We start from the raw sequence: 58362 nt of genomic DNA on the forward strand, positions 1-58362 counted from the left end.
AAGCACTCAGGTAGCAGACAGAATGTGAAGATAGTTAACACTTCCTAAAAGAGTCAGGGCATGGTCATAGAGGTTGGCATTTTAAGGAAACCTTGAAGAATTAGTAGGAGTTTTTCAGGTAAAGAAGGAGAAAGCAAAAGTAGCTAAATTCAGGTTATTGTATTTTTTTGTGGGGGGAGTATAGAATACTTAGAGTATGGATGGAAGGAAAGCATAGAATGAAGAGACTCTATTTCATTTTGTTTTACTTTTTAATACTAGTCCTGGGGCTTGAACTCAGGGCCTGGGCACTGTTGCTGAGCTTTTGTGCTCAAGAAGAACTGCTTAAATACATGTTCAGATAGAAAGACATACATCAAATCAAGGTGATCTCCTTACCTCTGATACCCACACCTGTTGACATCTATACAGAAACAAGCTGCTGTTGCTGTCAATATGGAATGCTTAGAGAGTTTATGTTAATAGGATTTTATGAAAGGATAGTATTTGAACTAGATTTGAATGGAAGGAATTGTCTGGTATGTATAACATGGACTTGGTGCTGAGTGGTAGTTGAGTGCTGGCTGCTGGAGCTAATGGATTTGTATTCCAAGACTGGCTTTGCTGGGTAACTAACTATGTTTCCTTAGTCAAATTACTTATATTGCATTCCTCCCCCCAAGTCTCACATTCCAAATTTGCAAAATAAAGGTAAGTTTCTGGCTGGGAATGTGGCTTAGTGGTAGAGTCCTTCCCTTGCATGCTTGAAGCCCTGGGTTCAACTCCTTAGTACCACATACACAGAAAAAGCCAGAAGTGGCACTGTGGCTCAAGTGGTAGAGTGCTAGCCTTGAGCAAAAAAGAAGCCAAGGACAGTGCTCTGGCCCTGAGTTCAAGCCCCAGGACTGGCAAAAAAAAAAAAAAAGAAAAAGATAAGTTTCTGCCTTGGGAGTTTCTTATGAGGATTAATGCGTAGCATATTGTGAGGGGTTAACTTCAGTGTTTGCATCTAATAATAAAATTTTGTCAGTTACGACTGAGGATTATCTGGACAAGAGTGTATGATAGTTCAGGCACTGGTGGCTCATGCCTGTAATCCCAAGCTGACATCTGAAGCCGACCTGCAAAAGACACGAAAGTCTTTTTTTTTTTAATTTTCAATGGTTATTATAAAGATTATGTATAGAGGAGGTACAGTTACATAAGTCAAGTAAAGAGAACATTTCTATTTGGACAATGTCACCCCTTCCCTCACTCTTTCCCAGTTTTTCCCTCTTGTCTCCACCCACAAGTTATCTAGTTCATTTTCCACATAGTATCTAGTGAGTACCACTGCTGCATTTGTTCACCCTTTGTCCCTCCATTTCTGTGCCTCCCTTGCCCTACCAAAGACAGATAAATGAACAAAGAAAAGAATACAAAAACAGCAACCAAGACAAAAGACCCTCTTTTTTTCCATTTCCTGGAGTTCATTTCAGTAAATATTATTTTATATGATCAGATGTGCATTGTGAGACTCTTATCACCAATTAACTACCAGAAAGTAGGGAGTGGAGGAGCTGTGGCTCAAGTTGTAGAGTGGCAGGCAACCTTGAGTGAAAAAGCCAGGAAAGAGTACAGGCCCTGAGTCCAAGCCCCAATACCAGTGCACGCTAGTATCTGACTAATGGAAACAAGGTGGGGGGGCAGGTAGTAGTGCCTCATTGTAAAATCTATTCCTATTTTTTTTTAAATTCTTTTTGGCTGTACTAGGGTTTGAACTCAGGGTCTTACACTTGATAGGCAAGCCCTACTTATCCTTATCCTACTTATCCTGAGCCATACTTATCCTTTAGAGTTTTGTGTTTTTGTGCTACTAGGGATTGAACTCAGGACCTGTCTCTTGGACTATGCTCCTGACGCTCCCTTGTGTTTGTTCCTCCCCCTCCCCCCGTGTGTGTGTGTGTGTGTGTGTGTGTGTGTGTGTGTGTATTGGATTCAGTTCCAAGCTTCATATGTGTGAGACAAGGGCATGGCTACTGATCAACACCTGAACCCCACTTCTGCTTCTAGAATTCATACATTCATATATCCTCCCTAAAATATTAGTTAATGGATGATTTTACAGATACTTCTATTTTTAACCTGAAGATGAAAAATTGTCCCTATCTCATGGGACAATGGCAACTCTTATTTTTCTTTTCTACTTTTTCTTTTCTTTCTCTTTCTTTTTGTGCTGGTCCTGGGGCTGGCACTCAGGGCAAGTGCTCTACTATTTGAGCCATGCCTCCAGTTCTGGCTTTTTGCAGGTTAATCTGAGACAAGAGTCACATAAACTTTCTTGCCTAGACTGGCTTTGAATTCACATTCTCAGCTCTCAACACCTGAGTAGCTAGGATTACAGGTGTGAGCCACTGGCACATAGCTCTTTTCTTTCTTTTTCCTTTCCCTTTTCTCTTTTTTTTTGGTTTAAACTCAGGGCCTTCTACTGTTTAGGTGCTCTACCACTTGAGCTACACTTCCAGCCCAAAAGAATTTACCTTAGAGGAATTAGTTTGATGTTGAACGAAGATAGGAGACAAGATGGTGTTCTGATTTGACTTTTAGTATTTAATCAAGCCCCCAGGCAACAAGACTGATCTAGGGTTCTGGATAGAACCACACTTCCTTCTACTCACACAAAGGGTGTTCTGGCAGAACCCAAAGCCACCTGCTGAAAACCTATCTAGATAATTTGAATCCATTACTGCTTTCCTCCTATTTCAGGTATTTTTAAAAGTTTCCTTGTGGTAAAATTTCCCCATTCCTTCAGCTCACCTCCTCCCAGATTGAGAAATCTTGGCTTGCCCTTTTTTTTCCCCCTTTCTTTAACTTTGCTTTCAGGCATGGTGTCCTGGGTTTGTCTGGATCACTGATTGACTAGGCTAATGCCAGCGGCTCCTTCAGATCCCAAGGGGTAGACCAAATGGCATTTTCTCCTATACTTTGAGACTCCTCATAAGTGTATCAATACTGCACGTACTAAGTGGAAAATTCATGTGGAGTGTCACGCTTTGGGTTAATTGGTTTCAACTCATGTCTCAGAGGGGCAGAGTCCTAGTGCCTAAGCAACTCTGGTACAAGTACCTGAACCAGCTTCATGCCAAGAGGCGTGGCATCCAGGAAAGCCTTTCCTCTTACTCCACCCCTTTCATTCACGGGCACCCACGGGGCCTCATAGTTCCTACTCCTGCCAAGTGGCATAGAAATAAAAATCTTAGAATAAAAGTCTTCGATTACTGTTTATTAATATCAAGGAGTGGCATAATGCTTCCCTTTTCATGGCAGGTCAAAGATGAAACTGGATTATGCTTTGGAGGGTGCGGTTTGTCTCTTGGAATTTTTCTCCCAGTATTTACAAATGCCGTTCCTTAGAGCAAGCAGTGTTCCCACTAATCAAAGGAGGCGCCCTTGTCAGCCTATATAGAGACAGTGAGGCTCTGAGAAAAGTCAAACCAGTTCTGCACCATGGGGAGGAAGCAGCTGAAGAAGGAGGCAGCTCCAAACTGCGAGCTAAGTAAGTAGCCAGCAAGCCGAGAGTAGGGAGGGAAGCTGCCATCTGCGCTGACCTGGAAGGGCCAGAACAGCCTCAGAGCTTTCATCTTAGATGCAGCCGAGGTTCCCAAAGGAAACACCTCGTCTAGGCTGACTTTGTCAAACCTTTCTCAAACTCTACACATTCTCTGCAGAGACAATCTTGGAACTAATTCGTGCATTTTCTGTTTTCTCCAGAAGAAATGAGCCCGGGCCAGGGAACAGATCAGATGATTTTTTTTTTTTTTTGTATTTTAGTAGTTGTAAAAAGTAGGGGAGGGGGGTTCAGTTCAACATACCTTTATAAGTACAATGAATACAATACAGATGGGGTTTTTTTTTTCCCCTGTAGAATTTACTTTTACCGTGTACTTTATTTGCATTTTTTTTTCTTTGTGAAGTTCTATCTCCTTTCCTATTATCTTGGATTCCGACTAACGAAATTTTCTTGTAGCAGTTTCTACGTGAAGAAAGAAGCTTGGTTATCTGTCAGGCTGTAACAGTAAGAATGTTTTTTGGTGTATCTAGCGAACATTGTACCAAGTGATGTCAGGCCATTTTCTCTCCAGGCATCTTCAGAGAAACACTGGGGGTGAGGCTGAGGCTGGGGTGGGAGTAGGGATGGCTTTGCTGTAAGCAAGGATAAAGCGTGGGCAGAAGGTCAGCAGAGCTGCATGGGATGGAGGAAAACAATGGAATGGGGAGGCTTCGGAGTAGGACACCTGAGAGCAGTGGAACTTGCTACACCAGCAAATGCTCTGCGGTTCCTCCCAAGCATGGGTGTATGGTCCTGGCAAGGCAGCTCAATACAATGCAGGTGTATGGTCCTGGCAAGGCAGCTCAATACAATGCCACGGCTGGAAGGAAAAGGAAGGGGTTATGGCAGGTAGATCTGTTTTAACTTTAATGATTGTGCCTGTCCTGGGGCTTGAACTTAGGGCCTGGGTGCTGTGCCTAAGAGTTTGTGCCTGAGGCTGGAGTTCTACCATCTGAACCACACCTCCACTTTCTGTTTTTTTGCTGGTTAAATTGGAGATAAAAGTCTCATGGACTTTTCTGTTGGGCTGGCTTCGAACTACCGTTCTTATTTCTCAGCCTCTCGAGCAGCTAGGATTACAGGAGTGAGCCACCAGCAGCCGGCCCTATGTTTGATGATTGGATTACTGGATGTAGTTATTCATCGTGGGGTCAGGCCTCCGGAACAAACAGGCCAGGTTGTCAAAGCCTAAAGGGAGATGGCGGGGAACTGTCAAGGGAATGCTGTCCTCAGGATGTCCTCGTGATGGGAGCTTCAGAACTTGCTCGCTGCGTAGGTCCGCGCTGCGCCGGAAGCGGCTCCGTGAGACGCGCCTCCCGCCGCGGCCCCGCCTCCGGCCTGTCGGAGTGGGCGGAGCCTCCTACCGAAGTGGCAGGCCACGCACGCCGACAGCTGCAGAGATCTAGCCAATAGAAATGCAGGGCTGCCGTCCTGCTGGCCAATCGCGGTGGGTCGGAGGTTGGCCAGCTCGGCGCTGGCCCCAGGGATGTGGAGCCACCGGCGTCCTGACAGCGTGTCAGGTGGCTACGGACCCCGTGAGGTGAGGGGTCGGCGGGGTGAAAGGCCTTCCACAGCGGGTGGGCGGGCGTGGGGACTGGCCGGCTTGGACCGGTTCCGGGGCGGCGGAGGCCGCCGGTGCGCCTTGTGGGGCTGTGAGGAGAGATGCGGGCCGGGAGAGCTGGGGCGTCCCGCCAGTGCTCGAAGGGAAGATGGAGCCCCTTTATTCCCAAGAAGATAGGGGACAGAGGGCTGGGGGCAGGAAGCGACCTCCCGGAGGTCGCGGAGGGCCTCGCGCTGTTCCCGCCGCGGCCTAGGACAAGGCCCAACCCCCGCCCGGCTGTACCCGGAGCCGCGGGAGCGCGTGCCGCCTTGGCAGCGAGACCGACAGGCGCGCGGGCCCCGGGCAAGGTCTCCGCCGCCGCCTTATCGGCGCAGCCCTGGCCGCGTCAGTCTCCGCGGCGTCTCGCCTGAGTCCAGCCGGCATCCGAGCCGAGCGGGCTCGGCTGCTCACCTGCGTGCAGCGCCGGGGGCCCCGTATCTGGGCTTCATTCAGTGCCGGGTGTTTCTGTGAGACACAACACACATCGAATCCAAGCGGGTGATGGCTCCGACCCTTGGGTTTCTTAGGTCCCCAGTTTCTAAGTCTGATCCTTTGGGCAGAACTTGAACCCATGCGTGGAGTTTTCTCTCTGTGTAGATTGGAAATGTACTATTGCTATTGCTTTGTAAAGCAGTGAGCTAAAGAGAGCTACCTCACTGTGTGGAAAGCAAACATATGGGTGAGGAGCTAGCAGGGAAAGATGGACTTCTAGGAATGTTGCTGGCCATAGATTCAGTGACCTGGTGAAACCAAGGGAGGCTTCTTGCATTGATTTCTGTGGCATCTGAAAGGCTAGTCCAGGTCCATCACTTTTTGCCTATGTTAACCTTTATGCAACTTCTTAGGCTCTTTGGTCTTTTTGTCCCGCATACTTAAAATGGGGATCGATGACCTCCTCAATTTAGAGAGTTGTCGGTGAAACATTAGTTGGTACATATAAAGTTCTTGGAACAGTTCCCACACATGGGAGTTTTTGTTATTCTGTCCACACTTTGCCCTCTTTTTCCCTGAAGAGTCTACCTTATTTGTCCTTTGCTCAGAACCCCATGGCTTACTGCTAGTGAACCCTCAGGCCAGTTCTTTCTGAGTAATCAACTTTGGTATGAGGGTTCAGTGTAATTACATATGAAGAGAGGCTTTCTACTGGGTGTTTTATTAAATAAGATTGGAAATTAATGATATTCTTTTTTTTTTTTTTTGACCAGTCCTTGGGCTTGGACTCAGAGCCTGACCATTGTCCCTGGCTTCTTTTTGCTCAAGGCTAGCGCTCTACCACTTGAGCCACAGTGCCACCTCTGGCCTTTTCTATATATATATGTGGTGCTGAGGAATCGAACCCAGGGCTTCATGTATACAGGCAAGCACTCTTGCCACTAGGCCATATTCCCAGCCCTGGAAATTAATGATATTCTAGATAAGTTTTTGCAGTAACTGTGTTGGTAAGTGAAACCTAAGAACTTCATTGGCTGTTTTCTTTTTCACCATCTTGCTTGATTTTGCAAGTTTATATCGGACTAATACCAAAAGGCCATGATTGCACTATACTTGCTTTCTCATGTTTTCCGGTAGACTGTGGGACTCAGAAGGGGAATTTCTGAGCAGCCTGGCAGCACTTCTTGTTTGGCAGCACTTCTTGTTAAGGAATAGGGAAGCTTGATATGAACTGAACCTCAGTCTACTGTTAGGAAGTAGGCAGGGTCCTTTGGTGACTCTCCAGAGATTCTGTTTTTGTTCCTTTTCTTCACTGGTCCTGGGGCTTGAACTCAGAGCCTGGGCATTGCCCCTGAGCTTCATTTTGCTTATGGCTAGCCCTCTGCCACTTGAGCCACAGCTCCACTTTTGGCCTTTTTGGTAGTTTATTGGAGATAAGAGTCTCAGACTTTCTTGCCTGGGCTGGCTTCAAACCTCAGATCTCAGCCTCCTGAATAGCTAGGATTACAAGGCATGAGCCAGGGCTGGGAATATGGCCTAGTGGCAAGAGCGCTTGCCTTGTATACATGAAGCCCTGGGCTCGATTCCCCAGCACCACATATATAGAAAATGGCGAGAAGTGATGCTGTGGCTCAAATGGCAGAGGGCTAGCCTTGAGCAAAAAGAAGCCAGGGACAGTGCTCAAGCTCTGAGTCCAAGACCCAGGACTGGCAAAAAAAAAGAACAAGGCATGAGCCATTGGCACCTGGCTTAGCAGCATAATTTTTAATTGAGATGTAATACACATAAAAGTATCATCTTTGTATTGAGTAACAATTCAATGATGTTCATATACTCATAAAATTCATTGATACTTGGCTCGTTTGAGAGAATGGTATAGACAAGGGTAGTGTCTTTTATGGTTGGCAATGCTGAGAGCTTGAAATTTCGCGTCTTTATTACCTGCCTCATTGCATAGTGTGTATACAAATGTCTGGACAGATATTATCCCTTTATAGAGGCTTAAAAATCTCTTCCAACCTTTCTTGTGCTATCTGGGGGACTACATGGGAGAATGTTTTGTGTTGATTCTTCCCTTCCAAAGAAACTTGTTCATTAATAATTGCATGAGGCACTGTTAGAATTAATCACATTGAGTTTATTTAAAAAAAGAGAAAGACTGGTGCTTGTTACATTACAGGAGGGAGGCACTGCTAATGAGACACTTTCTGAAACCTCAGCTGAGACGGGCTCCACAACCTGAGGTGGGGGCTTTCTTCATGAAGATCTGGGGATGCTGCCATCTTTGGTGGTGTTTCCTTTGCCTCTCTCTTCTCAGATGCCACTGGGGTATAGCTCTTTCCTTGAGACATGGTTGTGGTACCAGAGCCCAGCACTTCAAGGATCACATTAGCTTCTTGAGGCTTGGCTGCTGGGGCTAGTATGGGAAGGAGCAGGGAGATGAGATCAGTCTATGGATACCTTTAGGGACAGTGGTCTGAGTAGCTCCTTCCATCCTGACAGCCTGCAGGGCCTCCTCTGGAGTGTAAATTTGTTACAGCAGCATGCTGACCATTACTGAGTTGTTCAGCACAAAGACAGTTTAATACTTTATGGGTTGAAATTTTGTTTAAAATTTGTAGGTAATGAATGGAAAAGGCACAAGTTAATTGTTAAAATCTTGTCAGGTTACAAGAAGGCATATATGAGGCTGAAGAATCTCGTACTATGTGTTAATCTAAGTCTTTACATATAATTTTTATTTGCTTTACGAGAAGAAACATTGAAGAAATTGCTAGGGTCAGTTTACATTTGGAAGGTGATATCTGTCAGAATAAATTGGTTGAATATTATCTAATGGTTATCATTCTTCATATTTGCCAGGGAAAGGTTATTTATTTACTTATTTATTCATTTGTTTATTCTGGGTGGCACTGAGTTTGAACTCAGGGTTTTGTGCTTGCTGGGCATGCACTCTACCACCTAAGTCCCATCCCCAGCCCTTTTTTGCTTTCCTTATTTTTCCAATACAGTCTTGCTCTTGGCCCGGATTTTTTTATTGGTTGAAATGGAAGAGTAGGAGGAGGGGGGGGAGGGGAAAGGGGAGGGGGAGGGGCAGGGGGAGGGGGAGGAGGAGGAGGAGGAAAGGAGGAAGAAGAGGAAAAAGAAGAGGCGGAGGAGGAAGAGGAGGAGAAGGGGGAGGGGGAAGAAGGAGAAAAAATGTAGTCTTACAAACTTTTTACCCAGGTTGGCTTTGAAGTATAATCCTGGTTTCTGCCTCCTAAGTAGCTAGGGTTACAGTTGTGAGCTATCATGCTTGGCCTTAACAAAGGTACTTATGCAAGTATGAAAGCAAAATGTTTTCCCCCAAGCAAGAAGTAGATGTAGACAAGGGACTTTCATCCAGTAGAAAAGGCCTTTGAAATTGTTCGCAGAACTTGGGATTGTGATCCAGGACAGTATGGTCTTCTGATAGTGTCAGAGGGCAGGCTGACCCGGGAGAGAGAAACATTGCTGTAGAGTTCTGGTAAGGAGTAAGTTCGCAGGAAGTGTACCCTGTGAGGACCTGTAGGAACAAAGACCAAAGTAGGGGCAGTGGAAATGAGACTTCCGTGGTAATAACACTGAGCAGTCAAGGTGGTTTAGAAGAGCAGAGAAAATGAACAGTTCTCTTTAGTGAGGACCAGGCTTCTCAATTCTGAAGTCTGGTTGATGAGTGATACTTTTATCTAAAAGATCAGTACCTCTTCATAGCCTGGGCATATTTCCCTACTCTTATCATCTTTGACACCCAGGCATAGCTGGCTTCATTATCAGTACTCTTCCTCTCCATATTTTACTCTCTCTTCTCTTTTTTTCAGTTTTTTTTTTTTTTTTTTGAGATAGGGTTTGGTGCCCAGGCTTGCTTCCATGTTGGGATCCTGCAGCGTCAGCCTGCTAAGTGTTCAAATTATAAGTATGTGCCTGATTTTGTCTTGTTCACCCTTGTTGACATTCCTTTATCTTTATTTTAGATGGTCTTATTGTTAGGCTCAACTGAAAAGTCAAACTCAAGTGAGAAATAGCAAAGTTGGTGTAGAGTTGAAATTGTGGTTTTCTAGTAGGAGAAATAAGATTTCTCCATGTTGAGCTTATTACTGCAGCATGTAAAGTTAATCAAAAGAACATTGTAATCTAGTCTCTCAGAGGTTGTTGTAACAGAGTCATGACCCTGATTCACTTTAATCACACGGTATAATAGCAGCATTGTTTGTTCTTTATGAACAGGGCATATTGTGTGGTTTTTAGTTGAAGACATTCTATATTACCCACTTAGGTAGAGTGGATTAAAGTTTCAAGGACTTTTTCTGAAACTAATACATATCAGAGATGCCTTTCTCTTGGTTTCTTTCTTTGTTCTTTCTTTTTCTTTCCTTTTATTTGGAAGTTTTGGAGTTTGAACTCATGGTGTCAGATATGGTAGGCAGATAGTCCACTGCTGAGCCATGCTTCCAGCTCTTTTTTATGCTGGTTATTTTTTTAGGTAGTCTTGTTTCCTGTCTGGGAGCATCCCTGGACTGTGATCTGCCTATGTTAGGCTTCCTGTTATAGCTGGGATGGTAGATACACACCACTACATCCTGTTATTTTTTGTTGAGATGGAGTCTTGAGGACATTTCTGCCCAGGGTTTGCCTCAAATCTCCATTTTCCCAATCTTAACCTCCCTAATAGCTAGGATTATAGATGTGAACCATTGATGCTCAGCTTCTTTTGTAATAAAATAGATAATTGCTTTTTCCAACAGGGAGGGGGACAGGAGAGGAGAGAGGAAGAAAGCAGAGAGACTAATAACTTCTCACTAATATTTGTAGGGTTCTAGCCAGGTACCAGTGGCTGATGCCTGTAGTCCCAGCTACCCCGGAGGCTGAGATCTGAGGATTCTGGTTCAAAGCAAGCTTGGGCAGAAAAATTTCTGTGAGACTCTTATCTCCAGTGAACCACTCAAAAACCAGAAGTGGCACTGTGGCTCAAGTGGTAGATCGCAAGCCTTGAGCACAAAGAGGCTTAGGGACAGTGCCCCAGACCCCGAGTTCAAACCCCACAACTGACAAAAAATAAATAAAACACACACACTTGTAGTGTTTGGGAAAACAATTGGCTTTGTTTAAACCACTTGGGCATTTCATAAAAAGCTGTTGATTCTCTGTCATCCAAACAGCAGGAGCTCACTTATGTGCAATATAGTTTATTGGTTAATAGTGATGGTTTAGTAGGACTGTGAAGTATTTTAGCCTGAAAGTAGACCTTCAGTGGAAAGAGGATTTGGGAAGGACTTAAATCTCTATGTTTTCTTCAGAACAAATGGAATTGGAAAAAGAAGTCACAATTCTTTGTTCTCTAGATGATACTTGAGCATCGCTTTTTGTTTTTGTTTGTTGTTGTTGTTGTTTTTTGCCAGGTCTGAGGCTTGAACCCAGAGCCTGGGCACTGTCCCTGAACTTCTTTTGCTCAAGGCTAGCACTCTACCACTTCAGCCACAGAACCACTTCTGGCCTTTTTTATGAGTATCGCTTTTTAAAGCCTTGATCCGTTTACCTGGCAGTTTGTTCTTTGTCACCAGCTTGTCTCTGGCACAGAACAATGGCTGAGGAAAGCATCAAGTTTGACAAGAAATGTATTCACTACCTTACATATGTAATCGTAACCCCTCTGTTCATCACCTTGACAATAAAATTAAATTTTAAAAAATGTTTCTAAAACTACAAAAAAGAAAAAAGAGGAGGTGGTTTTGCCACTCAAGTTTAAACATTATTGTTCACATTTATATAATCAATTACTTTTTGTAAATGCTCCTCTGCTTGCCTCTGTATGTAATACTGTCATTGGTTTTATTGAAGTAAGAGATATGAAAAAAATTTTAGAGGACCTTCAAAAACATTCTTTTCTAAAGTTTAGACTTACAGAGGGACTGTTTGAACTTCAAAGTCAGTGAAATGGCTGTAAGAGCCTTTGTTCTCCAGGAAAATTTTTGGTAAGTAAGCAATCTTTCAAACTCAAACTTTTTTTAGCCATAGGAGGAAAAAGTTTTAAGTTCTTTGTGTCTTAATGTTCAGTATTTCAAACTTTATTGGCAGTTTTAAATACAGTCTTTCCAAATGGTTCTTCCTGAGCTCTTGTTAATGTTGCTAACACAGAATTGTTAGTTAGGTGATAGAACTTAAAGCCAGTATATGTTTGTAAAGTAACTTAATTTTCCAAGCATTTCAAACTTACAGGAAAATTGCAAGAATAGTAACAGGGAATAGATGTTTTCAAGACCATATGGTAAGAGTAAGATAGCGCTAAAGCAGTAGAGCATTGGGGAAACTTGAAGGAGGACCACTTAAGTTGGGGAGCCAGGAAATGCTCTCTAAGAAGTGGGCTTCTATTCTTTGCCTTCATGTGAAACTCCCAAATCATAGTTTCACTCTTTGAGTAGCTATATGGACACTTAAACTAGTAGTAAATTAAGCTAAAACAAGTACTGTTGCCAGCTGGACAGCTGTAGATCTCTGATTGTGTTTGCAGAAGTCTTATTAGAGAGTTCAGATGAACATCCTCAGTGTCCCCTTCTGACATTCCAAGTGAATCTGTATAGCTTAAGCTTTTTGAGGAGGAAACAGGCTGGAAATGTAGCTCATCCATATACCTGGGTTCCATCCTTGGCACCATATAAAACTAACTTACTAAAATAAAGTAAAACTTGTTTTTAAGTGCCAACAGTGAACAATATATACTGCTAGAGACCTTGTATTTAGTTCTACGTCGTACAGTTTTTGGTAAATCTTTTTGGCAGAATTTTCAAATGTTAGACAGAAAATAAAACTTTTCTCCCCCATAAATAAGGACTCACTCTACAGCCCAGGGCTGGCCTGAAACCCATGATCCTTCTGTCTGAGCCTCCCAAATGTTGGGATTACACTTAGGTGCCACCATGCCAAGCTCCAGGAAATAATAATTTGATTAGAATTTTCTCTTGTAAAATAGTCTTACAACTTTTGATAAGGAATGGCATAAAATAGTCATTACATTGACCTTTTCTTTTTTTTTTTTGCCAGTTCTGGGGCTTGAACTCAGGGCCTGAGCACTGTCCCTGGCTTCTTTTTGCTCAAGGCTAGCACTCTACCACTTGAGCCACAGCACCCCTTCTGGCTTTATATGTGGTACTGAGGAATTGAATCCAAGGCTTCATGTACACAAGGCGAGCATTCTACCACTAGGCCATATTCCTAGCCCACTAAAATAGTCATTACATTGAACTGTGAAGGGCCATGGGCGCTGGGGGCTCATACCCTGTGATCCTAGCTACTCAGGAGGCTGAGATCTGAGGATTGTGGTTGAAAGCCAGCCCAGGCAGGGAAGTTCATGAGACTCTTAATTCCAATAAACTACTAAAACAACAACAACAACAATAAAAACTGGAGTGGAACTGTGGCCCAAGTGGTAGAGCACTAGTCTTGAGCAAAAAAGCTCAGGGACAGTACTAAGGCCCTCAGTTCAAGCCCCAGGATTGGAAAAACAACAACAAAAGTGTGAATGCTATGCTTTTTACTGTTGTTGATTGTTTGGTGTTTTTTTAACTGCATTTTTTTTAACTGAGGCTCAAACCTAGGATGTTGCAGTTCCTAGGCAAGTGCTTTTCTACTGAGCTACTGAGCTACATCCTAGCCCTTGACTAATTTTTTTCTTGGGGGAGGGGGGCGGTCAATTGTGGGGCTTGAACTTAAGGCCTAGGCACTGTCCCTGAGCTTTTCTGCTCAAGGCTTGGCACTCTACTACTTTAAGCCACAATTCCTTTTTTTTTTTTTTTTTTGCCAGTCCTGGGGCTTGGACTCAGGGCCTGAGCACTGTCCCTGACTTCTTTTGGCTCAAGGCTAGCACTCTGCCACTTGAGTTATAGTGCCACTTCTGCTTTTTCTATATATGTGGTGCTGGGGAATTGAACCCAGGGCTTCATGTATACAAGGCAAGCACTCTTGCCATTAGGCCATAGTCCCAGCCCAAGGCACAATTCCAACTCCAGTTTTCTGGTGTTTAATTACAGGTAAGAGTCTTATGGACTTTCCTGCCCAGGCAGGCTTTGAATCACCATCCTCAAATCTTAGCCTCCTGAGTAGTTAGGATTACAAACATGAGCTCCTTGATTTATTTTCGATGAGATAGGTTTTAAAGAAAGTGACACTTTATGGTTACAGGTGCACTAGAGTCACAAAGCTGTATTAATCATACTTGTGAGTGTGTTGCTGGGTTAATTCTGGTTGCTTCTGGTCTACTTGGATCTTTCCTTAATGTTGTGAACTGACTGGAGCAATCTTGGAGTCCTGGAGAACAAAGCTACCTAGCTTCCTGCTTCCATATGCACTAGACTTCTTTTCATGAGGACTTAAAATACTACCCAACTTAAATACACATCCAAGCTCTTCTCTTACCAGCCATAATTTTGTTCTGTAGGCATTGCAAACCATGGATCTCATAGATTGCTGACTGAAAGCTATAATGAGAAAATTGGAATCTAGAAACCATTTTCTTTCTTGGAATAATAGTTTTTACATATCTGAAGCCCAGACTTCTTATATTTTATTGACTCTGTGAATACTTTATATGGGAATGTCCACTTAGAATGCCACTAATAATTACTCAATGTTTTTCATAAAATATTTAATATAATTACTTGCAGACTACAGTCTTAGCAGAAAATACACTATTATTTCAATTGTTTGCTTTTTAAATATAGCTTTGAAAAGCATGTTTTGGATAGGAATCTTCCTAGAATAGATTATGTACACTTCTGTACCTTCTCCCACCCTACCCACCCCCTCTCCAGTGTTGGGTCTCAAACCCAGTGACTTGCACATGCTAGTCAAGAACTTTATTACTGGGGCTGGGAATATGGCCTAGTGGCAAGAGTGCTTGACTTATATACATGAAGCCCTGGGTTCAATTCCCCAGCACCACATATATAGAAAATGACCAGAAGTGGCGCTGTGGCTCAAGTGGCAGAGTGCTATCCTTGAGCAAAAAGAAGCCAGGGACAGTGCTCAGGCCCTGAGTCCAAGTCCCAAGACTGGCAAAAAAAAAAAAAAAAAAAAAAAAAAAAAAAGAACTTTACTACTGACCTATATCCTAAGCCCTTGGTATTTTTGAGACAGGGTCTTGCTATATAGCTCAAGCTGGCTTCAAATAAGATCAGCCATGCTCAGAAGGTATGGCAGTAGACCTAGGCTGACTTCAAACTCATGAAACTCATGGTCCTCCTGCCTTAGCCTCCCAGGTGCCAGAACTACAGGTGTGTGCTAGTATGCCCAGTTCCTGTTAATTTTTGGATCAGTTTTGTTTTTTTGTTTTGTTTTTGTTGCCAGTGCTGAGGTGCAAACTCAGGGCCTGAGCACTGTCCCTGGCTTCTTTTTGCTCAAGGCTAGCATTCTACCTCTTGAGCCACCGTGCCACCTCCGGCTTTTTTCTTCATATGTGGTGCTGAGGAATCGAACCCAGGGATTTATGTATACGAGGCAAGCACTTTACCACTAAGCCATATTCCCAGCCCCCAGTTCCTGTTTATTCTTAAACAAGCTATCAACCATCCTTACAGAAGCAATTTGGCCTATGCAGTTTTGTGTTATTATTTTGTGTTATTATACTCTCTTTTCCGTAGTCCCACATCTGATTTGTGGTTTCTATTGTCTTGAGGGTTAAGATAACCCGATATCATCACTTACTAGACATACATCTTTGCAAAAGTAAAAAGGCTCTGGCACCTCCAAGAGTCAGTGCTGTGACTGGAATCTGAGTGGACAGATGTGTGAGTTCCACTTAGCTGAGTATGACTCTAATTGGCTGAGGGGAGTTGTATATAGTCAGTGTTATTAACTATATTTTTTTTTGTCTTTTCTTTTTTGGTACTTGGGATTGAACCCAGGCAAGCGCTTTGCCACTGAGCTACATCCCAGCTATAGTCAGTGTTATTTAGATCTCTTGGATGGTATTTAGCCACTTGGTGACTAAAACTTGACAAGCCATGAGAGACAGAACTTGTCTGTTATTGATTATTGGGGGGAAGATGATGTTTTGTAAATTAGCAGGTAATGGCATATTTTATATCCAGATTACAGATGATTGGCTTGAACTCCTTCATGTCTAGACACTGGAAGTCTATAAGATAGGCATAGAGTATGTTGGTTAATATAAAGATTATCCAAAAGAGAAACTGTGGCACTGTTCAGGTAGGGAAAAGACTACTTCAGCAGTCAGAGATAGCAAATAGGAGGCCCCATTACCCTTTAAGATAGGACATAGGACAGGTAATCAGTAAGCATTGATAATAAATACTACTTTGTCCTTCCCTTCTAAATTTGGAATCAGCTGAGAAGTAAATTCCACAAGGAGTCCTTTAAAATTTTTAAACTCAACCTTTTTTGTGGAGCTAAGTTGAGACTGTGCTGTGAATATGTGGCCAAATAGGCTTGCTCATGTGCCCCCATTCTGTTTAACTTACTCAAACAGAATATGTGACACACCAAGAAAGGCAGAGAGAATTACTGGTATCCTGCAGGCAGCCCTGATCCTGCTGGTGCCTGAGCTTGTCTTGAGATCCGGGGAAGGTGAGCTGCTGCTTCCAGGTGTTAGGGGTTGGGAAATAAGAATGGGATTTTATAGTTGAAATCTTTTCTTGGGGAAATTTGATGCTGTAAAATAGTGGCCTTTCCTACTAGTTCGCTGGTGCTCAAAGTGCTTTTTTCCTGCCCTTCCAAGATTGAATCATATTAATTTGTTAGGTGGAGCAGAGGGTTTTACATCTTTGGCTTTTAAAATGTCACAAAGCTGAGGGAGATTAGTATGTTTTTACGTATTTGAGGTAATTTATAGGCAAAGACAGAGAGTGGATAATTGTCTCTCTGTGAATGCTTATTAAATAAAAAGGGCTTGCCTAGAGGCTGTAGATATGATTCAGTAGCAGAGTTCTTACCATGTGAGTGTTCACCCTCAGCAGCACAGACACACACAAAACCAGTCAGGATTTCCCTATGTCAGTAAAATACCTTTTACTTCAGTTGGTTTTGAAAATTTATGTCTTATCAGCAGGAACATAATCAAAAGCATCTCTGCTGCTTGAGCCACATCCTTTTTTGTTTGTGAGGTTCTTTTCCAGTCAAGCTGTTTTTCTAAAAAAAATTACTAAGTAGTTGTACAAAAAGAGTATAATTTCATAAGTCAAGTTATGAATGAGTATAATGCATCTTGATCAATGTCACTCCTTCCATCATTCTTCCCCATCTCCCCTCTCCCATCCCTACCCTCAAGTTACTTATTTCAACTTTCATGTAATCTACATTGAATATAATGACTGCATTTGCTTATCCTCCCATTTGTGTCACCCTCCTCAGCACCCCTCCCTGCCAAAAAACTTCTGCTTTAATGTATTTTTGTTTTTGAGAAAGAGTTTTGGTAACTGCCTTGCTGGCTTCCTAAGCTTGTTGTGTTTGCCTTTGCCGCTCAAGTAACTGGAACCACAGCAGTTCTCTACTACTCCTAGTTTTTTTTTGTTTTTTTGTTGCTTTTTTGTTGTTGTTTTTTTGTTAGCTCAGGCCATCTCAGGCCTTGAGTTCACTGTTTAGCCAACGCTGGCCTCACACTTGTAATCTTCTTTCTTCTGCCTCTTGAGCACTGGAAATAAGCATAAAACACCTAGGCTTTTCTAATTTTTGTTAAACTGCTCTGAATCATACTCTGAAATCTGTAATTATTTTCAAGGTTGTCTAGTAGAAAAATACTATTCACATAGACTGGGTTCACTTATACTGAGAAACAAAATTCTGGCTCTGTACTTGTTAGATTGTATTTGCTAATTCTTCTTTCTCCTTTTTCTCTTTTCAGAATCCTACTCTAAGAACACAGGAACTCAGGGGTCTACCATGGTGTTGGGTCCAGAACAGAAGATGCCTGATGGTAACTTACAGCTTTATATTATTGTATACTTTTTGCTTGGAATTAGGCTTATTATAGTAGCAGAAAATTATCATATTTTCTCTTTTGTCTGTTTCAAGAACAGCATTCAGAAGTCATTCCTGATATAATAAGGGATATATGAACATAGATTTATAATCACAGAGATCTGCCTCATATCTTATTTTCAATTTAGAGTTGAGTCACTATTAGCTTCAGGTTTGTTTTGTATAGCAATAATGCTTGCAAGGACAGTACTATTCCCTGACTTAGCGTAATGGCCTTCTGCATGCTCTGATCACTCATTTCACTTTCTAATGTCTTAGATGTGCAAGGAGGAAGACATACAATACAAGGCAAACCTCTTGTAGTCTGTATTTTATTGGCTCTTTTGAGTGCTGTGCCTAATCATTCCTAAATCTGAGTTTCCATTTTGGGATTTTTCATTCCTTTTCTGTAAGTGTCTTCATCAGTGCAGAGTCAAGCTTGCTATAGAAACAAAACTCTGCTTCTCTGGTTGGCAAGTGTAAGGATTTATTAGCTATTTGATGCTGTAGCAAAGTAGACTTGATATTTTTCTGGTGGGTTCGATCTTTTCTTTTAGACCTTCTACTCTCATTTAAGGGTAACTCTAGCCAGGTTGAGGTGGCTTATATGTGTAATCCTAATTATTCAGGAAGCCAAGAGTTGGAGGATCATAGTTCAAAAAAGAATTCAAGACTTCATCTCCCATTAACCATCAAAATGCTGGGCTGGCGGATGGCTCAGTAGTAGAGCACTAGCTGTGAGCAAATCAAGCCTTGAATTCAAGCCCTATTATTGGCACCAAAAAAAAGAACAAAAAAAGACTGATTATAAAATGCAGGTCTTGGGGAAACACTGAAAACAGGCTGAGTGAGTCCTGCTATTACTATCACCTATGCCAGAGGCCTTTACTGTAGGCCTTAGTCAGGACACAAAATGTTTCTGCCTGTGGGTTTCGTGCAGGACAGATTTTTGCCTAAACTGCAAGGATTTTGCAATCTCTACCCCTACTCCCATTTTTCCTTCCCTTCTCCCTTCTCCCTTCTTCCCCCCTTACCCTCCCTCTCTCCTTTTCTTCCTTACTTTAAAAAAAATACTTCCTTTTTTGGTATGGATTGGCTAAAATTGTCCAGATTGGCCCTGAACTTTAACTTCCTGCCTCAGCTCACAACACAGGCCTACAACATAGCACTCAGAGCATTGGAGAATCCTGATAGAGGTATAATGTCCTATCAAATACTAATGTAGAGAGGACATTCTAGTAAACATGTATATTCTTTTCTTTTCTTTCTTTTTTCTGGGCAGCATTGAGGTTAGAACTCAGGTCTTGTACTTGTTAGATAATCAGTCTGTCATTTGAGCCATACCCTCATCCCTTTATGCTTTATGTTATTTTTCAAATAAGGTCTTGAGTTTATGTTCAGGTTGGCTTGGAACATGATCCTTTTATTTATGCCTCCTGCATAGCTGGGATAATAGGTACACTTCACTATACCCCAGCTTTTTAATTGAGATGTGGTCTTGTTAACTTCTGTGCCTGGGCTGACCTTAAACCATAGTCTTCAACCATGTCTCCTGAGTGGCTAGGATTATGGGCATTAACCATTGTGCCTTGCCCCTTTTAAATTTTTAGATTTTAAGTCACTAATGGGATTGCTCTGGCATGATATATTTTAATCCCTAAATGTCAGAGTTTTGAGAAGAAAATGAAATAATTATAAAAATGACTGAATGTGACTAGACATGTGAAATTAGTGTTAAAACTGATTGGAGGGGGGTTGGGAATATGGCCTAGTGGCAAGAGTGCTTGCCCTCGGTTCCCCAGCACCACATATATAGAAAATGGCCAGAAGTGGCGCTGTGGCTCAAGTGGCAGAGTGCTAGCCTTGAGCAAAAAGAAACCAGGGACAGTGCTCAGGCCCTGAGTCCAAGGCCCAAGACTGGCCAAAAAACAAAAACAAAAACCACACCTGATTGGAGGGGCTGGGAATATGGCCTAGTGGCAAGAGTATTTGCCTCGTATACATGAAGCCCTGGGTTCAATTCCTTAGCACCACATATATAGAAAACAGCCAGAAGTGGCACTGTGGCTCAAGTGGCAGAGTGCTAGCCTTGAGCAAAAAAAAAGAAGCCAGGAACAGTACTCAGCCTTGAGTCCAAGGCCCAGGACTGCCCCCCACCCCCCCCCCAAAAAAAACAACAAACTGATTGGAGATGAGTAGAGAAGAAGTGGGGGGGGGGGGGCAGGCAGGCAGACGAGAGGAGGAGCTGAATTTGGCAGATCTTTGAGACAGGTCTCAATATATAGCCCAAGCTGGCCTTAAATCCAGGACCTCCTGCCTCATCCTTCCTAGGACTGAAATTGCTGACACAGTTACCACACCAGGCTTGTACTTTAATGTCCATGTGTTACCTAGTTAAAAAAACAATTATTTTAGCAAGTGCAGTGGCTCATGCCTGTTATCCCAGGTACATAGGAAGCACAGGTAGGAGGATTACAGTCTGAAGCTGGTTTTAGCAAAATTGCAAACTAAAAAATAACCAAAACAAAAACATATAACAGCATGGCTCAAGCATGTGGGCCTGAGTTCAACCCCCCCAAAATTATTTAAAAATAGATAAAAATAAACTATTGGGAAGACAATAGCCAGAATTAGGGTGGTCTCGTACATTTAGATATAAAATGACTTAGTTTTAGGTGCTAACAATATATAGCTCAATGATACACTTGGTTAGCATGCACAAAATCCTGTGTTTAGTCTCCAGCATTGCAAAAAATAAAATAAATAAAATTATTTCATTATTACTCTGGACGAGCTGTTAGTGTGCTTTGTTTATTTTGATTTATTTTTTCCCCAAATATATTCATTCAGGTGATGCTTCTGGGGACCATGCGGACTCTGTTAGTGTTGGTACCATCAACCCGGCCTACAGTAACTCCTCTCTCACACAGTCCACTGAACCCTCAGAGGAGCCCTTTGCCACATACTTTGATGAGAAAATTGCCATTCCTGAAGAGGAGGTTAGTGACAAGTCTTTGGATGGGACCCTGTGGTCTAGAGAAAGCCTGTGAGGGAAAGATCTGCTAGATGGCTCAAGCTCAGCAACTTCAGTTTGAATTCTGGCAGTCAATCCCTATTGATAATCAAAATTAATAAGCTGCTGAGGAAAATGACACTATGGGCACAGTTTATCCCCTAGTGAGCAATTAAAAGTATTTTTGTCCTAATCTTTTTTCAAATGTGGTTTCTACTCTGTCTGGGTAGTTATTTGGCATGGAGGTTCTGACTGTGTTCCTTTGGTTTAAGAATATGTCACTGATAGAAAGAACAGGTGAGGGAGGCCTCTCAAGCAGGGAAGCAACCAGCTTGTTGATAAAAAGTGGGTTTAAGACAGTTGTGAAATGTGGACACATGTCATATCCATCCCTAATCCCTTGCTTTTGTAAACCCCATACTGTTACTTCCTATACAGAGAAAATAGTTCATTCCTTTGAGGTGACATTTCATTTGATCTATTTCCTCTCTTGTACAGTACTCCTGTTTCAGCTTTCGTAAACTTTGGGCATTCACGGGACCAGGCTTTCTTATGAGCATTGCCTATCTGGATCCAGGAAACATTGAATCTGATTTGCAGTCTGGAGCAGTAGCTGGATTTAAGGTGAACATCTAATGTTTGCTCCTTTTATACATACAGTATACACTAAAATCCTTTCTCCAATTTGCCTATTGAGTAGCAGCCTCTGGGGCTACAGGTAGATATAATTAGCCCTTCAACAACATATGTTTGGACTATGTGAGTCCACTTATAGTGGATTCTTTATTCATTATTTCTGGCAGGACTGAATTCAGTACTGCCAGAATTCAGGTCATTGTGCTAGGCTGGTACCATACCTCTGAGCCGAGTATCTAGTCCTTTTTGCACTAGTAATTTTGAGGTACAGTCTCAAGTTTTGCCTGGCTATGACTGCATTGTGATCTATTTTATGCTTTATACGATAGCTGGGTCAACAACACCCAGCTTCTCAAATATCTATCTATCTGTTTATTTATTTATTTTGGCCTGGGCTGGCCTGCAACTGGGATCCTCCAAATTTCAACTTCTAATATAGTTGAAATGTCAGGCATATGTCATCATGCTCAGCTATTAGTTTAGAAGGGACGTTGAGTATATATGCCTGGACTAGCCTTGAAGCATAACCCTCCTGATCTCTGCTTCCCAGTAGCTAAGATTACAGGCTTAAACCACTGGTGCCCAGGTTATTGAATTCTTTTGTAAATGTTTCCAACTTGGGAAAACTTGCAGATGAACTGCATTGTCTAGAAATACTAGAAAAATTAACTTTAAATGTGATAGTATGAACAAATGAACTATATGTAGGTAATAATTTATTTTATTATTTTACTATTTCATTATTTGCCAGTACTTCCTCTTGTTGTTGTGGTAAGCTCCAGTGTGGCAATTATCCAACTTAAATGTTCCGTGTCACTGAATATTTCTGTGAGGGCAGTTAATTTCTGGTAAATTATATACTGCAGTTTAAAATGATCCCTTGTAGTGCTCACATATTTTTCATCATACATGGTGAAAAAGTTTATATTATCAGTAGGATTTTTGATAAACAGCAGGCTGCTATGGTTAAGCTTTTGGATAGTCAAAGTTAAATGCATATTTTCCACTGTATAAGAGTTTAGCATCCCTAACTCTGCTGCATTTTTCCAGAGTCCACTGTACTTCATTGGCAGTGAAACTTAAGGTATTTGACACCTGGTTTCTTATTTTGTTTTATTCACATAGCTCCTATTAAAAAAAAAAAGGAGAAACTACAGATAGGAGAATCTGAAGCTCAGAAAAGTCCAAGGTACCCAATATGACACAGGTATAGAACTCAGGCCATTTGATAACTGACTTAGGCTCTTTTCTGATTGTACTATTTCCTGTTTACATTACCAATCAACCAAGGAAAGAAAGAGAGAAAGAGAAGGAGGAGGAGGAGAAGAAGAGAAAGAGGAAAAAGGAAGGAAGGAAGGAAGGAAGAAAGGAAGGAAGGAAGGAAGGAAGGAAGGAAGGAAGGAAGGAAGGGAGGGAAGGAGGGAGGGAGGGAATTGTCTAATAAATTTTCTGGTGGCTTTTGTTCTTAGTTGCTCTGGGTCCTTCTACTGGCCACCGTTGTGGGTCTGCTGCTCCAGCGCCTCGCAGCTAGACTGGGAGTGGTCACCGGGCTACATCTTGCTGAAGTGTGTCACCGTCAGTACCCAAAGGTGAGCTGTATGCTGTCTTACTTGTTTCTCACCCATGTAGGACTTTGCATCTGGCAGATACATTCTGTACTGAGCCATTGGACTATTTGGGGCCAGTGGCCTTGAAGATTGCAAGTACCTAAGGAAATCCTGCCCTTCTTGTCTTTTTTTTCCCCATCAAAATCTAACTTGGGATTCACTTTTTCCCAGAAGGGTTTTTTAAAGAAAAATTCTGCTTGCTGTTCATTTACCATTCCTCAACTTTCTGCCATCTACCTACACAGATAATGGGTGTTGGGTGCTCCCACCAAGCACTTTTTGTTTTGTTTTGTTTTGTTTTTGCCAGTCCTGGGCCTTGGACTCAGAGCCTAAGTACTGTCCCTGGCTTCTTTTTGTTCAAGGCTAGCACTCTGCCACTTGAGCTACAGCGCCACTTCTGGTCATTTTCTATATATGTGGTGCTGGGGAATCGAACCCAGGGCTTCGTATATATGAGGCAAGCACTCTTGCCACTAGGCCATATTCCCAGCCCCCCACCAAGCACTTTTATGCCATGTTATTACATCAGTTTTCATTTTATATATATATATATATATATATATATATATATATATATATATATATGGAAAGAGAGAGAGACAGAGAGACCTATCTTTTTATATATAGATCTTTTTTACGTTCTCCTCATTATGAAAAAGGTAAGCTTTTTCCTTTTACTACAGACTATATGTGGCTCTACATATGAGCCAGGTACCGGTGATTCATGACTGATTCTAGCTACTTAGGATGCTAAGATCTGTGGATTATGGTTTGAAGCCAGATTGGGAAGGAAAGTTTGTGAGACTTATCTCCAATTAACCAGCAAAAAGCTGGAGCTGGAGCTGTGCCTCAAATGGTACAATGCTAGCCTTAAGCAAACAAGTTCAGGGGCAGCACCCAGACCCTGAGTTCATCAAGCCTTAGAATGGGCATTTAAAAAAAAAAAACAAGAGGAGGACAAGGAAGAGGCAGAGGAAAGAAGAAAGATGCACACTTGAGAGAAAATATGGAGATGGAGGAGGAGGAGAAAAGAAGAAAAGAAAGATGCACACATGAAAGGAAATGAGGAGGAACAGGGAGAGGAAGAGGAGGAGGAGGAAAAAGAAGAAAAGGGGGAGAAGGAAGCAGAAAAGAAGAGGAGGAGGAGGAGGAGGAAGAAAGGAAGAAAAGAAAGATGCACATATGAGAGAAAATATTGTCCTTTATCTTTCTTGCCTTGCTTTCTTCACACAGTATGATTTTCTTTCCAGATCCATACATTTCCCTTAAATGACGTAATTTTATTCTTTCTGCTTTCTTATCCTCTTTCACTTCAGTTATCTTTCAGATAGGGTCTTGGAGTTTTGCCCAAGGTGGGTCTTGGGACCATGATCCTTCTGCCTATGCCTCCTGCGTAGATCACAGGTATATGCTACCACTGCCCTGCTTATTAAAGGGTCTTTTTTTTTTTTTTTTAAGATCCCAAGTAATTTTTTTTTTCACAGTAGTCATGGTTTTTTTGTTTGTTTTTGTTTTTTGTCTTTTGTCTTTTCTTTTTGCTACTGGAGAGTGAACCTAGGACATTGCACTTGCTAGGCAAGCACTTTGCCACTGAGCTACATCTCAGCTCTCACAGAACACATTTTAACCTTCACAATGGTGAAAATCATCATTATAATCTACAAAGCTTATGAACTATGAACGTTAACAATAAAACCATTTCTTCCAGATCGGGTGATATGTACATTTCTTTCCTTTTGTTAGTATCATCTATTCCCTCTTTCTCCCTCATTCCCTTTCTCACATCACTGCTCTTGAGTTGCTTAGTTCATTGTAGCTGATGGGCCCCTAAATGGTCTTATTTGTAGTTTAGCCTAGCCTATAATTTGCTATGTAGCCCAGCCTGGCCTAGGATTCATGATCCTTATGCTTCCATGTTCCTAGTGATAGAATTATAGACCTATCCCACCACCACCAGCAAGAATAAAGTATTCTTACCTTCTTCTCATAAACCATAATATTTTAGAAATTCTTTTAGCTGTTGTTGCTGCTTCTGCTGCTGCTGATCCTCCTCTTCCTCTCTCTCTCTCTCTCTCTCTCTTTGGTGTCCATACTAATGCTTAAATTTATAGGACCTCCCACTTTCAGCTTATTTTTTTCCCTCATGGCTGGCACTCACGACTATAGCATGAGCCGCCAAGACCAGTTTAGCATTTCATTCTTCATGCCTATTAAAGCACTGTTGGTGAAAAGAAAATTTTTGGATAGTTAATATCCGAAGGTCCCTTTTCTAGATTCAGTGAGCTATTATTGACTAAATTTGTTTTTCATCTGGACTGTCCAGATTAGTTTTCTACTTTGCTGTATGATACCCATTTCCAACTAGTTTGCCCTGAATCTTTTTTCATTTGCTGCTATTATTATTATATTAGAGATGACCCCAGACTTTTCATATTTGTTTTGTAACTTCAGCAGATACTTTCTTCTTCAATCATTTCTATTCTCTCTTGACTGATTTTTTACTATATTGACATACTTGAATAATTATTTGAATATATAAGAATTCAAGTTTAGCATAAATATTCAATAAGTTTATTCATTTGAATAATAATTCAAAAACCTTTTAAATTGTTTTTAGATAAGAGGTTAAGTAAAAAATTGTGAATGGAAATTCTATTCCTTTCTTGAGTGGGATGTACTAGGAATAAAATCAGCTGGCTCCCTGGCTAAATTTGCCAACCATATCATGGAAGCACACTTGGTTCTCTATCTGGAGCCATAGTACAGTCATGAGCTATGTGGAACACAAGTTCAGTATTTCCCCTATTGTCTGGAGGCTTGTAAAAGTCTCTGTGGGTCTTTGCCAAAGTGTGGATTCTAAACAAAGAAGGAAGTTCTTAGAAATGAAGAATCAGAACACCATCTTTTTACTCTTTGCTATGTAGGTCCCACGAATCATCCTGTGGCTGATGGTAGAATTGGCTATCATTGGTTCAGATATGCAAGAAGTCATTGGCTCAGCCATTGCCATCAATCTCCTGTCTGCTGGAAGGTGAGGGGATTTTCCTGTACAATGTCATCAGTGTTGTGTTGGATTTCAAAGCCAAGGTAAAAATAAAAACCCAGATAATTTTCAATTTCAACATTCAACTTACAAAGCCTTTCTAGAAGCACTTTTATCTCCCCCAGCAGATGTAGTCTCCTACGGTGATACATTCCTCTGTTTCCTCCCCATGGCGGTACATTCTTTTTTATAGAGTACGTGGCATTTTGAATTGCAGTTGTTTACTTGTATGTCAGTTTATCCCCACTGGGTAGTGAGTACCTTGAGAGTAAGACCCAGCATTTTCAGCTGTGTGTCCTAAATGTCTGACATTGTTGACTCTAAATCAAACATTCAATGCATGCACTGAAGTCAGAGCTATGATTCTCAATTATCCAAGACTTGATTTCCTATCACCAACTTTTTTCCTCCAAGTATTCTATATTGGGAAGAGAATGTTTTGAGTATTTCTTTCTTCATTTCCCATTTCTTATTTCTAACCTAGGGTTCCCCTATGGGGTGGAGTTCTTATCACCATTGCAGATACCTTCGTATTTCTGTTTTTGGACAAATATGGTAAGGAGAGTGAGAATGGGGGATCAAAGGAGCCCTTTCTATTCATGTGGCAGCTGGGGTGGTCTGCTTTCTATGAGCTCACTGCTGCATTTCCTCCTTAGGCTTGCGGAAGCTTGAAGCATTTTTTGGCTTTCTCATCACTATAATGGCTCTTACATTTGGATATGAGGCAAGTGTGGCAGGCTATGCATTAGCCTCTTAAAACAAGGTTTCCATTGTGTTTTGATTAGTATTTCCTAGTTTGGGTTCCAACCCAGACACCCCCAGGAACCAGTGTCTTCATTTGCAGTAATAACATCTTTCTATGTCAAGTTGTTATAAACTTATATCTGCTTACTGGCTTGGCTAAACATTGGAAACTATCTACACTATGAGTAGATCTTGCAAGTTGTCCCAAAGTTTCCAAGAGAAATGCTAAAGCATGGAAGAACATGAACGAGAAATGTTTATGTATGAGTTTCTCACTGTACACTAGTAGCTAAGATAGGTGATATTTAAATGAATATACATGGTTAGTAGCATACTAAATATGAATATTCAAGAATTAACGTGGAGGGCTGGGGATATGGCCTAGTGGCAAGAGTGCTTGCCTCGTATTCATGAAGCCCTGGGTTCAATTCCCCGGCACCACATATACAGAAAATGGCCAGAAGTGGCGCTGTGGCTCAAGTGGCAGAGTGCCAGCCTTGAGCAAAAAGAAGCCAGGGACAGTGCTCAGGCCCTGAGTCCAAGACCCAGGACTGGCCAAAAAATAAAAGAATTAACGTGGACTAGGAATGTGGCTTAGTGGTAGAGTGCTTGCCTAGCATGCGTGAAGCCCTGGGTTCCATTCCTCAGCACCACATAAACAGAAAAATCTGGAAGTAGCACTGTGGCTCAAGTGATTGTGCTAGACTTGAGCAAAAGAAGCTCAAGACAGTGCCCAGGCCCTGAGTTCAAGCTCCAGGACTGGCAAAAAAAAAAAAAAAAGAATTAATGTGGTACTAAATATTTAGATTATCTAGTCACAAATTCTATAACTTCTGACAATGAACCCCTTATTATGTTACTCTTGTGTAGCTGTGACCAAAATAACTAATAGAACTTAAGTCAGGAAAGATTTTATTTGAAAAGGTTTAGCCTCTGATTGCTTATACTCATTGGATTGGTAGCATGAGCATATAGAGGAAGTTCCTCACCTCATGTTGGACAGAAAGCAGAGACAGTGACAGGAAGAGGCAGAGTCTTATGTGCCCTTCAAAGACACCCCAGTTACCCATTCCACTAGCTAGCTTTTATCTCCCAGTGTTTTCACCACTTCCCAAAAACAGTACTACCATCTGGGGACCAGGTATTGAACACATGAGCCTTTAGTGAACAATTCATATTCTAACCATAAGAACTTCTTTTATTCTTTTTTGCCAGTCCTGGGGTTTGGACTCAGGGCCTAAGCTTCTTTTTGAGTCCCTGGCTTCTTTTTGCTCAAGGCCAGTACTATACCAACTTGAGCCACAGCACTACTTTTGTCTTTTTCTATATATGTGTTGCTGAGGAATTGAACTCAGTGCTTCATGTATGCAAGGCAAGTACTCTACCACTGGGCCATATTCCCAGCCCCAGAACGTCTTTTATTCTTTTGTGGTTGTTTTTGGTGTTGCTAGGTAACAAACCCAGGGCTTTGTGCACGTTGAGTGTTCTACCACTGAAGTGTATCCTGGAGTTTTTTGTTTCTTGAAAGAATACAGCCTATGTTGAGCAAGCTGACCTCAGAGTTCTAGGCCCAAATGATCCTCCTACTTTAGCCTCTCAAGTACCTGGGTCCACAGGCATGTGCCACTGCACCCAGCTGTTGCTTAAATTTTTGGTCATTTTCTACTCTTCAAATAAATAGGTCATTGTTAGGCTGGGAATGTGGCTTAGTGGTAGTGTGCTTGCCTATCATGCATGAAGCCCTGGGTTTGATTCCTCAGTACCACATAAACAGAAAAAGCCAAAAGTGACACTGTGGCTCAAGTGGTAGTGTGCTAGCCTTGAGCAAAAGGAAGCCTGGGACAGTGCTCAGGCCCTGAGTTCAAGCCCCAGGACAGCCGGAAAAAAAAAAAAAAGATCATTGTTGCAGGAGAAGGGACTATAAGGAATAAAGGATGCCAGAATTCCCCATTTCTGTATTACTTCCTAACTCATCTTTTTCATCTTTTGTCGAAAGCTAATCAGTGATGTCGATGTGTAGTATGTTACAGTGAAACCCAACCAGAGCCAAGTACTCAAGGGCATGTTTGTGCCATCCTGTTCTGGCTGTCATACACCACAGATTGAGCAGGCAGTTGGCATTGTAGGAGCTGTGATCATGCCACACAACATGTACCTGCATTCTGCTTTAGTCAAGGTAAGCAAGATACCTTAGTGTTCTTCAGTATAGTTCATGGGATCATTCCCTTTAACAACAAGGGACATAGACTTAGCTTATAACTTTTAAAGCCTTTAAGATTTAAGAACAAAATATTTCCAGTGCTGGACATTTATAAACTTCACATACTCTTGAATTACGTTCTTATCACCAAGTTGACCAGAAGCTACTAGCCCCAGAAGAAGCTGTGGCTACCTTTCTTCATAAAAGGCCTGAAAATGCACCAAGCCTCTTGTGTTTCAGTCTCCAAAGCCTGAGTCACCTGAGGGTCAAGAGGAGAGGAACCCAGCCAAGCTTTACCCATAAGTCTTATGTATTCACTTACTGGGTGATTTCAGAGACATTTTATAATTAGGACTGAAATCAGCCTGTTTTTGCAGGTCAGTAGTCCTTCCAGCCACTATATTTGAGGGTTCACTTAGTCACTCTTCCCTATCTAGGGAATGTGCAATGCTGTCAAAGGATATAGAGTTCTTAATCACTTAATGGACTTGGATTTAAGTCAGTGTTGGATCTTGTATTTCATGTAGGCAGTTGTTTGCCCTCTTAATCTCCCAGCTGACTCCAAAGTTTAAGTTTCACAAGGGAATTTGCTGCACTTGGTGAAAAATTGACTGCTGCTATCTTTCTAGTCTAGACAGGTAAACCGGGCCAATAAGCAGGAAGTTCGAGAAGCAAATAAGTATTTTTTCATTGAATCCTGCATTGCTCTCTTTGTTTCCTTCATCATCAACGTCTTTGTGGTCTCCGTCTTTGCTGAAGCATTTTTTGGGAAAACTAATGAGCAGGTGGTGAGTATACAAGGGTCATGGGTGGCAGTGAATGTTAGGGTAAAATGAAGACTGGATGAGGCAGGAAGCTACAACAATGCCTAGAAGCCCAAAGAAAATATATCTATAGCCTCAATTCTACCTCTGCACTAGTCAGATTCCAGTCTAGTCTGGCCCAGTCTAGCTCTGTCTTTCGCAGTACTTTCCTGGAAAGGAACCTGGCCTCACCATTGACTCTTGCTGTCATGTGGAAGACTTCACAACTCTTTGGCTCCTTCGCATCTGTCCATTTCCTGACCATCAGCTTGTCCCTTTCTTCTAGTCTTGCCGCTTGAGCTGAGGACAGGTTGGGAAAAACTAGCAAACAGAAAACACACTTTGTGAAAAGTACAGAAACATGCATTTGTTACTCATATCTATGTCCTTTGGACTCCTGATGCCTATATAATCTTTTTGTTTTCTTTCTTTCTTTGTTCCTTCCTTCCCTTCCCTCCCTCCCTTCCTTCATTTTTTTTTGTTTGGTTGTTTGTTTTTTGGTATTTTTTTTGGGGGGGGGGAGGATGCGTGCACCACACGCAGACCTGGGGCTTGAACTCAGGGCCTGGGAATTGTCCCTGAGCTATTTTGCTCAAGGCTAGTCCTCTACCACTGGAGCCACAGCTTCACTTCTAGCTGTTTCTTCCTCTTTGGTGGTTATGTGGAGATAAGTGTCTTACAGACTTTCCTACCCAGGTTTGAAGCTATCCTAATCCTCAGATCTCAGCCTCCTGAGTAGCTAGGATTACAGGTATGAGCCACTGTGCCTGCCTCCCCCCCATGCTGATTGCCAAGCCTAGGGCTTTGTGCCTGCTGGGTATACTCTACCACTGAGCTATATACCTCCAACTGCCTCTTTAGTTTTTATCACCACTTGTTTCCTAGGACTCCTGTCTCTCCTTTGAGTGACTTCTCCCTATTCCATGTCCTCTCATGTTTGAAGCCTTCTCTGGGCTGCTTCTGTCATTGTTTAAAATGAGCAAGATTTGTGTATTATTATGCACACTCACTTAATAAATAATTTTGATAAAATGGGGATCTAAGAGATTGTGGAGGAAGATTGCAAAAAACCAATGCTACCAGTGTCTATTCATATCATATCCTGCTCTAGGACTTTCTTTCAGCCTACTCCTTATAAAAGACCTTGATATGATTTGTAGTAGAGTTCTTATCTGCTTCTTGACTCTAAAACAAAAGTTTCTCTTAAACTTCTTTGGGTTCTAGGTTAGTGTCTGTAGAAACAACAGCAGTCCCCATTCTGGCCTTTTTCCTGAGGATAACTCAACTCTGGCCGTGGACATCTACAAAGGGGTAAGCATGTTCAGGTTGTGATTTTTGCTCTTAAATTAATCTTCGCTTATTATCTGGTCTTTTTGTAAGTTTGTTTTAGATCTGACCATGTCTCCTTTAGAGTTTTATTTATTTCAGAGGTCAGCTTGCTAGACAGGCATTTTGGGTTATATGACTAGGGCAGGTTGTCATATGGTATCAGTTGAAAAGTTTCCAAAATCCTGGTGACAGTATATGGTTGTTAATTGTGATAAATGTTCTTTACCAGGGTGTCTTAGTCCCTTTATTCTGCTTATATCATGACTCTTGGAGAAGAGTATAACATACAGTGCACTGCATTCCCCAAATATATTTGACCGTTCTTTACACCCTTACCATTTTCCACAACTGGGGGGGAGGGGTACAGAAAGATCTGGGAATGTGGTATAGGCTTCTGTTTTTTCCTGTATGTAAGATGGAGATGAATGCTTCATGTGCTTGGAGAGGAGAGTACTAGACTGAGAAATGAAGGAACATTCAGCTAAGTTGAGAATAAAAGCCTATAGAGTCAAATCCAAACCAGAGCCTAGCTTTGGAGCAGTGCCTAGCACAGGACTTGGTATGAGTGCTACCTAGCAAAGAAGAGGAAAGAATACCACAGGGATGAGCTGTTATGAGTGTTGCCTAAGAAGATGACTAACATAGCTTATGATCTTCCTTTGCCTCTTCCAGGGCGTTGTGCTGGGATGTTACTTTGGACCTGCCGCACTGTACATCTGGGCCATAGGGATCCTAGCTGCAGGACAGAGCTCCACCATGACAGGAACCTATTCTGGTCAGTTTGTCATGGAGGTATGTGCTAGTGTTGAATAGAGAGATGACAGAGCCATTTAATGTTTCTTTTCTTTTCACTCTTTTTTTTTTTTTGGCAGTCTGGGGTTTGAACTCAGCCTCAGGCTTTCTAGGCTGGTGGTCTTCCACTTGAGCCATGCTTTCAGCTGTTTATTGCTGGTTATTGTTAAGATAAGGTCTCACCACCATCTTTTCTGCCTGTGCTGTCCACTGTGATCATTCCACTATCCTAAGTAGCTAGAATTATAGGCTTGAGCCATTGGCTTTGGATTTCTTTATCTCATGCTTCTACGGTCTCTCTCTTTTTTTTAATTTATTTATTTATTAAACAAATTTTTTTTTTTTTTTTTTTTGGCCAGTCCTGGGCCTTGGACTCAGGGCCTGAGCACCATCCCTGGCTTCTTCCCGCTCAAGGCTAGCACTCTGCCACCTGAGCCACAGCACCCCTTCTGGCCGTTTTCCATATATGTGGTGCTGGGGAATCGAACCGAGAGCTTCATGTGTAGGAAGCAAGCACTCTTGCCACTAGGCCATATTCCCAGCCCTAAACAAAATTTTTTTGACAAGGTGTTGTACAAAAGGGGTACAGTTACATAGTAGGGCAGTATGTACATTTCTTGTGCTATCTTACACCGTGTTTTTCTTTCCCTTCCCTAGGTCAGGTAGACATATATACAATACACAATGTACCAAGAACATATACAGTAGCCACATGGCCTACGCCAAAGAAAATTCACCTAGGTCTTTAAATGCAATGTCTACAATAGACAGTATGTCGACAATAGTCTTATATGAACATACATACATAGCTTTTGAGCTATTGTGATCCACTGACAGGTCAATTTTTGACCTTTATATGTTGAGTAGTTGTTTGGTTTTAGTTACATAATGTAGAGTCACTGACCCAAACCTGTGGGAAATACCATTTGACAAGAGGTTTTTGGTTTCACAGACCTGGTCTCTACTGTCTCCCCGTCACCCCATCTTGTTTTGTTTTTTTTTTTTGGCCAATCCTGGGCCTTGGACTCAGGGCCTGAGCACTGTCCCTGGCTTCCTTTTGCTCAAGGCTAGCACTCTGCCACTTGAGACACAGCTCCACTCCTGGCCGTTTTCTGTATATGTGGTGCTGGGGAATCAAACCCAGGGCCTCATGTATACAAGGCAAGCTCTCTTGCCACTAGGCCATATCCCCAGCCCCCGTCACCCCATCTTAACAGTCATATATCAGGGAGATCATGCCCCTTTGTTTTCTGTGTTCTAGGCTTGTCTCGCTCAACATTATTTGTTCAAGTTCTGACCATTTCCCTGCGAATAACAATATTTCACCATTCCTAATCGCTATGTAGTATTCCATTGTGTATAGGTACCATATTTTTTGGATCCATTCATCTGTGGAGGGGCATCTGGGTTGATTCTATATTTTGGCTATTGTGAATTGTGCAGTGATAAACATGGAAGTACAAATGTCTTTTTGATATCTTGGGACCTGCTGTTCAGGATAGATGCCTAGAAGTGGAATGGCTGGGTCATAGGGTAGGTCTATATTGAGCTTTTTGAGAAACCTCCATACTGTTCTCCAAAGTGGTTGTACTAATTTGCACTCCCACCAACAATGGAGTAGGGTTCCTCTTTCCCCACACCCCCTCCAGCATTTGTTGTTGCCTGAGTTCAGAGTATAGGCCATTCTAACTGGAGTGAGGTGGTGTCTCAGGGTTGTTTTTATTTGCATTTCCTTTACTACCAGGGATGTTGAACATTTCCTCATGTTTCTTTGCCATTTTTATTTCTTCTCTTGTGAAGTCTCTCTTTAGCTCCTTTGCCCATTTCCTAATTGGTTTACTGGGCTTGGAGGGGCTTAGTTTTTTGAGTTCTCTGTAGATGACAGATATTAGGCCTTTGTCTGTTGCTGTGCTGGTAAAGATCCTTTCCCATATGGTTGGCTGTCTTTCTATTTTGGTGGCTATGTCCTTAGCTGTGCAGAAACTTTTTAATTTGTAGTAGTCCCATTTGTCGAGTCTCTCCCCTATTTGTTGTGCCCCTGGGACTATTCAGGAAGTTCCTTCCTGTGCCTATAAGTTCTAGCGTCTTTCCTACTCTATCCTTCAGTAGTTTCAAGGATTCAGGTCTGATATTGAGGTCCTTGATCCATTTTGAGTTGATCTTGGTGCATGGTGATAGGCTTGGGTCTACTTTGAGTTTTCTGCATATGGCTGCCCAGTTCTCCCAGCACCAATAGTTGAAGAGGCTGTGTTTATTCCATTGTATGTCTTTAGCTCCTTTGTCGAATATCAGCTGACTGTAAGAGTGCGGTTTTATTTCTGGATCTTCAATTCTAATCCATTGGTCTTCCGGTCTGTTTTTATACCAATACCAGGCTGTTTTTGTTATGATGGCTCTATAGTAGAGCTTGAAGTCTGGTATTGTGATACCTCCTGCACTGCTTGTTTTGTTTTGTTTTGTTTGTTTTTTGGCCAGTCCTAGGCCGTGAACTCAGGACCTGAGCACTGTCCCTGGCTTCTTTTTTGCTCAAGGCTAGCACTCTGCCACTTGAGCCACAGCGCCTCTTCTGGCCATTTTCTGTATATGTGGTGCTGAGGAATCGAACCCAGGGCCTCATGTATACGAGGCAAGCACTCTTGCCACTAGGCCATATTCCCAGCCCCTGCACTGCTTTTTTTGCCTAGAATTGCTTTGACTATTCTAGGTCTTTTGCTGTTCCATATGAATTTATGGATTGCTTTCTCTATTTCAGTGAAGAATGTAACTGGGATTTTGATAGGGATTGCATTGAATTTGTATAACAATTTGGGCAATATGGCCATTTTCACTATATTGATTCTGCCTACCCATGAGCATGGGAGGTCTTTCCATCTCCTTGTGTCTTCTTTGATTTCCCTTATTAGATTTTTATAGTTCTCATTAAATAGGTCCGTCACATCCTTGGTTAGGTTGATCCCCTAGGTACTTTATTTTTTTTTTGGCTACTGTAAATGGAATTGTTTCCATAATTTTCTTTTCTGCTTGTACATTGCTGGTGTACAGAAAAGCTGCGGACTTTTGTGGATTGATTGTGTATCCTGCTACTTTTCCAAAATGGTTTATTAGGTGTAGGAGTTTGGGGACTGAGTTTTTTGGGTCCTTCAGATATAAGATCATGTTGTCTGCGAAAAGGATAGTTTGATTTCTTCCTTGCCGATGTGGATCCCTTTGATGTCCTCCTCTTGCCTTATTGCTATGGCTAGGGATTCCAGCACTATGTTGAACAGAAGTGGGGAGAGTAGGCATCATTGTCTTGTTCTAAGGTCTCTCTTGATCATCTCCAGTTCTCTTTTTTCCATTCTGACCGATATCCTGATTCTGTTTTTTTTTCAGGGGTTCTTGAACCTAAAGTGGTCACGTTTTGCCCGAGTGATTCTGACCCGCTCTATTGCCATCATCCCCACTCTGCTTGTTGCTATCTTCCAAGATGTAGAGCACCTAACTGGGATGAATGACTTCCTGAATGTTCTGCAGAGCTTACAGGTGAACAAGAAGCCGGAACGCTCACATCACATGTAGCCAGACTTTTAATCCTGCCCTCAAGCATCAAGTCTTGTACTGACTACTGGTGGGACACTGAAAGGAAGAGGCAGCAAATGAGTGCAATCCCTACGATTTACAAGACTTAAATGAATAGTGTTTTAGCTTGTTGAATTGGAATTATAAGGCCTAAATAATACTGTATTACAATTCATTAATCCAGCAAACATTAAATGACTTTAAGACTTATGCTAAAGGGGAGGGAGGCAGAAGAACATAGAAAGGGATAGTGAGTAAATACAGTCAAAATTTTTAATGTATATACAGGAAAATGGAAGTAGGAAACTTTAAAAGATAGGTGGGATAGATGGAAGAGCAGGAGAAGAATGGAAGAGGTGACACTGATCAAGATCAATTGTACAACCCAGGCACTAGTAGCTAATGCCTATACTCCTAGCCACTCAGGAGGCTGAGATCTGAGGATTGAGGTTTAAAGCCACCCTGACAGGAAAGCCTGTGTAAATAACTCTTGTCTCCAATTAAAAAAACAAAAACAAAAAACTGGAGGTGAAGCTGTGGCTTAAGTGGCAGAGTGCTAGCCTTGAGCACAGAAAGCTCAGGGACAGCCACCAGTCTCTGAGTTCAAGCCCTAGGGGACACACACACACAAAAGATGCATTGTACACATAAATGGACAAGTTAAATTGAAATGCCTTGACATATGTATTTAAAGATAATAATGAAAGAAGATAGTATGCTGAATTCTGGGGAAGCTGAGAAGACAATTCAGATTCAATATTTTGTCTTTGTGTAAGGACAGATACACACTTAGTATCACCATTTATCCTAGGTTACAGATAGCTTGACGGCTCAATAGATTTCAGCATAAAGTTTGAGTATGTGGGGACAACAGGAATAATTACGATTTCCTTGTGTTAGCTGTGGTTTTTCTTTGGGATTGTCCCAGGAACTCCAGAATCCATGTCTGATTTTTTTTTTCCAGCTTCCCTTTGCTCTCATACCCATCCTCACATTCACAAGCTTGCGGCCAGTAATGAGTGACTTCTCTAATGGAATGTGAGTATAGTCATCTTGGTTCTCCAAAGGGAGGCTTCTATGTGGAAATAGGGTATTTTTATCTAACACACCAATCAGAAATTAGTCACATGCTTGAGAAATGATTGCTAGCAACATCCTCTTTGATATAGAGAATGGAGAATATGAATCTAGTAAAAGGAAAAACAAATTTTCCATGCAGTTTTTAGTGTTAAATTTTACTCCAGCTTCAGCCACTGAAGTGTGAATTCTGTGTTAAATGATCTTAATATGAAAGGCATCTGAAGGTATGTGATTTTTGCATTACTCGTCAAATTTCAGTGGCCTCTAAAGTTTGTTACTTTTTAGGGGATCAAATGTTAGGATAAATATTAAGATTTATTTAATATATTTTTTTAAATTTTTTATTATAAAACTGATGTACAGAGAGGTTACAGTTTCATACGTTAGGCATTGGATACATTTCTTGTACTGTTTGTTACCTTGTCCCTCATAACCTCCTCCCCCCTCTATTTAATATATTTATTTACTATTATTTCCCATTTCTTTCTGTTATTGCGTAATTTGGGATCTCTTTTTTGCAATGCCTCTAATCCTTATCAAAATAACCCCATGGGCTGGGGATATAGCCTAGTGGCAAGAGTGCCTGCCTCGGATACACGAGGCCCTAGGTTCGATTCCCCAGCACCACATATACAGAAAACGGCCAGAAGCGGTGCTGTGGCTCAAGTGGCAGAGTGCTAGCCTTGAGTGGGAAGAAGCCAGGGACAGTGCTCAGGCCCTGAGTCCAAGGCCCAGGACTGGCCAAAAAAAAACAAAAACAAAAACAAAATAACCCCATAAGATGCAATTTTCTGTCCGTGGCCAGGTTGGACTGTTTCACTATCTTATGTGCTGATCTTTTACAGAGGCTGGAGAATTGCTGGCGGGATCTTGGTCCTTATCGTATGTTCCATCAACATGTACTTTGTAGTGGTTTATGTCCAGGACCTAGGGCATGTGGTGTTGTATGTGGTGGCTGCAGTGGTCAGCGTGGCATATCTGAGTTTTGTATTCTACTTGGTAAGTTCAGTCTGGAGGGAGCAGGGGCACAAGTATCTGGGATGGTCAGGTTAGGCAAACTGACATTCTATCCAACAGATCACATAGCAATCTACCTCCTGGCTATTGAGGCAATTTGTATGGCATTTTCAAGGCATCTGTTTGTATGTCTAATCATCAAACTTACTGTGGTTTCTTATATCATGTTTGTCTGTTTCTATCTTTAATTCCTGACAAGGAGAAAAGTAGGTCTGAGAAACAACAACAAAAAAAGGTAGTAAGACTGATAGTGGAGAGTGGTTGGTACAAGATGGAGATGGAAAAGGTATGTACATTGTGATCGAGAGCTTTCAAGTGGGACACAGGTGGGCTCAAGTGTGAGCCAGCTTTACCACTTATAGTTATATAAAGTAAATACTCTTGTTGAATAATTCTTCCTCCCCTCCTTCTTCTTCTTCTTCTTCTTCTTCTTCTTCTTCTTCTTCTTCTTCTTCTTCTTCTTCTTCTTCTTCTTCTTCTTCTTCTTCTTCTTTTTGCCAGTCCTGGGGCTTAATCTCAGGGCCTGAGCACTGTCCCTGGCTTCTTTTTGCTCCAGGCTAGCACTCTTGAGCCACAATACCACTTCTGGCTTTTTCTATATATGTGGTGCTGAGGAATCAAACCCAGGGGCGAGCACTTTACCACAAGGCCATATTCCCAGCCCTCAATGAATTATTCTGTAGTCATTAAAATATCTTGGTTTTACAAATAAATAATCTTGGTTTTTAAAAATTCTACTTATGGGGGCTGGAGATGTGGCCTAGTAGCAAGAGTGCTTGCCTCGTATACATGAAGCCCTGGGTTCAATTCTCCAGTACCACATATGTAGAAAATGGCCAGAAGTGGCACTATGGCTCAAGTGGAAGAGTGCTAGCCTTGAGCAAAAAGAAGCCAGGGACAATGCTCAGGCCCTGAGTCCAAGGCCAGGACTGGCAAATAAATAAATAAATAAATAAATAAATAAATAAATAAATAAAATAAAATAAATCTACTTATGAAATTGCAGATGTGGCTCAGATGGTATTGTCAGCCAATCAGCAAAAATAAGCATCAGGTACCAAGTTTGAGTCCCAGTCTTGGACAAAAAATTAAAAAAAGAAGGCGGGTGCTAGTGGCTCATGCCTGTAATCCTAGCTCCTCAGGAGGCTGAGATATAAGAATTGTGGTTCAAAGCCAGCTTGGTCAGGAAAGTCCATGAGACTCTTATCTCTTAACCACCAGAAAACCGGAAGTGGCACTGTGGACCAAAGTGTTTATAATACTAGCCTTGAGTAAAAAGCTCTGGGACGGTGCCCAGACCCTGAGTTCAATCCCCATGACTGGCAAAATAAATTAGAGAGAGAGAAGAAAGAAAGAAAAAGAAAATAAATCCTGCTTATAAAACTTAGTTATGGGGGACATTGGTGGAGGGGGTAACATTGTTCAAGACATATTGTACTTATAAACTGATTTTGAGATGAAACTCCAGATGTTCTTGAACATTGCTAGTATTGATTTTTTAAAAAGCCAAGATGGGCTCCAGTGACTTTTTATGCTTAGGATGCCTATAATCATAGCTACTGAGGAGGCTGAGATCTGAGGATTGTGATTCAAAGCCAGCCCAGGCAGGAAAGTCTGTGAGGCTCTTATCTTCAACTAACCACTAAAAAACCAGACGTGGATCTGTGTCTCAAATGGTAGAGCATTAGCCCTAAGCAAAAAAGGTCAGGGATAGCATCTAGGTCCTGAATTCAAGCCCCAGGAGTGGTACAGACACAAAATAGCTATGGTGACAACAAATCCCCTTTCCTGTATTATACATATTTCTCTGAGAAACACAAGGGTTGTGATAAGGATCAGGAGACTTTATGCCATTTCTGCTGCAAATAGATGTTAAAGGTAGAGAGTAGAACCTGCTCTTGATGTCTAGAGCACTTAGTCCCCTTGCCAGTGTCTGCCACAGGTTAGGTAGATGATTGGGAAAACCATCCTAATGAATACTGAAAAAGTATGTCCTGGATTGGTATATTCTTTCTGTTTTCCTTCCCAATGTTAGGTATGTGAAGATGATACTAACCCCAGCTCCTAGGAAACCAAGTTTATAAGCCCACCACATTCACAGATTTATTATCCATGGTTTTGACCAAGTGCTGTCAAAAAATATGTTTTAATTAAAGAAATTTCAAATCTAGCCAGGCACCGGTGGCTCATGCCTATAATCCTAGCTACTCAAGAGGCTGAGATGTGGGGATCATGTTTCAGAGCCAGCCCAGGCAAGAAAGTCCATGACACTCTTATCTCCATTAACCACCAGGAAACCAGAAGTGGCACTGTGACTCAAATGGTAGAGTGCTAGCCTTGAGCTAAAGAGCTCAGAGACAGCACCAAGGCCCAGAGTTCAAGCCCCATGACTGACCAATAAATGAATAAATAAATAATTAATTAAGAAATGTCAGGCTGGGAATGTGGCTTAGCGGTAGAGTGTTTGCCTAGCATGCATGAAGCCCTCAATTCCTCAGCACCATATACACAAAAAAGGCCAGAAGCAGCACTGTGGCTCAAGTGGTAGAATGCTAGCCATGAGCAAAAGAAGCCAGGGGATAGTGCTCAGGCCCTGAGTTCAAGCCCCAGGACTGGCAAACACAAAAATAAGAAGAAGAAGAAGAAATGTCAAATATAAATTTTTAAATTACCAGCAACATATTATACAGCTCAGATGATGTAGAAAAGTTCTGTCACACACACATTATTATCAGCTGTATTTAAATCCATTGTGTGATCCACTGAGTGTTTCCCTGCCCTTAATTTTGTGAAAATATACCACTCCTAAAAACAAATACCACCAATAAAACAAGGTAAAAGTTAGGGTAATTCTCCCAATCCAAAAAGGACATATAAGGGGCTTTACTTAAGTGACAACGTGAAAATTTTAGATTTGTTGAAAAGTGACATGGCTTTAGCAGAAAATGGATGGCAGTATGGAAAAAGTGAACCAAGATACTACATTACAGAATTCTATGAATCCTGAGCGTTTGTAGTTCTTTTTGAGCAGTGATCTTGGGACTGTATACCTATGGATACCATAGGTATCCTACATAGCAATTGTTCTTAAAATTGGTTTAGAAGTTAAAGGAATCCTTTCATGATAGTTATTTCTGAAGGTGCTGGGTTGTCCTCTGTGACCCCGAGACTAGAGAGGTTATTGATGTCCCATTTTTAGAGATGAGGGCTGATTCTAGAGTAGGTTACTGCCATTTAGTAGCTTAAGAGATTCTGCCATGTCTATTGGTCATTTCCCCATTCCTTAAGATGGGGAGTAGGGAGAAAGGGGATGCAAGAAAATGGGTCAGCAGGAAATTCTCTGTTGGATAAAAGAAACAAGTCACAAACACAAAATGGTAGAGATAATTCAGTGTTGAAAATAGCATGCAAAGTCTTTGTTGAGGAAGAAGTATTGAGGGTAGGGATGGGAGCTTGATTGGGCAGTCCTTGGCAGTGGAAGCAGGTGGACAACTTAAGGCAGGCAGCAGTGTGCATGTGAGCAGTGCTGGAGGAGCCATGTTGGTGGGTGAGAGGGCCCTTCCCAACGCCTGATTGAGTGATGACCATGTTTATCTTCCAGGGTTGGCTGTGTTTGATTGCACTGGGCATGTCCTTCCTGGACTGTGGGCGCACGGTAAGCATCTCTAAAGCCCTGCTGACCGAAGACACCAACGGTGGCTGTGCTAAGTAAACACTGGATTGGTCTGTCTGTCCTCCGCACGGAGCCATCAGAGCCAGTGTGTTTCTATGGTTTACTGTGTGAACAAAGCCACAAGTATGTGCTGTTGCACACCCTTCAGTTAGGACTCAACTACTAGTGGGGAAAGACTTTGTTTGATGTGTGTTTGAATGAAGTTCTTTTCTTCCTGATCTCCTAGCTTCGGAACTGGATTAGGTACAATTTTGAAAAGCTGACATTTGCTGCTGCTGCTATTATTCAAACACTAATTTCTTAAGCCCAAGGCCAGCTTGTTTATCCTTTTGAGAAAGAATTTTCTGTGGATAATTCTTAGAATGTATTTTTAAAGAAATTGGAACGTGCAATACATTTTTCATAATACATACTACAGACATTGTCATGGCAAATATAAAAGTTTTGTTTGTCAAAAAGATAATGCATTTTAAAAGCCTGAGAAACACTTTTATGGACACTGTCATTTATTTTAATTATTAAAAAAAACCAATTTGAGTGGTTCCTTTCATATGGAATAGAAAATTAAGAGACATAAACTCTGGGGCCAGATGTGATGGTGAATACCTGTAATTCTAGCTACTTGAGAGACAGAAGCAGTGTTTTTTAAGGCCCAACAGGGCAAAAGTTAGTGAAACTCTCATCTCAAAAAAAAAAAACAAGCACAAAAATCTTGGCATCGTTTCTTCCATATGAAATAGAAAATTAAGAGACATGAATCCTGGGGCCAGATGTGGTGGTGTACACTTGCATTCCCAGCTACTTGTGAAGCAGAGACAGGAGGATTGCTGTTTAAGGCCAACCAGCGCAAAAATTAGTAAGACTCTCATCTCAACAAAAACAACTTGCGCTGAGCACCAGGAGTTCACACCTTAATCCTAGCTACTCAGGAGGTTGAGATCTGAGGATTGCTGTTCAAAGCCAGCCCAGGCAGAAAAGTCCATGTGAGACTTTATCTCCAATTAACCACTCAAAAAGTGGAAGTGGCACTGTGGCTTAAGTGATAGAGTACTAGAATTCAAGCTCCACAACTGACAAACACTGTGGCTTAAGTGATAGAGTACTAGAATTCAAGCTCCACAACTGACAAAAAAAAAAACCCAAAAAACCAAAAAACTGGCATGGTGGTTCATGCTTGCAATCCCAGCTTCTTGGGAAGCAGATATAGTGGGATCATGTACTGAGTCTGGCCTGGAGCAAAAGCCCAAAGTTCTGTCTAAACACAAATCAAAAAAGCAAAAAGACTACAGTGTAGCTCATGTAGTAGAATGCTTATCTGTCAAGTACAAGGCCTTGACTTCAATTCTCTGTACCACTAACAGAAAGACAGAGAATCTGTTGGGCTCAAGATTTTTAAAATCTATTTCCACTTTCTCCACCTATAGGGAATAGTTACTAATCATCTACCTCCTAAAAGTATTCCTCAGAGATTGCAATCCTAGATTAGTAATAATCATGTTAACAGAGAGAGTTCCTGATGATATTTATTTTTGAACATGTTTTGAACATGTTTCCCCTTTCTATCCAAGAGGGTGGTGAAAGCAAAAGGTGATAGCATTTATGAACTGATGTTCTTGGGAGACCTTGGAGGTGGAGAGAAAGGTCTCAAAAGTGCAAGAAGAATCATCTATGTTATTCCTGAATCTATCTCTCAGTGTTTTTCTTCATGGTACCCAAGACGATCTCAAAGGCTGTAGACTTAAGACTTAGGAAGTATGCTCTCCTTGCTCTCACTCTCCTGCTTTTTCTCTTACCCTCTCCTTCCTTTCACAAATCAGCATGTGGCACTGTGGTTAAAGCCCCCTCTCAGCTAGGTGGGACTCTCCAGCTGGTCCCTAAAAAGGAAAGTCTAATGCCAGAAGGTGGAGCTCTGGAGTAGTGGAAAGAATGTCTTCAGCTCTGGGAGCTTCAGCCACTTCTGACATTTTTACTTAGTTTGAAACAGATTCTCTCAAGTGGTTCACAGCTGTCAGGTGGACACAAATGAGCAAAAATCCTTCCTGGCCATCATCTTGGTGAGAATGGGAATGACTTGAAGGACTTCTCATCTTTGGAGCTTTCCCTCCAAAGCACTGTGTTATTGGTGTTCTCTGCTTGTCTGGTCCCAGAGGCATTGTGACTGGGTTTTTATACAGGCTAAGCACAGCCTGGATGGACTGTCTTTTCAAAGGCATTCAGGGTAAATTATTGTTTCACTCCCTGTATATTTACTCAGCCTCTCAGTACTACACACAATCCCAATTGCTCTATGTTCCTCCTCATAGCTGGTATTCCACTCTTCCCTCTTGTTCCCCAAGCCCCTCCTAAAGGTCCTGAAGCCCTCCTAAGGGGCCTGATGTTGTAAGCTTTTGTCTGTAGGTACCAGTAGGTAAATGTCAACTTGACCCAACATACACAATACACTAATTCCTTGTAGAGATTCTGTCTTTGCCCTTGTATGGGTGGGTCCACACATTTAGAAACATGTAGAAGCCCAGTCAAAAAGCTGCTTATTTTCTTCCTTTGTCATCACAGAGATCGAACCATGCATCAAGCCTAATGAATGCTAGGCAAGCGCTCTACCACTGAGCTATAGCCCAACCCTAGAATTCTTAAACAATTATATCTTCCCAGTTAAGTGGCATTTTATAATTCTATGAGTATCTTACCATGTCAGAAACATTCCTTTATTCCCTTTGGGGCTTACAGAGAGAAAGTGGATCCCAACGGTTCTCTGTACAGCGTGTAAAATTTTAAGTCTTCCTCTGGCATGGTAGTGTATGCCTGTGATCCTGGCACTCAGGAAGCCGAGCAAGATGATCCTGAGTTCCAGGCCAGCCGAGACACAGAGCAACACTTCATCTCAAAGAAATATTTTAAAAAATGATTTTAAAAGAAAAAAGCCTTTTAAAGTCCCCCAGTCTATGCACTCGGCACATGTTACATTTTGGCAGTATGTTTGTGTGAAATGTTCAAGAATTTACAATTGTACTTCTTGTAAATTGGTTCTTATTCTCCTTAAATGTGACATGGGATAATTGTTCTGCTACAGTGTCCTGGGAATTAACAGGGTTGGGGAGGAGCCTCAACTGGCTCGTATGAGGTCCTGCTAGGGGCGTCAGGAATGCTCACAGTGGGGCTTGTAGTGAACATCTAAAATGTACATTCAATTTGTAATTAAAAGTTTTCTCTTTTTCCAGTTTGGTTTCCTGGTTATTTTTTTGACCTTGAAAATATTTAGCAATAGGGTCGCAACAGCTTTGATAAGTAGATGCCAAAATGTCACTTACCAACTAAAGATGCACACTAAGCTCACACTGTTAATGTTTCGGTCCTTTGAAGAGAACGAGAGCCAAGTTTAGACATCACTCAGAGGAATAGGTTTAGTCCTCATTAGGCTTGGATTAGTTTCAAACACTAAGACATTAATTTCTGTTTCCTCACAGGTAATGTTGTTATAGCTGAATGTCACATCATAACCATGGTTCAACTTGAAACTTTATACTGCCTTTCTTTACTGAAGCTGAATAGACATTCATCTTATATAACTGTCTATGTGAAATCTCATTTCACCAGTCAGGCTTGTGTATTCTGTATTTGCTGTCAAAAAGAATATTCAAAGAATCAAAATTTCTTAGCTTATAAACAAGTGAGCATTTGGCAGATATGTATGATATAACTGGATATATTGTCACCATTATTAATGACAGGTAGAACACTGTACTTAAACCTAAGTCAGCCCTTAATTTTATCTTGAGAGCGACATTAGAACTTGGTTTTACCTTTCTGCTGTACGCTTTATCTGATTGTCTTAGGAGCAAAACACTGTAATCCCATAGAGATTCTTTAAATTGATTTTCTTCATTTAGCTCTTCTTAATTTTCTTTAAATTTTAGAACTGGACTAGGATGCAAAGCAACCTGAAGATCTGTACTTAAAACAATTCCTCTAATTCTGTCCTTTGGATGCTTTTTCCTTTTTCACTGGTTAGACTCTGTGTTGGTTTGCCTTTCCCAGCACTGTAGCTTATAAATGAAAGAACAGAAAGGTCATTTCTATGTGATAGTCCTGGTCTGAGCACTTGAGCCTTATAACAAGAGGCTCAGAATCTATATCCTTGAGGCAACTGAAGTATCAAAAGTAACTGCCTTTGTCACATTGATAATAAATGGGTTGTCAGTTGAACATGAGTAGCTCAATATCAGAGCCTACATACTCATACTCATTTACAAACTAGCCCGTATAATATATAGTATACCCTTCAACATGGATAAGGTTACCAAGCATGTTTTCTTAGCAGCACCGAAAAACAACAAAACATAATACCATTTAGGCCAGGCATGATGTTATATGCAAGTAATCCTGGCATTAAGGGTAGGAGGGTTGCAAGTTTCACACCAGCCTGGTCTCAATAGAAAAACTCCTATCTCAATCAGCAACAAGAAGAAGCAAAAAAAAAAAAAAATGCTCTGAATAGTGCTAGAATTTGCTTTTTATTTTTATTTATTTATTTTTGTCAGTTGTGGGGTTTGAACTCAGAGCCTGAGTGCTGTCTCTGAGCTTTTTTCACTCAAGGCTAGTGCTCTGCCATTTTGAGCTACAGTGCCACTTCACTTCTCTGGTGGTTAGTTGGAGACAAGAGCCTCACAGATTTTCCTGCCTAGCCTAGCTTTGAACTGTGATCCTCAGATCTCAGCCTCCTGAGGAGCTAGGATTACAGGCATGAGCCACTGATGCCCAGCTAGAATTTGCCTTTTAAATTGTATTATCTTTGGAAGCACTGTGGTTGGAACTCAGTGCTTTAACTTTGCTAGGTTGATTCTCTACCACTGCAGCCAAGCTCCAACCCTAGAAAATGTTTGAGCTGAGTAGTTGCCCACAGACTTTGGTTTGTGCTTTTGGAAGGTAGAAATGGACACCGTGGGCTGGGAATATGGCCTAGCCGTATAGTGCTTGCCTCGTATACATGAAGCCCTGGGTTCAATTCCTCAGTGCCACATAGAAAAGGCCAGAAGTGACGCTGTGGCTCAAGAGGTAGAGTGCTAGTCTTGAGCAAAAAGAAGCCAGGGTCAGTGCTCAGGCCCTGAGTTCAAGCTCTAGAACTGGCAAAAAAAAAAAAAAAAAGCAAATGAAAATGGACACCGTTTATGATGCCCATCCATGATGGTACTACCTGGCAGTGGCTAAGAGCTAGTATAGGTATACTGACTTGTATGAACTCTCAGCTCCCCAAAATATTTTAGCCCCTTTCTGTGCCACTTAGCCACACTTCAATATCCTAAAACAACATGACACCCTTCTCCAAAGAGTTCCACCTACTCAATTGCCTATGACACATAGTGTCACAGAACTAGCAATACAGGCTTTGCTTACTCTGTAATGAGGAAGTCCAATACCTTTACTCACACAAAAAAGGTTTTTTTTTATTAATTAAATTTTATTGACAAGGTGTTGTGCAAAAGGGTACAGTTACATAATAGGGCAGTGAGTACATTTCTTGTGATATCTTACACCTTCGTTTTTCTTTCCCTTCCCTAGATCAGGTAAGCATATATGCAATACCCAGTGTACCAAAATCATATACAGTAGCCACGTGGCATGTGCCAAAGGAAATTCACCTAGAACTTTAAATATAACGTCAACAATAGAGTTTGCTTATCCTTATGATCATATATACATAACTGTTGAGCTATTGTGATCCACTGAGAGGTCTCAGAAAAGGTTTTAGTGGGGCTGGGGATATGGCCTAGTGGCAAGAGTGTTCGCCTCGAATACATGAAGCCCTGGGTTCAATTCCTCAGCACCACATATATGGAAAATGGCCAGAAGTGGCGCTGTGGCTCAAGTGACAAAGTGCTAGCCATGAGCAAAAAGAAGCCAGGGACAGTGCTCAGGCCCTGAGTCCAAGGCCCACGACTGGCCAAAAAAAAAAAAAAGAAAGAAAAGGTTTTAGTGAATTACCAGTGAGCCTGACAATGGCTCTTAGTCACTGGAGCCCATGACTGTAAGATCCTAAGGTAAAGAAGCAAGTTGGTCTGAAGAACGGTTTCCTTGTCTTAATTAAAGCCAGTGTAACCCCAGCATCTTCCTTGCCCACTTTTAGGAATGGTTTGGTCCTGAGCACCATCTGTTTTATGTTATCGTCACACATCATCACAACTTTCCTGAGAGGTTATACAGGGTCACGTGTAAAGTATTAAAATATATTTATTGAAGAATAACAAGAGACTATACTAGTAGCATAAGGATCCAAAGGCATCAAGGTCATAGGAAGGGATAGAGTTGTGTCTTAAACCCAACTCTATTGGTAACATCCCAATAGGGTACTTCTTACAGATTTATAGTCTGCTTTCTGTCTTATAAATTGTGTTCTCAAAAGGCAAGAATATTACTAAAGCCCTAGGTTATAAAAGGGTCAGTAATTGTCCAAAGTTGTATTCAAGGGATGGACAAGAATAGAAAGTTGTAACTCCGCAGAATATCTGGATTCACTTCTCTAGACATTGGATCTTGAACTATACATTAAAGACAGCTGAGGCAATTCTGGTTCCATTGGCAAATTTTGGGATCTGTAGATTGTTCCTCTCTTAGCACATTACATTTTCTTTTTGGGGGTTGGAACTTGGTGTCTGCATTTGTTATACAGGCACTTCACAGCTGAGCCATACCTCCAGCCTTGTTTTTTTACTGGTTACCTTTATGATAAGGTCTCACTTCCTGCCTTGATATGTGCCTTGATCATGATCCACCTATTTTAGGTTTCCCATAGTTGCTAGAATGACAGACTTGTGCCTCCATAGAGCATCCCTCCTTTGAGCTGCAGTCTAAGGGACTTTTCTACTGAGACTATCTTGGAAATGTGATCTTCATAATCTCAACCTCCTGTGTCGTTTAGGATCACACACACACACAGTATTGCACTATGAGTTAAGAAGGGGTCTTGTGAACTTTTCTACCCAGGCGGGCCTTGAATTACAATCCTTGCATTCTCAGCCTCCCAAGTAGCTAGGGTTATAGGTAGGTATGCCACTGGGCTCAGCTATCTTTTCATTGTTTTTAATAGAAGTATTTTTCTCTGTTCAGGTGCTGACGAGTAATAGGGCTAAAATGAGGGCTCTGGATTTAAGCCATTTGAAAGCTAATTTCCAATACATGCATTGCTAAAATACTGATACCTTCTGTGTGTTTGGTCACATTCTGACCTTAAGTCCCATCCTGATACAGTGTCCTAGAGGATAGTCACAGTGCTGATTTTACTGGCAGCTTTTGGCACTAGCTCCATCCTTATTTATGTCAGCTTTTATTACTTTCAACATTAGAATCCTGTGTTCTATGTTTAAGCCATTTCTTTTCTGAGATAAAAATAGAGCAGCACTGAAATAAAGGCCTACATTAATATGTTTATAGATATTTAAGTGTCCATTTCAATATCTAACTATTTGAAAATCATCTATCTTTTATCTTTTTGTCCTTAGTACCATCTGGGATTGACAGCTCGGCCTGAACTCTACCTTCTGAATACCATGGATGCTGACTTACTTGTGTCTAGATGACAAACAGCCTGAGAGACCATCCATGAACACTTTCCCTAATCCCTTTTGTGCCAAGTGTCTATTAACCTATCTCTGATAGTTCAGAGGTGAGTTTTGTTCAAGTGTTTTGAACAAAGACAATTTCCTTATGGGAACAGGGGTAAAAGCTGACAGCTCTAAGTGTAGGTCAGAGACCCACCTACCTTACACAGTCAATGGCCAGAACTGGATGATTGGCCTTTGATGGCCACTCATTCCTATAGGCTTCTTGACTTCTGGGATTTGTAAAGTATATATGTGTATATATGTAAACCTGAACATATCAGTTAAAATAGAAATTTAAAGCTATCCAAAACAGATAGATTTTTTTAAGAATTATTTAGGCAAATTAGATATTTTTTGTCAGGATCAAAAATAAGAAAGAAAAGGGAATAATCCTTTCCTCCCTTTTTTTTTAACCACAAACTTGTCAAACTATCTTTTTTTTTTTGGCCAGTCCTGGAGCTTGGACTCAGGGTCCGAGCACTGTCCCTGGCTTCTTTTTGCTCAAGGCTAGCACTCTGTCACTTGAGCTATAGAGCCACTTTTGGCCATTTTCTGTATATGTGGTGCTGGGGAATTGAACCCAGGGGTTCATGTATACAAGGCAAGCACTCTTTCCACTAGGCCATATTCCCAGCCCCTCAAACTATCTTTTAAAGTGGTACTTTATTCTGCTAGTTAAGTTTATTTCACTGTCATGGACCAAGATTACACCAAGATGTCTACTAAGAGTAGTACATCATTTCTAAAGAAAACATGTCTTTAATTTGATGATCATATTTAACCTAGGACCTCAAGTTTACTTTATAACTATTATTGTCATTGTGGTCTCTATTCTTGAATTTTTTTCTAGCTATTAAAAAGAAATATGATGGTATTTGTCAACTGGATTACTATGTAGTAAAAGATCCAGAAGCCATACTTGAACCAATGATTTGTTTTTTATGCTATAATGTAACTCTGCCCAAAGAAAAGACTAATAACATTTGACTTATTAATAGCATGAGATAACAAAGGCAATAATATTTCTAATGTTATCATAATTCCACAATGTCTTTTCTTACCACTTTTCCCACTAACAGTGCAAGTACCATTTCTAGGTCCTGACTCAGTCTAGGAGTGGCTCATATTTCTATTGTTTAATCTCCCAGGAAATGCCAAGCATTTCAGTTTAAGATATTTATACCAAATAGTATGAGATTAGTACTAGAGTGGAACTTAGAGCATTAGTCCACTTATCACTAACTGCTTGCCTGCTCACGTGTAGGTTGCAGATTTTTTTTTTACCCCTGTTCCTAATCAGGAATAATTTTCCCTTATACTTTTTGTAATAAAAAAGTTCCTATTTAAGAATTCATATTTTTGGACTGGAGGTGTAGCTCAGTTGTAGAGCACTTGCCTACCTTGTACAAGATCCTGGATTTGATTCCCTCGCAATTCAATAAAGACAAGTTTATTTTCATAATTACTTGATTAAAGACTCAGAAGATTTGCAGCACTGGACCCACATTCCTGCATGGAAGAACAATTTGCTGGAACTGAATCACAGCCATCCATTTTCAGTGTCATGGGCAATACACCTTCATATCCACATTTTCTTTAGGCTTCCAAAATGTTGAGTCTACAAACCCTGCAGCCTTTTTGTGGCTTTGAACATCACTTTCATCTTCACCACCAAAGGTAAATGTCTGATCTCTCTTCTTTATTGTACAACTTAAGTACTTTTTAATAGTATATACTTATATGCACATAAATATTAATTTATTAAGATGTTAATTGAGACATTGCTTAGCTTCATTTTTAACAGTTTCATCCTTTGAGTAACAGGAAATTTTCCAAACAGACACTAATATTCCCTTGTTTGCACTTGAGGAGCTCTTGAGTTGTCAGATAAGAATTCAACATTATGGGTAGAGGTGGGTAGAGTGCCAGCCCATGAGTGAAAGCATCAGAGTTCCAAGTCCCGATCTTGGACAAAAATAAACAAGTGTTACCTTGCAACCTAGAGCAGAGACCTTGTGACCTTAAAACAAATAATAAAATGAATATGGGCCCTAGGAGCTGGTGGCTCATATCTGCAATCTTAGCTACCCAGCAAGATCACAAGTCTAATGCCAGCCTGGACTACAACTAAGACACTGTCTTAAAAAAACAACTAAGCAGCAGCCACCAAACACAGATGAAGAATAAGGCATTGAAAAGACAGTGGAATTAGTGGAAACCTACTAGTGGCCTGTGAATGCTGAAAGACATGTGAAGTGAAGGTACAGAAAGGACTAAGAACCACTACAGATCAATCACTGATCAAATCACCTAGAGCATGTCCAGGTTCTCGATCTGGTTCTAGACCCTGAGTATACATATCAAGTGAATATTGCTTTCCAAATCCCTTTCTGCCAGCTAAATTTGCACAGGCTGCAGAATTGTGAAATGTCTCCTCTGCTTTGTCTCTAGCTGTTAAAACTTCCTACACTTAGCATGTAACAAAAGGATCTTTATAAAACTTAACAAGTATCGGCTAGGTTTATTATTTATTAATCTCAAAGTATCTATTATATCACAAAAATGGGACAGATATAAGTTACAAGCATGGAATTTAAAAATACCATATAGCTGGGTGCTGGGGGCTCATGCCTGTAAACATAACTACTCGGGAGACTGAGATCTAGAGATCACAGTTCAAAGCCAGCCTGAGCAGGAAAGTCCATGAGATTCTTTTTTTTTTTTTTTTGGCCAGTCCTGGGCCTTGGACTCAGGGCCTGAGCACTGTCCCTGGCTTCCTTTTGCTCAAGGCTAGCACTCTGCCACTTGAGCCACAGAGCCACTTCTGGCCGTTTTCTGTATATGTGGTGCTGGGGAATCGAACCCAGGGCCTCATGTATACGAGGCTAGCTCTCTTGCCACTAGGCCATATCCCCAGCCCCCATGAGATTCTTATACCCAGTTAACCACCAAAATAACTGAAAGTGGAGCAACAACAACAAAAAAGAGTTCCATAAATACAGTAAGTCTGTATTAAACATTCAGAGCCTTTAGGCAATATAAAAAAAAAAGTTCTCTCAAAAAAAACCAACCAATTCAAAGGGAATACCAAATTTGAGAGACACAGGGTAAAAAAAGAAATAACTACAAAAGCAAAAAAAAAAAAAAAAAAAAAAAAACCAACCACTTCATCATTCTCAAATATATGATTCACCATTTTGAATTTTTCTGTGAAATATGCTTATGCAGTATAATTTTCCTGTTTCTATAACAAAATATCTGAGGCTCTGTTAGAAAAGAGATTTATTTAGCTCACAGTTCTGGGGGATTAGGTGCATGGTTTCACAATTTCCCATCTCTGAGGAGGGCACTTTGGCTATGTCACATGGTGGGTCGCATCAGGATAGAACACAGGCAAGAGGGAGAGGTCACATAGAAGATCACAAGGAGCCAAAAGTACAACTGTACCAAAAGGACAATTCAGTCCAGGCACCAGTGACTCACACCTGTAATCCTAGCTACTCAGACATCTGAGATATGAGAATTGCAGTTCAAAGCCAGTCCAGATAGCAAAGTCTATGAGACTTTTATCTCCAGTTAATTACCAGAACAGCCAGAAATGGGGCTGTGGCTCAACTGGTAGAGTGCAAGCCTTGAGCAAAAAAGCCCAGGGACAGCTCCTAGGCCCTGAGTTCTAGCTCTAGGGCTGCCATTACACACATATGAAAGAAGTCTTTGTAAAAATTTCTTATGGGGGCTGGGAATATGGCCTAGAAAAAAAAAGAATATTAAAAAAATTTTTCTTATGGGCTAGGAATGTGGCTTAGCAGTAGAGTGCTTGCCTAGCATGCATGAAGCCCTGTGTTTGATTCCTCGGCACCACATAAACAGAAAATCCAGAAGTGGTGCTGTGGCTCAAGTGGTAGAGTGCTAACCTTGAGCAAAAAGAAGCCAGGGACAGTGCTCAGGCCCCGAGTCCAAGCCCCAGGACTGCCAGAAAATAAAAATAAAAAATCTTATGACAGTTTATTGGCAAGTGAGATACCAGATGTTTCAGCAGCCAATGAAAATGGTCTTTTTTCAGACATTAGGGCACTAAAGCTTTTACGAACTCAGGTATTAGATAGTATCTGTTTATATAGAGATTTTCCACAATGACCCTCCCTCTAAACCTAAGCTGAGGTGGAAAAATGAACATTATTCTCAACTTTTCTCCAAATGTTAGAGAACCTACTGGATTTGTAATTAAAAAAAAAAAATCACTCTGCCCAGTGGCCGATGCAAGATGAGACCAGCCTGGGAAACTTGCACTTGGAAACGTTTAAAAAAAATTTAAGCCAGGTGCTGGTGGCTCACACCTATAATCCTAGCTATTCAGGAGGCTGAGATCTGAAGATCACGGCTTGAAGCCAACCCCGGTAGGAATATCCATGAGACTCCTATCTCCAATAAACTACTCAGAAAAAGCTGGAATTGGCACTGTGGCTTAAGTGGTAGAGTGCTAGCCTTGAGCACAGAGAAGCTCAGGGACAGCACACAGGCCCTGAGTTCAAGCCCCAGGACTGGCAAAAAAAAAAAAAAAAAGTTTTAAATCTAGGCACCAATGTCTGTCAGACTCTTATCTCCAATTAACCAGGAAAAATCCACTCCAAAAGCAGACTTGTGCCTCAAGTGGTAGAACAAGAAAGCTGAGCAAAAAAGCCAAGTAAGTTGGACACTGGTAGCTTATGCCTATAATCCTGACTATTCAGAAGACTGAGATCTGAGGATCACAGTTTAAAGCCAGCCTGGGCAAGAAAGCCCATGAGACTCTTATTTCCAACTAACCACCAAAAAGATGAAGTGAAGCTGTGACTCAAGTGGTAGAGCTTTGAGAAATAAAATAAAATAAAAAGCTAAGGGACAGTGCCAGGCTTTGAGTTCAAGCTCCAGGCAAGACTGGCACAAAACGAAACTAAAGAAAGCAAGAGCACAAGACCCTGAATTCCAGCCCCAGTACTAGCTTTTATAATAAAGCACACTTAAACTGTTTTACATACTGAACATGTGTGTTCAGTAGTGTGAGCAGTATCTTGCCAGTAGCTGGGCTTAAAATGCCCCCCCCCTTTTTTTAAAGGATCAAGGCTCTTGTACAGTAGTAGAGTGATTGCCTACATGTGCAAGTTCTGTATTCCATTCACAGTACTGCAATAAAAGAAAACGGAGAAAAAAGTCTCAAGAAGGACTCTCAGCCTAGTTCTATGGCCCACACCTGTAATCCTAGATATCTGGGAACTACAAGGCAGATGGAGAAAAAGTTCACAAGACCTCTTCTCAATAAATAGTTGGGTGTGTTGGCATAAACCTATTATCCCAGCTAGGGCAGGAAATACAAAATAGGATGCTTGTGGTCCAGGTGCATACCTAGCTAAAAAGACTGTCAAAACCCATGCAGGCCTGGGAATGTGGCTTCGCAGTAAACTGCTTGCCTAGCATGCATGAAGCCCTGGATTCGAGTCCTCAGTATCACATAAACAGAAAAGGTCAGACGTGGTGCTGTAGCTCAAGTGGTAGAGTGCTAGCCTTGAGCAAAGGAAGCTCAGGGACAGTGCCCAGGCCCTGAGTTCAAGCCCCAGGTCTAGTAAAAAATAAAATAACCCATGCAAAAAATAAAAACCAGTTCTGGAGGCATGGCTCAATAGTAGAATGCCTACCCAAAATCCAGTAACAGGATAAAAGAAGGGATATTTCTTAGCCAAGTGCTGTGGATTTGTAAGTCAACTTCTGAGAACATTTGAGACTTAATACAGAAGCTATGAGAGTTCTGTGGGATGCTTCTGCAATACAGTTTGCTGCACAATGAAAATTCCTTCTTCATAAGGAAATGATTGCCAGAGGCTTTTGTCTTTCTTGCTTCCAGCTATAGCTTCATTTTTTGGAAGCACTGAAGAATCGAGGTCTAATGTAATCCTTATACATAGAATAGAGAACACCTAGAAGTAGAAAAGCATACATTAATTAGTCTCCCTGGGAAACAAACACTGGATTTCTTCCACTGTACTTTTCTAAAATTAGTCTACAATTTACAAATAAAGAAACAAAACCTTCTCTTACCAACTTATGACTTCCCTTACCAATTGAAGTGGCTTACAGAAACAACCCTGATGAGTCATCTAAAATGAATATGAAGCCAGGTGCTGGTGACTCATACCTGTAATCCTAGCTACCCAGGAGGCTGAAATCCGATTGTCAACCTGAATAGTCAAGTTTGTGAGACTTATTTCTAATTAACCACTAGAAAACAAAAAGTGGAGCTGTGGCTCAGAGTGGTAGAGAGTGAGTCTTAAGCACAAAAGCTCAAGGACAATACCAAGGCACTGAGCTCTAGCCCCATGATCAACAAGAAAGATAATTCAGAATTCTGCATAAGCTTGTTACTATGCCACCTCAAGTTTGAATTTTAAGTTATGGAAAAAATACAAAGAAACTATGGAAATTTGACTCAATTTAAGATAAAAATGATAAGCATCACTCAATTTAGCAATGTCTGCTTGTGCTCCATGTCTCAAGAGAAACATGACTGGATCTAACCCCTGCTGTAGAGCTCTATAGTGTAGTGGGTGAGTTAGCTGCATATATAGGCAGTGTGGCTTCTACAAGGTACTGGGCCTGTGCTGAGACAGAAGCAGACAAGTGAAGTTCACTGGGGAAGGAGGGAAGTGTTTCCATTAATAAAATTCAAGCCTGAATCATGGCTTGAGTAGAAAGAATATTCTCAGATTCAGAGGGAATCTTGGAGTCATTTCCCTGTTCTTTGGCTTATTAGATAGAGATAGTTATTGCCCCTTTAACTCCTACTAAAGATTGGTGTTTTCTAAAGTATTGATCTCAACTCTTTGTCACCTCATTCACACCTGCTGCTTCATTGCTAAGCCAGTTAGATTTCTAAGTTAGACTTCCCTCATCCTTGTACACAGGACATTTCCACATCCCAAAGGTAGATTAATACTAAGCTTTTAAGTTGTATATAAGTAATCAGATGTGATGGTGAATGCCTTTAATCCCAGCTATTTGGGATGTGTAGGCAGGATGGTAGTGAGTTCAAGGCCAGTCTGGGCAAAAGTTAGGGAGACCATCTCGCTCGAAAAGAAATTAGAAAACAAAATGAAGTGGTAGAATCTTTGCCTTACATGCTCCACATTCTGGAGTCGAATGCCTAAAACTGAAAAAAAAAAAAAAAAAAAACAACTAAGCAAGCATAAGTATGTTAAGTATGCCCTCAAAATGTGCACTTAATATGAATGTAATCAGTCTGTTGTTTTTTTTTTTTTGGCCAGTCCTGGGCCTTGGACTCAGGGCCTGAGCACTGTCCCTGGCTTCTTCCCGCTCAAGGCTAGCACTCTGCCACTTGAGCCACAGCGCCGCTTCTGGCCGTTTTCTGTATATGTGGTGCTGGGGAATCGAACCTAGGGCCTCGTGTATCCGAGGCAGGCACTCTTGCCACTAGGCTATATCCCCAGCCCAATCAGTCTGTTTTTGAGTAAAGTTTTCCTCCACTTCTGAAAGCTTTTCTTGTTTTTAATGTTTATTAAATAAAAATTTCCTTTTTTTGCCAGTCCTGGGGGCTTGAACTCAGGGCCTGAGCACTGTCCTTGGCTTCTTTTTGCTCAAGGCTAACACTACCACTTGAGCCACAGTACCACTTCTGGCTTTTCCTGCATATGTGGTGCTGAAGTATCCAACCCAGGGCTTCATGCGTGCTAGGCAAGCACTTTACCACTAAGCCACATTCCCAGCCCCTATTAATTAAAATTTTATTGTAGCTAATTTCAAGAATGGATATGATTAGATATCCCAGGTAGCTCTACTTCCAGATATATTTTGATGGCTAATGGGAGATAAAAGAGTGTCAAAGACTTCCCTGCCCAGGCTGGCTTCCAACAGCCATTCTCCAGGTTCAGCCTCCTGAGGAGCTAGGAGTACAGGCTCAAGCCACAGGCTCTGCTTTACTTTAATAGTACAGCTTTATGAAGTATGAATTTCATTTGTGTTAGCTTATTTATTGTGTGTGTGTGTGTGTGTGTGTGTGTGTGTGTGTGTGTGTGTGTGTGTGTGTGTGTGTGTACTGATCCTGGGGCTTGAACTCAGAGCCTGGGCACTGTCCTTGAGCTTCTTTGGCTCAAAGCTAACACTCTGCCACTTAAGCCATTGCACTACGTCTGGCTTTTTCTGAGTAGTTTATTGGAGATAAGAGTTTCATGGACTTTGCTGCCTGGGCAGTCTTGAACTGTAATCCTCACATCTCAGCCTCCTGAATAGCTAGGATTATAGGCATAAGCCACCAGTACCTGGCTTAGAGTTAGCTTTAATTATCTGAAAATTTCAATTCTATGGAACATTTCAATCCTCAAACATTCTGGGTGTAAGTGTTATGGTGCCTGTACAGTTTCCCTGTATTCAGCCAACTTGTACTTACCTACAGGGACAAATGGAGAGTCTCTAGACTTCCTGATCAGTCTGGAAAATTGACCTTCATCCTTATCTGCTGTCCACTGGTTATCTGAAGACATCTTTCTCTCTAGTAACAAAAGATTAATGTGGTTACTGTAAATCATTCCAGAAAATGTTTACTCTCTCCCAATATTCTATTGATTCTGTGTACTTCTGTCTTCATTTGCTTGGCATTCCTGTCTGCTCAGCGGAGACATTTGTCCTTCCTTCCCTTCACACTTTTCACTTCAAAATTCTAAATGGAGAAACTGGTTATCAGATACCATCAATGCAGTATAAAAATTAATACAGATAGTCAGGCACTGGTGGCGCTCATGTCTGCAATCCTAGTTACTCTGGAGGCTGAGGCCTGAGGATAGCAGTTCAAAGCCAACCTAGGCAGGAAAGTCTGTGAGACTCTTATCTCCAATTAACCACCAAAAAGCTGATCGTTGGCTGGGAATGTGGCTTAGTGGTAGAGTGCTTGCCTAGCATGCATTAAGCCCTGGGTTCGATTCCTCAGTACTACATACACAGAAAAAGCCAGAACTGGTGCTGTGGCTCAAGTGGTAGAGCATCAGCCTTGAGTGAAAAAGCTGAGGGACAGCACCCAAGCGCTGAGTTCAAGCCTAGTGCTGGCACGCACATGTGTAAATATATACACAATTAATACAGATCATGATTTTATTACTTGATATATTTTACTGTACAGTATTCAAAATGTTGAGAAACCTCAGCCTTTTCTCCCAAACCTTAGAATTTCTTCCCCAAACTGTAAGAATACAGGCTTTGTTTTATAATAGCAGTGCCAATACAGGAAATAAACCCCTTCAGTCTTATAGGCGATGGGAGAATGATCACTCCCGTTCTTCAGGATGTTCAGGCCATTATGAGGCCAGTCAGGTACTTACCAAGAACCTCCTATGTACCACATGCTAGGTCAGAGAATGGGAGATATCTTGAATGAAGATACTTGCAAGAGCAACTACAATCACAAAACACCATGTAGCACCTTGGTTTGTTATTGGCACAACCCATGAGTCTTCACTCTCAAATTCATACACACTCCTTTCATCCTGAGAATGAGATTTCAACAGAAAATACAACCCTGTAAACAGCAAAAGCACAATACCTGCTACTACTGGAGGCACAGTACCCTGTTGTCTTCTTGCGTTCTTTGGGCAGAGGCTGTGGATCAGAGCAGGTAGTGTAAGGCTAAAACACATTTCCCTGCAATTA

The 58362-nt window shown here is 41.4% G+C and overlaps 2 protein-coding genes across 7 annotated transcripts; one reads left to right on the forward strand and one right to left on the reverse strand.

Annotated features, from left to right (window-relative positions):
* The first annotated feature begins 3368 nt into the window (after positions 1-3368).
* Slc11a2 (solute carrier family 11 member 2) lies at positions 3369-48986 on the forward strand. 6 transcript variants are annotated; one of them, XM_048364484.1, is made up of 18 exons: positions 5053-5108; positions 7780-7843; positions 17470-17541; positions 20436-20584; positions 21097-21222; positions 22704-22823; positions 25766-25872; positions 26369-26439; positions 26541-26608; positions 28649-28804; positions 29458-29616; positions 30856-30942; positions 31633-31752; positions 35125-35274; positions 36275-36348; positions 37236-37389; positions 41009-41062; positions 48574-48986. In XM_048364484.1, the coding sequence occupies exons 3-18, from the start codon at positions 17508-17510 to the stop codon at positions 48649-48651; spliced, it is 1707 nt and encodes a 568-aa protein (XP_048220441.1). In that variant the 5' UTR covers positions 5053-5108; positions 7780-7843; positions 17470-17507; the 3' UTR covers positions 48652-48986. The 6 variants fall into 6 exon arrangements, with proteins under 6 accessions (XP_048220419.1, XP_048220412.1, XP_048220427.1 ...); XM_048364455.1 differs by lacking the exons at positions 5053-5108; positions 7780-7843 and adding an exon at positions 3371-3514; XM_048364470.1 differs by lacking the exon at positions 7780-7843 and having other exon boundaries at positions 4956-5108.
* Positions 48987-54290: 5304 nt separating this feature from the next.
* Higd1c (HIG1 hypoxia inducible domain family member 1C) lies at positions 54291-57552 on the reverse strand. Its single transcript, XM_048342077.1, has 2 exons — positions 57069-57552; positions 54291-54636 (listed from the first exon to the last, which is right to left on the reverse strand). The coding sequence occupies exons 1-2, from the start codon at positions 57246-57248 to the stop codon at positions 54562-54564; spliced, it is 255 nt and encodes an 84-aa protein (XP_048198034.1). The 5' UTR covers positions 57249-57552; the 3' UTR covers positions 54291-54561.
* Positions 57553-58362: the final 810 nt, after the last annotated feature.

The sequence above is a fragment of the Perognathus longimembris genome, chromosome 1 (assembly GCF_023159225.1).
Source record: "Perognathus longimembris pacificus isolate PPM17 chromosome 1, ASM2315922v1, whole genome shotgun sequence".
Lineage (NCBI taxonomy): Eukaryota > Metazoa > Chordata > Mammalia > Rodentia > Heteromyidae > Perognathus > Perognathus longimembris.

Bases quoted from the DNA above. Each gene is read 5' to 3' on its own strand.
- Higd1c (XM_048342077.1), bottom strand. From the start codon at position 57,248: ATGATTTACAGTAACCACATTAATCTTTTGTTACTAGAGAGAAAGATG. The intron at 54,637-57,068 runs CCATAACACTTA...ATGTATGCTTTT, and splicing joins ACAGGGAAACTGTACAGGCA to CTACTTCTAGGTGTTCTCTA.
- Slc11a2 (XM_048364455.1), top strand. From the start codon at position 3,466: ATGGGGAGGAAGCAGCTGAAGAAGGAGGCAGCTCCAAACTGCGAGCTA. The intron at 3,515-17,469 runs GTAAGTAGCCAG...TTCTCTTTTCAG, and splicing joins AGCTCCAAACTGCGAGCTAA to AATCCTACTCTAAGAACACA. The intron at 26,440-26,540 runs GTAAGGAGAGTG...TTTCCTCCTTAG, and splicing joins TCTGTTTTTGGACAAATATG to GCTTGCGGAAGCTTGAAGCA.